The 57,534-nt window shown below is 55.1% G+C and overlaps 5 protein-coding genes and 1 long non-coding RNA gene across 16 annotated transcripts; 1 reads left to right on the top strand and 5 right to left on the bottom strand.

Annotated features, from left to right (window-relative positions):
• Nucleotides 1-2,688: 2,688 nt before the first annotated feature.
• LOC123587786 lies at nucleotides 2,689-4,370 on the bottom strand. The gene is made up of 2 exons (XR_006707522.1): nucleotides 4,089-4,370; nucleotides 2,689-3,806 (listed from the first exon to the last, which is right to left on the bottom strand). It is a non-coding gene; the product is annotated as an uncharacterized LOC123587786 (long non-coding RNA).
• Nucleotides 4,371-4,388: 18 nt separating this feature from the next.
• On the top strand, nucleotides 4,389-22,552 carry FHIP2B (FHF complex subunit HOOK interacting protein 2B). 9 transcript variants are annotated; one of them, XM_045457749.1, is made up of 17 exons: nucleotides 4,389-4,546; nucleotides 8,613-8,691; nucleotides 11,871-12,043; nucleotides 14,790-14,894; nucleotides 14,990-15,112; nucleotides 15,340-15,567; nucleotides 15,666-15,862; nucleotides 16,152-16,260; nucleotides 16,479-16,555; nucleotides 17,118-17,307; nucleotides 17,794-17,939; nucleotides 18,057-18,185; nucleotides 18,360-18,450; nucleotides 18,655-18,798; nucleotides 19,177-19,317; nucleotides 19,533-19,633; nucleotides 19,862-22,552. In XM_045457749.1, the coding sequence occupies exons 1-17, from the start codon at nucleotides 4,502-4,504 to the stop codon at nucleotides 19,998-20,000; spliced, it is 2,217 nt and encodes a 738-aa protein (XP_045313705.1). In that variant the 5' UTR covers nucleotides 4,389-4,501; the 3' UTR covers nucleotides 20,001-22,552. The 9 variants fall into 9 exon arrangements, with proteins under 9 accessions (XP_045313705.1, XP_045313694.1, XP_045313684.1 ...); XM_045457738.1 differs by lacking the exon at nucleotides 11,871-12,043 and adding an exon at nucleotides 14,299-14,420 and having other exon boundaries at nucleotides 4,395-4,546; nucleotides 18,345-18,450; nucleotides 18,655-18,837; XM_045457728.1 differs by having other exon boundaries at nucleotides 4,395-4,546; nucleotides 18,655-18,837.
• Nucleotides 22,553-23,033: 481 nt separating this feature from the next.
• NUDT18 (nudix hydrolase 18) lies at nucleotides 23,034-25,817 on the bottom strand. Its single transcript, XM_045457791.1, has 3 exons — nucleotides 25,434-25,817; nucleotides 24,357-24,570; nucleotides 23,034-24,087 (listed from the first exon to the last, which is right to left on the bottom strand). The coding sequence occupies exons 1-3, from the start codon at nucleotides 25,593-25,595 to the stop codon at nucleotides 23,492-23,494; spliced, it is 972 nt and encodes a 323-aa protein (XP_045313747.1). The 5' UTR covers nucleotides 25,596-25,817; the 3' UTR covers nucleotides 23,034-23,491.
• Nucleotides 25,818-29,969: 4,152 nt separating this feature from the next.
• On the bottom strand, nucleotides 29,970-45,764 carry HR (HR lysine demethylase and nuclear receptor corepressor). Of its 2 annotated transcripts, none has more exons than XM_045457683.1 (19): nucleotides 45,658-45,764; nucleotides 43,701-44,351; nucleotides 42,179-42,968; nucleotides 40,357-40,510; nucleotides 40,093-40,277; nucleotides 38,501-38,668; nucleotides 37,636-37,725; nucleotides 37,344-37,459; nucleotides 36,454-36,535; nucleotides 35,951-36,114; nucleotides 35,597-35,833; nucleotides 35,219-35,384; nucleotides 34,958-35,027; nucleotides 34,638-34,768; nucleotides 34,399-34,518; nucleotides 34,184-34,299; nucleotides 32,021-32,185; nucleotides 31,460-31,588; nucleotides 29,970-31,305 (listed from the first exon to the last, which is right to left on the bottom strand). In XM_045457683.1, exons 2-19 carry the CDS (start codon nucleotides 44,310-44,312, stop codon nucleotides 31,243-31,245), a joined length of 3,558 nt encoding a protein of 1,185 aa, XP_045313639.1. In that variant the 5' UTR covers nucleotides 44,313-44,351; nucleotides 45,658-45,764; the 3' UTR covers nucleotides 29,970-31,242. The 2 variants fall into 2 exon arrangements, with proteins under 2 accessions (XP_045313639.1, XP_045313646.1); XM_045457690.1 differs by having other exon boundaries at nucleotides 38,501-38,665.
• On the bottom strand, nucleotides 44,923-57,066 carry REEP4 (receptor accessory protein 4). 2 transcript variants are annotated; one of them, XM_045457702.1, is made up of 8 exons: nucleotides 56,551-57,056; nucleotides 55,699-55,771; nucleotides 55,239-55,315; nucleotides 55,024-55,144; nucleotides 54,483-54,596; nucleotides 54,021-54,156; nucleotides 53,812-53,860; nucleotides 44,923-45,025 (listed from the first exon to the last, which is right to left on the bottom strand). In XM_045457702.1, the coding sequence occupies exons 1-8, from the start codon at nucleotides 56,580-56,582 to the stop codon at nucleotides 44,938-44,940; spliced, it is 690 nt and encodes a 229-aa protein (XP_045313658.1). In that variant the 5' UTR covers nucleotides 56,583-57,056; the 3' UTR covers nucleotides 44,923-44,937. The 2 variants fall into 2 exon arrangements, with proteins under 2 accessions (XP_045313658.1, XP_045313653.1); XM_045457697.1 differs by lacking the exon at nucleotides 44,923-45,025 and adding an exon at nucleotides 53,081-53,619 and having other exon boundaries at nucleotides 53,706-53,860; nucleotides 56,551-57,066.
• Nucleotides 45,835-45,939, bottom strand: HRURF (HR upstream open reading frame). The gene has a single exon (XM_045457711.1). It carries the CDS (start codon nucleotides 45,937-45,939, stop codon nucleotides 45,835-45,837), a length of 105 nt encoding a protein of 34 aa, XP_045313667.1.
• Nucleotides 57,067-57,534: the final 468 nt, after the last annotated feature.

The raw sequence follows: 57,534 nt of genomic DNA, 5'->3' as shown, positions 1-57,534 counted from the left end.
CTTGGCAGTCAAGCTCATCAACACCTGACGTGAATGCACCCTCTGGGGCCTAAGATACTCACTGTTCAATGGGGAGGCCAAACACACAGAGAAGTTCAATGGTGTAGGAGTAGGCGGTGAGCTGACTTGTGAAGAGCAGGCGGGGAAAACCAATCAGTGGAGAAATGCTGGGTGAGATCTAGCGGAAGGCTGGTTAAGTGGAGGCTGAGGGAGGAGGTGGGTCACATGGTCTTGGTTGACTTAGCAAGGCCTCCGGTGGGGGGGTGGGTAGACAGGGAACCAAAGTGTGGAGGTGGGTGGAGGGGGTGAAGGTTGGAAGATCAGAAGAACTTCAGTTGTGGGTGCTTGAAGGGAGGGGCTGGGCTCACCTGGCCAGAACAGAACCCAGATGTGGGTGCATAAAGAGGCGCGCAGTCAGAAGGACTAGGTGAGCTAGAGTGTGAAGCTAAGAGCTGGAACCTGATTCCAGTCTGCTACCCCTGAGACGAGTTTCTATCCCCTTTGGCTGAAACAAAAGCAAAGGGGATAAGAATCCCTCCAATGCAGACAATTATTTTAAGCTGTAGAAGCTCTGATACGTCTACAACATGGTTTCATCCTTTCAACAACCTGCGAGGTAACAGCATAGATCATTTTAATCCTTTTAGGCAATGAGAAAATTGTAGAAGAGTTCAGCCGAAGCCTGAAGGTACGTGTAAGTGAATGAGTGGAGAATGGAGACAGACATCCAAGTTTCATCACTGTTAACCCAGGACTTTCCCCAACGTAGTTCCCTCTCAAGGGGTAGCAAGGAGGGCCGACTAGGAGGCGTAGAGAGAATAGTCTCCAACACCAGTACCCAGTTTTAGGTGTTCAACCAATGTTTGGAGGGCTTACCCTGTTCCAACATTAGAGATTCAGCGGTGACAAGGCCAGCATCCTCAGGGCCACGGAACTCCCAGGGTGTTGAGCACCAAGGGATGCTGAGGCAGTGTTTGATCACAGTTCACTGGGAAATGCTTTTGGTGGGGCAGACTGCATGCTAACACCTAAAGGATTTTAGGGGCACCTGGGTGGCTCAGTCGCTTAAGCGGCCGACTTCGGCTCAGGTCACGATCTCGCGGTCCGTGAGTTCGAGCCCCGCGTCGGGCTCTGTGCTGACAGCTTAGACCCTGGAGCCTGTTTCAGATTCTGTGTCTCCCTCTCTCTGACCCTCCCCCGTTCATGCTCTGTCTCTCCCTGTCTCAAAAATAAATAAAAACGTTAAAAAAAAAATTAAAAAAATAAATAAATAAAGGATTTTAAGTTCCTGAGATTTGGAGACCTGAAGTGGAGGTGGGTCCCTAAAACAAAACCTTAGAAGAATCTCTCAGTGCCTCTTCCTGCAACACACACACACACATGCACATGAACAGGCACATGCACATGAACAGATACAAAATCTTCATGATTACTTAGCGGTTTGCAAAACTTTTTTCAAAAAGTGTATCTTGGGGGCACCTGGGTGGCTTAGTCAGTTAAGCCTCTGGCTTTGGCTCAGGTCGTGGTATCACAGTTCGTGGGTTCGAGCTCTGCATCATGCTCTGCTGTCAGTGCAGAGCCTGCTTCGGATCCTCTTTTCCCCTCTCTCTCTGCCCCTCCCCTGCTCACACTCTCTCAAAATTAAATAAAAACATTAAAAAAGTAAAAATTACATCTTATTATTAGTAATTGGAATACATTTATAAATTGAATTTATAATTAATTTATAGTTAATTATAAAAATGAGTGAGAACAAAGAAGCTCTGATGAATAAAAATTTTTGAGATTTGTATATGACAGTTGCCCTTTTTTGTTGCATTTGGCTGCATAGTATCAGGAAAATCCTGATTCATACAGATAAATAGTTACAAAATTGTGGTGGTTTAAAAATGCACACAAATCCATTCTCATTCCTCCCATCGAGTGGCAGTGTCCATGCCCCCTCTTCTTGAATCAGGGCTTAAGTGACTTGCACATTTAAAACTATTCACCCTCCAATAGCCTTCCACCCTCATTTAAACTGACAGGAGGAAAGGCTTTATTCAAAGGTCTTCTCCCCAATGAGCTAATCTGTCAGACTTTAACTACAGTTGACCCTTGAACAGCATGCAGGTTAGGGGTGCTGACTCCTCCGTGCAGTCGAAGATCCACATACAACTTCTTACTGCCCCCAAATCTAACTGCTAATAGCCTGTTGACCAGAAGGCTTACTAACATAAAACAGTTAATGAACACATGTTTTGTATGTTACATGCACTATATACTGTATCCTCAGAGTAAAGTAAGCTAGAGAAAAGAAAATATTAAGAAAATCACAAGGGAGAGGAGTACTTGGCTGGCTTGGTCAAAAGAGCATGCAACTCTTGATCTTGGGATTGTGAGTTTTAGCCCCACATTGGGTGCAGAGATTACAAACACACACACACACACACACACACACACACACACACACCAAAAAAATAAGGGCACCTGGGTGGTTCAGTCAGTTAAGTGTCCGACTTCGGCTTAGGTCATGATCTCACGGTTCCTGAGTTGGAGCCCCACATTGGGTTCTGTGCTGACAGCTCAGAGCCTGGAGCCTGCTTTGGATACTGTGTCTCCCTCTCTCTCTCTTCCTTTCCCCCACGTGTGCTCTCTCTCTCTCAAAAATAATAAACATTAAAACAAAAAACAAAAACACACATAAAAAACCTTTTAAAATTTTTTTTAAAAAGAAAAAATCTTAAGGATGAGAAATTACAGATAGAGTGTTGCACTGTATCTAAAAAAAATGCATGTATAAGCAGACCTGTACGGTTCAAACCCATGTTATTCAAGGGTCAACTGTACATCAGTGGGCTCCAACACTTTTGGCATATAACACATGTTTCCGCTAACATTTATTAGAAGTTCTAAGACAAAATTTTTAAAGTGAAGCCAAATGAAAGGTTATGAATTCCTGATGCACTTTCACTCTATCCCAGAGTTTCTTGGGGAAAGCTGATTTAATCCATTCAGCTGCTTCCCTTACCTAGAGGAAGCTGGCCCAGAAAAACACAGTGCAGGACTGGACTCAGGTCTCCACCTCTCCAGGTGGCCTCTCTGTACACAACAGGCTTGTTTCTTCCCTTTGTTCTTACACATTCTGGCCTGAAAGCTTCCTCTTCTTTCCCATAGGGCTCCTCACAGGGGCCCATTTGCAGATGGACTATTTTAAAAGGTCTCTTTTTCCCAAGCAGTTGTCAGAGAACTGAGATCCAAATGCCAGCTCTGGATGGGCTGGGCAGAACCCTGCCCCCCCACCCCCCCTCGTGACTTAGCCTGGACTCCAGGCTCCACTCCAGGGTACACAGCCATCTCTGGACAGGTCGTTGTCTCCTGGGCCTCAGCCTGACTGGTAAATGGAGCCCAAAAGGCAGGGCTAGTGCGGTGAAGCCCCAAGACCCCCTCCCCCCAGCTCTAGGTCCTACAGCTTTGTGATAGAGGCTACCCCTCACCCTCTCATCAGATGTCAGTGGTCAGCAGAAATACATTTTGAACAGATATCAGCCCTCTTCTCAGAAAGATCTTTCCATTCCTGAGGGTTGGAGGTGGAGGTGGTAGGGAAAACGGGCTTTAAACTGTCAAGAGTTGCTGCTCCAGACGTTCCAGGAAACCCTGCTCTTGTTGAGGGTTCTGCCTGTGTAATTCTTGGGCTCACCTTGCCCTGGTAGGGGGCGCCTCAACATGGGAGACCCATCTTCTGTTTCCTTCCTTGGTGCTGCTAGAAGGGCAACCGGGCCAGTTGTGGCTTCCTCTGCAGAACCTCTGCACCAGTGGTGTATCCACTTAAAGGAACAAGCAACAAGGGAAATTAATTTTAATAATCTAGTCCGTTTAACCCAATATATCTAATATATTACGATTTCAACAGGTAATCAACATCAAACATCATCAGTGAGCTATTTTACATTTTCTTTGTGTACTAAGTCTTCAGAATCCGAGGTGTACTTGACCTTCGGCACATCTCAATCAGGCCTAGCGCGTTTGTTTCAGGGCTCCACAGCCTCATGCGGCCAGTGGCTACTGTGTTGGGCAGAGGGCGGGGGTAGGGGCATCTAGAGACTTACAGGATCCACAGACGTTCTCAAACCTGTCTTCCTCGGGAGGAAGAAACCTCCCGGTCCCACTCGCCCTTCTCGCTGCCATCTGGCTCCCCAGGGAGCCCTGGCAGCACTTGAAGGCGCCCCTCCGCTGCGACGCCGGGCTTCAGCGTCCCCCCTGGCTCTCCACGGGCGAAATACGTCGGCGCCCGGCCTCCTTCCCGACCACGCCGGGCCGGGCCGGGCCAGGCCGGGCCGGGGCTGGGGCGGTGGGCAGCGTTTGCCCCGGCGGGCCGAGGCGGGGCGGGCCAGGCAGGGCCCCGCCTCCTCGCCGCGCCTCCCGGGCCGCGCTCCGCCTGTGAGCTCCGCCGCCGCTGCCGCCGCCGCTGCCCGCCGCCGCCCGGGAGCCGAGCCGAGCCGGGCCGGGCCGGGCCGCCAACATGCTGAGCCGGCTCGGAGCGCTGCTGCAGGAGGCCGTGGGGGCGGTGAGGCGGGGGAGGCCGGGGCGCGCGGGGCCTAGGCCGGAAGGGCGGGCGCGGGACCGGGGGAGGATCCGGCGGGCGGGCGGGCGGAGGACGCGGGCCCGCCTCGGGGAAGGGACCCCCACCCAGGCCGCGGCGCCCTTTCCCCGGCCTCCTCTCTCCCCCGTCGCCCCCCCCCCCCCCCGCCCCGCACAGCACTCCTGCTTCGCGTGGCTTCTTTCCCGATCGCACCGACTTCCAGCCCCTCTCCGTATCGCCCCAGCCCCTAACCCTTCTCCCTAAATGGCTTCCTGTCTCTTTTTCCTGCTCCCCGTTCCCAGTTCGCTCCCAGTTCCCCAACTCTTCTGTGCCAGAGGGCTCCCTTGTCACCCAAGAGTTTCTTCCCCAAAGTCCCCTCCCCAGGCTGTTCGCCTTCCTCCTCGGCCCACGCTCCTCCCTTCCTGGTCACCTGGGCTTGAAAAATAGACGTCCCTTGCCCTCCTTCTGAGCCTCCAGACAACCCCAGGACCTTAGTCAGGCGCGTGTCTCTCAGCCTCCACTTGAGAAGTTCCGGCCCAGATGGCCCAAGCCCTGACCGTGTATACACAACCCAGAGGTGGGTGGGTGCCTGGCCCAGGAAACAGCAGGGCCCAGGGGCTGTATACAGAATGTTATCTCCCACCACACTAGCCGCACCACACCAGCCGACCCAGGTTGACCTTGAGTCAGGAGAGGCCAGCCTGGTGGGGCCTTGGGGCAGCCATGTGAGGAAGAGTTTGTGTTTTTGCCATTTTCTGTTGGGAGTTGAAGGCTGGTCACAGGCGGGTTCACTTCATTCAGTGAGATAAAAGTGCAGTGTGGATAGGGTAGGCCAGAGGCCTTCTGTTTAAAGCAACCCTGCCAAGAATCTGTCTGTAGAGTTAACAGTTCTTTTGTCTCAAAGTAGAAGTCCTCCTCTAATTGATCGGTTTAGTATATTGTATCAGAGTTGCTCTGGAGAAACAGACTTGTGTTTCACCTCCTTTCTCCTCAAAGCACCCCCCTAAAACAGAGCTTATTGTACATGGGAACAGGCTCAGCCTTAATGAGATTTGTGAAGAAAGTGAAAAGCTTCTCCTCCTGCCTCTCCTCCTGTCCCCAGCCCTGCCCTTCCCGATGTCCAGGTGCTTCCAGGGCAGCCCCCCTTGGGAGGGGTTCTAAAATGATCTCTTCTTCCGCTCCTCCTTGTCTCCTATCAAGACAGCTGTCATCTTAGAAAGTGATGTGACAAACTACTTCATACCTGTCAGGGAAAGCTCCATGGGCAGCGTGCGTAGGTGGGCCAGAGAGAGCCTTAGTTTTGAGAAGTGAATTTCTAATGCTTCCAATGAGGGAATTTCTGCGTCAGTGGCTGGAGGGGGTACTGGTGGTCAAGGGAGATATTTTTAGGCAAGTGATCTTCTGCTCCTGAGTATACAATATATAGACAATTCTGGAGAAGTTTGGCTGACCCAGTATAGCTGTCAGGAGAGATAGGAGCCCCTCTTTTGCTCTCTACCCCCCAGATCAGGGCATAGCCCTTCCCCTGGCTGGGTCACCAGGTTAGGACCCCAGCAAGTTGCTTGACTCCTTGTTATAAGGAGGGAGAGTGCTCCTTCCTGCCCTCTTCTGACAAAACAGAATAGCAATCCTTATGGTTCTTTTATAAAAACATCTTTGTTATCATTAACGAAGATAGTAAAGATCATCATGTGGTATAGTTCCTTTGGAGTTATGATAACTAATAGTAGATTCCCTTGCTTTCTTCCAACAGTCTGTTTTGTGACAGTCCGTTACAGTTTGCTAACAGTCTGTGTTCTCTGGGTTCTCCTCTTACCCAATTGTTCTTTTCTTTTTTTTTTTTTTTAATTTTTTTTTCAATGTTTATTTATTTTTGGGACAGAGAGAGACAGAGCATGAATGGGGTAGGGGCAGAGAGAGAGGGAGACACAGAATCGGAAACAGGCTCCAGGCTCTGAGCCATCAGCCCAGAGCCTGACGCGGGGCTCGAACTCCCGGACTGCGAGATCGTGACCTGGCTGAAGTCGGACGCTTAACCGACTACGCCACCCAGGCGCCCCCCAATTGTTCTTTTCTAATGTAAGTCCAGCTCAAGGTTTTAGGAGACTATCAATGAATTTTGAGACTAGATGAGAGCCCATCACAGAAAAGTGAGATAATTATAGTGCTGGTCAAGGAGCAGGGGGCTTTCCAAGAGACAAGAAACTATGGAAAGGAGGTGTTAAGGAGTTTGCTGAGCTATTTAGTACATATGAATGAGTAGTCACTATGTGCAGAGCCCTTTAGGAGCAGGCAGAGGTAGAAAACACAGAACCTGAGCCCTCAGGGAGCTCACAGTCTGGTAGAAGAGGTGAGCACTAATCCAGCAATAATAGTATCACACAGGACGTGGTAAGATGCAGTCAATTCATGTGGAAAGTGTGTTTGGAATGACTTACTGGAGGTGCCACTCCAGTAAGAGTCATGCCCCCCACAGCTAACTTTGAAAGAAGACAAGGTTGTCTGGGAGCGTTTCAGGGCCTCTGATTCAGTGTTACTGCTTCTTTCTCCTATCTTAATGGCCTTCCAACCATTCTTCCTGCCTTCATCTCCTACACAAAACTGCCAGATGACCCTGCCTGGAACACTGCTCAGAAGATGTCGTTGACTGCCCCCCACTGCCTGCAAAAAACAATCCTGACTTGGTGGCTTGATGTACAGGGACACATACACTCAACCCATCCTTGTCCCAGACACTGTGTGCAGAGTTCCTTCTGCAGGAAATGTCTTTCCTTCATCTCGAACTGTTGAACTCGGACCCTGTTCTTCAAGTTTTAGTTCAAGGGTAACCTCAGTAAAGCCTTCTCTGTTCCAGTGCTCTTTTCCCAGAGATCACGTTCCATCTCTCCTGTGTCCTCATGCAACTTCCTGTAGCTGAGTTATTCAGGGTGGTTTTATATTCTCTTCTCCCTGTCACTGGGTCTTCAACATCCTTATATTGCTTATAGCGTCTAGCATAGCGTCTTGTACACAGTGGGCGCTCAAAAGATACTGAATAAATAAGGAGTAGACTGTCAGTTCTATGATGTAGTAAAGTGTGAGGTTAGAGAAAGATGTGTCCAAGAACTCTGGCAAGGCCTTTCTGGAGCTGGTGGCCCTTAGCTGGACCTCACTGGTGACTGTTAGGATCTAGGCAAGCGTAGGGGGATGCAGGGCTTCTGGGGTAAGGGAGTGACCTGAGCAGAGATGGAGAGGTAGAAATGAGCATCTGTGGTAAGGGACTATTTGTGCATTTTTCTCCTGTAGTCATCTACTCCACAAGAAAAGGGAACAAATGCTCTTTTTTGGAGTTTTCAGAGAAAGTAGTTATCAATTCAAAGCTACTCTCAGTGTAGAGATGGAGAGATCACTTCTGGAAAAGGGAGAGGTTTGGGGCTTGCTCACAATGGGAATAGAATTCCCTGGGGCTTCAGGCTGTGCACCCCTAACTCCTCCAGCAGTTCTCAGCCTTGGATAAAAGATGCAAGTATGTTGTAAGTAAGGCACTTTATTAATATTATGCTAACATTACCCATCTGGTTGAACGAAGCCTTTCAGTGGCCTTGAACACAGATTTTTGCAGACTCTCAGATTGAGAGGGACCTAAAAGCTTTGTCTCTGCCATGTTTTCCACGTGTATCATTTTTATTTTGTTATTTTGGGGACGCTTCACTGTTTTCCTCTATGTCTTTCTATTGTAGTGTAACTGTCTTGAGAGGATCTGTTTCCGTGTCTGTTTCCCCCACCAACATTCTTAGCTCTTCCAGGACAGGGACTGTGGAATCATGACATGTAGCAGGAGTACAGCATTTCCAGGACAGAGGGGGTCCAGGAGAGGTGCCAAGAGATTGTCCTGGGGAAAATGTGTTATTGTTCCCTTTGAGAACCTGGATCACAGTGCTTCCTCCAGGGCCTAGCACTGACCCAACACTTGGTAAATGGTGGAACATCTGTTCTGATGGGTGATGGTGGCAGCGGAGCCCGTGATCACTGTGGTGGCTACTTAGGCTGTGTGTCTCTGCTCTCTCCACAGCGGGAGCCCAGCATTGACCTGCTGGAGGCCTTCGTGGAGCACTGGAAGGGCATCACGCACTACTACATTGAAAGCACAGGTGGGGCCTGCTTTCCCTTGGACGGGGGACTCCTGCAGGGAGTGGGGAGGAAGGTGTAGGCAGGGTCACCACGCAAGGCAGAGACGCAGGTGTCCTGGATAAGGTGACAACTGCTGCCGAGGAGTTCAGACTGGGGGCTGGCCCCACCCTGACCTTTTGGGAGAGGAGCCGAGTGAAGTAGGAGTGGGGACTAGGAAGTTGGGCATCTCACTGGCCTGACACTGCAAGGCAGAGGTTGAGCCCCACTTGCCCCTAGCTTCCAGCTCTGCAGACGTCCAGGCCTGTAGTCCCCAGGTACCTGTTCCTCTTTTCCCTGAGCTGACTTAGAGGACATTTCCCTTATAGAAATCTAGGGTAGGAGGAGAACTGAAGTTCAGGCATGTAATGTGCCTGTGTCCTTCTCCCCTAGCTGAGAGCCAGAGCCCCGGGTAATCTGGGCCCATGAGGATGGCTTTCTGAGGGGCGGAATCTGATTGGCTGCTCTGTAGTCAATATGTTGGTATTGGCAGATACACACTGGTGGCCAGGTAACCGTGTCCTGCATCCCTGGCTTTCTACCTCCTGGTTCAGACTAGGGTTTGATTCCAGTCTACATCTTTCCTAAAGACTTTATTTCCAGCCTGAGCCAGCCCAAGAAATTAAAAAGCAGTCTTTGGACACTCTGAGGGACCCCTAAAGGTCCTTTTAAATCACGTTTCTGAATCTTGGTACTGTTGACATTGGACTTAATCATTCTTTGTTGTGGGGGGGGGGAGCTTTTGGGGGTGCGTGTTTAGCAGCAGCTCTGGCCTCTACCCACTGGACACCAGTAGAACCTCCTACCCATTGTGATAACCATAAATGTCTCCAAAAATTGCCAAATGTTCCTGGGGGCAAAATCGCCCCCAGTTGAGAACAATTGCTTTAAACTGAAGATCTTTTGGGGCACCTGGGTGGCTTAGTCGGTTGAGTGTCTGACTCGTGATTTCGGATCATGTCATGATCTCATGGTTCCTGAGATTGAGCCCCACATTGGGCTCTGTGCTGACAACGCAGAGCCTGCTTGGGATTCTCTCTTCCTCCCTCCCCCCCCCCCCCAATCACTCTCGCTCTCTCTCTTGCTCTCTCTCCCTCTCTTTGTCTCTGCCCCTCCCCTGCTCTCTCTCTCTCAAAATAAATAAACATGAAAAAAAAAAGAATCAGAGGGGCATCTGTGTGGCTCAGTCATTTGCACATCTGACTTTGGCTCAGGTCGTGATCTTGCAGTTTGTGGGTTCAAGCCCCACATCGGGCTTGCTGCTATCAGCCTGTCAGCACAGAGCCAGCATCAGATCCTCTGTCCCCGTCTCTGCCCCTCCCCTGCTTACACTCTCCCCCAAAATAAATAAATATTTTTAAAAGGAATCAGAAATGTCATTAGCTATTAAAAAAATTAAACTGAAGACCCTTTTTTATTGAGATATAATTGATGTAACATATCATATAACTCAGATATACAACATACTGATTCAATGTATGGATATGTTGTGAAATTATCATCACAATAAGTCTAGTTAATATCCATCACCCTGTATAGTTACCAATTTTTTTTTCTTGTGATGAGAACTTTTAAGATCTACTCTTAGCAGTTTTCAAATATACAGTACATTAACTATAGTCACCATGCTGTACTTAACATTCCCAGGACTTACTTATTTTTTTTTTTTTTTTTTTTTTTTTTTTTTTTTAAATTTTTTTTTCAATGTTTATTTATTTTTGGGACACAGAGAGACAGAGCATGAACAGGGGAGGGTCAGAGAGAGAGGGAGACACAGAATCGGAAACAGGCTCCAGGCTCTGAGCCATCAACCCAGAGCCTGACGCGGGGCTCGAACTCACGGACCGCGAGATCGTGACCTGGCTGAAGTCGGACGCTTAACCGACTGCGCCACCCAGGCGCCCCTGGGACTTACTTATTTTTTAACTGGAAGTCTGTACCTTTTATTTATTTTTTTTTAATTTTTTTTTTTAACGTTTTATTTATTTTTGAGACAGAGAGAGACAGAGCATGAACGGGGGAGGGGCAGAGAGAGAGGGAGACACAGAATGGAAGCAGGCTCCAGGCTCTGAGCCATCAGCCCAGAGCCCGACGCGGGGCTCGAACTCACGGACCGCGAGATCGTGACCTGAGCTGAAGTCGGACGCTCAACTGACTGAGCCACCCAGGTGCCCCAAGTCTGTACCTTTTAGACTGAACATCTCTTGACAGAGAGCCCCAATCTATCAGGACAGTGGTAAAAGATCCAGAACTGACTCAGGTCCACCTGAGGTTTCATCTGACCCCATCCATTCATTTCCTGAACAGTACCTAGACCAGAGGTGCAGATGTGGGGGAGGTGAGCCAAGTTGCTCAAAAGCCAATGCTTTTGAGAAAAGCTAGGGGGTGCTCCAAGGCCAGTCCCAAAGCACCAAAACTAGTTTTACAAGAACACTCCGTCTGAGACTCTGACTACAAAAGCCCCAGCTTCTCCACCAAGACCTTCGCACAGTGAAACTGCTTTGCCTCCGAACCTGTGGTCGTGCATGGACTTTTTTCTGCCTTGTAAAAAATGGAGTACTGCCTCCTGTGAGTGTAAAGAGGACAGGAGGTTACCTCTCAGGAAGCTGCTAGAAGACAGCTTCTACATTATGTGACAGAGACCCCTAAGCCCATGGCTTGTCACTTTGGCCCAGAGCTGGCCTGCAGCCTGGGTAGTGTACCCTTCTGTATGTCCCAGAGTTTGGAGAAGAAATGATGCCACTTTTTTGTAATTTTTTTAATGTTTATTTTATTTATTTTAAGAGAGAGAGAGAGAATGAGCAAGTGAGCAGGGGAGGGGCAGAGAGAGGATCCCAAGCAGGCTCCACACTGTCAGCGCAGAGCCCGATGTGGGGCTTGAACCTATGAACTGTGAGATCATGACCTGAGCCAAAACCAAAGTCAGACCCTTAAGCAACTGAGCCACCCAGGTGTCCCTAAAAGATCTTTTGTCTTGTTAAATGTAGAGGCACCAAGTGCTAACTTCCATTTCCTTTGGTCTTTGAAGCAAACTGTTAACCTGGCCTTACTCCAGGTTTACCCTCCGTCCCCCCCAGTGTTTCCGGGGGGACTGTGGGCTTGACCCCCTCAACACAGAGTGCCCCTCTTCCCCCCCCACCTTTGTTTCCTGAATCTCTATTAGATGAAAACACCCCCGCCAAGAAAACAGATATTCCCTGGCGGCTGAGGCAGATGTTGGACATCCTGGTCTACGAGGAGAGGCAGCAGACAGCAGCTGGCGAGGCAGGGCCCTGTCTGGAATACCTGCTGCAGCACAAAATCCTGGAGACCCTGTGCACGCTGGGCAAGGCTGAGGTGGGCAGGACCCTGGGGTGCCCCTGGAACCTTCCACCCAAACTGGAGCCCCTGTGTTCCAGGCTCTTCCTCCCGTCACCTAGGTTGAGGAAATGCTCCCATTACTGTCAGCATTCATTCAGTGAAGACGTACTAAGAACCAGCCATGTGCCAGGCAGGGTCCTAGGTGCTGGGGACACAGCAGTGATTAAAACAGACAAAAATTCTAGTCAGAGAGTGGTGGATAATAAGAGGAGCCTGCATGCGGTATATTCAACAATGACAAGGTCATGGAGAAAAATAAAGCGGGACGGGGAATTGGCAGTGCAGGGGAGGCCAGTTTCATACAGGCAGACTTTGTTTTATTGCACTGCACTTGACTGTGCTTCACAAATACTGCATGTTTTACAAGTTGAAGGATTATGGCAGTGCTGCGTTGAGAAAGTCTATGGGCGCCATTTTTCCAACAGCATTTGTTCATTTCATGTCTCTGTGTCACATTTTGGTAATTCTTATAATATTTGAAACTTCGTTATTATATCTGTTATGGCGATCTGGGATCAGCGATCTTTGATGTTGGTATTATAATTGGGGGCACCACAGACAGTGCCCATGTAAGACTGCTCCACCTACCAGCCACTCCCCATCTCTCTCCCTTCCCTTGGGGCTCCCTATTCCCTGAAACACAACAATGTTGAAATTCGGCCAATTAATAACCCTATAATGGCCTCTACGTATTCAAGTGAAAGTAAGAGTTGCATGTTTCTAAATCAAAAGTTAGAAATGATTAAGCTTAGTGAAGAAGGCACGTTGAAAGCTGAGATAGACCAAAAGCTGGGCTTCTCGCACCGAGCAGTTAGCCAGGTTGTGAATGGGAAGGAAAAGTTCTTGAAGGAAATTAAAAGTGCTTTCCGGTGAACACACGAATGATAGGAAAGCAAAGCAGCCCTGTTGCTGTTACTGAGAAAATGTGGGTGGTCTGCATAGAAGATCAAACCAGCCACAACATTCTGTTAAACCAAAGCCTAATCCAGCACGCCCTGACTCTCTTCAATTCCGTGAAGGCTGCGAGAGGTGAGGAAGCTGCAGGAGAAAAGTCTGAGGCTGGCAGAGGTTGGTCGACGAGGTCTGAGGACAGAAGCTGTCTCCGTGACATCAAGGTGCAAGGCAAAGCAGCAGGAGCTGATGTGGAAGCTGCCGCAGGTTCTCCAGAAGATCCGGCTCAGATAATTCATGAGGACGGTGACACTGAACAACAGGTTTACGACGTAGTGAAGCAGCCTCTGTTGGAAGAAGATGCCACCTAGGACTTTCACAGCTACAGAGGCAAAGTCAATGCCTGGCTTCAAAACTTCAAAGGACAGGCAGCTGGTGACTTCAAGTGAAGCCAGTGCTCATTTACTATTCTGGAAGGCCGAGGGCCCATAAGGATGATGCTAAATCCATCCACTCTGCCTGTGCTCTGTACATGGAACAATAAAGCCTGAATGACCACACTTCTGCTCACTGAGTGTTTTAAGTCCACTGCTCGCTGACAGTGCACGGGTCACCCATGAGCGCTGATGGAGATGGACGACGAGGTGAACGTGGTTTTTGTGCTTGCTCACACAGCATCCATTCTGCAGCCCATGGGTCAAGGAGTCATTTCAACTTTCAAGTCTTATTATTTAAGAAATGCATGTTGTAAGGCTATGGCTGCCGCAGACAGGGATTCCTCTGATGGATCTGGGCAAAGTAAATTGAAACCTTCTGGAAAGGAGTCACCATTCTAGGTGCCATTAAGATCATTCGTGACTCACGGGAAGAGGTCAAAATAGCAACATGAACAGAAGTTTGGAAGAATTCGATCGCAGCCCCCATGGAGGACCGTGAGGGCTTCCGGACTGTGGTGGCGGAGGTGTCTGTGGGTGTGTGTCGGGGGGAACGGCGAGAGAGCCGGGACTGGAAGAGGAGCCTGGATATGGCACTGAATTGCCGCCGTCTCGTGAGCAGACTTGAACGGATGAGGAGTTACTCCTTCTGGATGAGCAAAGACTATGGTTTCTTGAGGTGGGAGCTACTCCTGGTGGAGATGCTGTGAAGATGCTTGAAATGACAACAGAGGGGTCAGAACATGACATAAACTCAGTCGATAGAGCAGCGGCAGGGTTTGAGAGGCTTGACTCCAATTTTGAAAGAAGTTTTGTTGTGAGTAAAGTGCTATGAAACAGCATCGCGGGCTGCAGGGAAATCGGAAGACTCGATCAACACGGCAAATTTCATTGTATTATTTTCAGGAATTGACGCAGCCACCCCGACCTTCAGCAACCACCGCCCTGATCAGTCGGCAGCCACCGACATAGGGACAAGACCCTCCACCGGCAAAAAAGATTATGACTCGCTGGAAGTGTGGATGATGGTTAGCATTTTTTAGCAATAAAGTATTTTTAAGTTAAGATCATGTACATTACTTTTTAGATATAAGGCAATTTCACACTTAATAGACTATAGTATAGTGTAGACACAGCTTTTATGTTCACCAGGAAACCAAAAAATTAATTTGACTTGCTTTATCGCGATATTCACCTATTGCAATACTCACTTGATTGTAGTGCTCTGGAAGCAAACCTGTAGTATCTCCAGGAAGTGAAGGAAGGAGGCTTGCAGAAAAGGCGCCCTCTGAGCAGTGACAGAAGGGAGGATTGTGCTGTGGCCCATGGGGGAGGAGTACTCCAGGTGATGGTCATGGCTTCATCTTCTGATGGGCACTCTGTTCCTTGACCCCCAGTACCCCCCAGGCATGCGACAGCAGGTGTTCCAGTTCTTCAGCAAGGTTCTGGCCCAGGTGCAGCACCCCCTCTTGCATTACCTCAACGTCCACAGGCCTGTGCAGGTGAGGGACCAAGAAACTAAGGGGTGTCTGAGGGTCAAGCCCTTCTCTTCCCTGCTACCCCATTCCCTTCTGTTTCTATCTTGCCTCCCTTCTAGAAGCTTCTCCAACTTGGTGGGACAGTTCCTGGATCCCAAACAGAAAAGGAGGAGGTGCAGTTCACCACCGTTCTCTGCTCCAAGATCCAACAGGATCCAGCCCTGCTCACCTACATCCTGGAAGTGAGCACCTCTGTGGGGAACAGAAGCGGGAGGGCCCAGACCCCAGGGCAGACCCCTGTGGCCCTTCTGAGGAAGTAGAGGATGGAGCAGGTACTCGGGCACCTAGGCGGCTTCCTCTCTAGCTCCACGCCGAGGCTCTGCCAGCCAGTGTGCAGCCTGTATTCCCAAGGGGGCATCATGGGGAATGGTCTGTACCATGAGCTGGCCTCATGCAACCTTCTTTGCAGGGTAAAAAGATTGTCAGTAGGAAGAAGTCATCCAAAGAACCCATCACCCTGCCTAGAGAGGCAGCCAGCATCCAAGACAAGGACCACCCCCACAGCAAGTCTCCTGACCTGAGTCCCTGTAACGCCCAGGCCTTGACCGCCCAGCTGCCTGCTGAGACGGAGGAGCCAGATGGAGGAGTTGGGGAAAGCAACCTGATCACCTCTCTGATCGGGTTGTGCAAGAGCAAGGTGCTAGCTGCACACAGAGTGGGCAGGGGAGGGTGAACTGCTGGGAGGGGATCTGGGGGCTCAGATGTATGTCCCTGAAGTTGTACCCCTACCCCTAGAAAGGTCGGGTGGCTCTGAAGGCCCAGGAGAACCTGCTGCTCCTGGTAAGTGTGGCTTCACAGGCAGCTGCCACCTACCTGGTGCACAGCAGCCCTTGCTGCCCTGCCATCGTCGAGCACCTCTGCCAGCTGTACCAGTCCATGCCCACCTTCCTGGACCCCACAGACATTGCTGCTTTAGAGGGCATCAGCTGGAGGTAGGCACTTGGCCAGGGAAAGCAGGGCTACATCTTCAGTGGCTAGCAGCCCTCCCTGTCCTCTGGTAGCCACTCCTCTGATTTCCCAGGAGGGATGGGGACCCCTGCTGGCCACCCTCTTCCTGAGGGTATAGCCCAACCCAGCCCATCCCAGCTTTCCCTTGAGGAAAACACCACTTTTGCTTCTGTACCTGATCTCCCAGCAACAGTGGTTGCAGGGAGAAGGGGCCCAGATTCCAGAAGGTACCTGAGGCAGGCCTCCTAGCTCCTTTCTTGCTTCCCCCTTCAGGTTGCCCAGTGCCCCGTCTGATGAGGCTTCCTTCCCTGGCAAGGAGGCCTTGGCTGCCTTTTTGGGCTGGTTTGATTACTGCGACCACCTCATCACAGAGGCACACGTGGTGAGCAGGGGCGGACATCAACAGGGCTCTCTGTGGGGGTGCCCCGCGGTTCACCCCACTCTCTTCACTGCATCCACCTTGAGGAACAAGTAGGTCTCTCAGGAACTAGGGCCCCAGGTCTGCCTGTTATGTAAGACACTGTGCAAGGACACAGTTGTTTCTCAGTGGAAAGCACTCGTGGGGTAAAATGTGTTTAATACATGCTCTTTGGCACCTAGGTGGTTGCAGACGCCTTGGCAAAGGCTGTAGCTGAGAAATTATTCATGGAGATTCTGCAGCCCCACCTCCTGCATGTGTAAGTTTATGTCCAGTCCCCTTGGGCATGGCCATGGTCTGGATCCAGCTGCCCCTCCCCACCAAACCTTTTCCTGTCCCTAAGGCCAGGGACCTCCTTGGCCAGAGTCACATGGGTCTGTGGGCTCCATGGTTAATGTTTGCCAGGTTTGGCCCCCTGACACACGTGGCTCAGAGCCACATGGGCTGACAAAGTCCTCCCGCTCCTGGACTCTAGGACCTCAGGAGGGCTAGGGAGCGAGAAATATAAGCCAAGATGTACCAGGAAGGGGTTCTGTCAGCACCACATTCATTCACTCCTAGCTAGCTGCCTCTTTGGTCTTACGTCCCCCGTCTGGCTTTCAGCCCCCAGGCCTGGCTCAGTGATCTTTCCGTGTAGTTTTTTTTTTTTTTTTTCAAGTTTATTTATTTATTTCTTTTGAAAGAGAGGGAGTACGAGCGAGCAGGAGAGGGACAGAGAGAGAGAGAGGGAGAGAGAATCCCAAGCAGGCTCTGCACTGACAGTTGTCCAGGGGTCCAGATGCTAACTGATTAAGCCACCAGGTGCCCCTGTCTCCCTGTAGTTCTGAGCAGAGTGTGCTGACCTCCACCGCCTTGCTCACGGCCATGCTGCGCCAGCTCCGCTCCCCTGCGCTGCTGCGAGAGGCTGTGGCTTTCCTCCTGGGTGCAGACCCGCAGCCCGCAGCCCCCGAAGATGGCCCCCGCACTCTGTGCGCTCACCTCATCGGGCACTGTGATCACCTCTCTGATGAGGTGAGGTGGGGCAGGAGGGGGCTTATCCTACTGCCTCCCATCAACCCCTGCCCAAGGGATTTCCTGCATGCTTCTTCCCACTGTCGTTAGCTTACCTTGAGGCATTGGAACTCCTACCTGTGCCCCCAACAGTGACATGGTCATGGTGGCCAGACTGCTTTTGTCACATAGTTTTCTGTGATCGCATACTTGCCATGTGACTTGATATTTTCCAGACCTATTTCATATTCATTTGGCTTGTTTGAGGCTTACATCCACTCTGAGCTAGGTGAGGCCGATATTCCGTTTTGCAAACATGGAAACTGAGACACAGAAAAGCCACTTGGCTTACCCGATAGCACACATCAAATTAGTAACAGAACCAGCACCAGGCAGACTCCTGGCTCCTAGACCAGCACCCACCCACTCCCCCCAAACCCTGCTGTCTGATCTTTCTTATCCGAGTGAGCAATTCCTAGGTACGCCTGCTGACCCTTTCTTACCCAGATCAGCATCACCACGCTGCGGCTGTTTGAGGAGCTGCTCCAGAAGCCACACGAGCAGGTCCTCCACAGCCTGGTCCTCTGCAACCTCGAGGGCCGCCATTATGTGGCCCGAGGCTCACCTGAGCCCGAGAGCTACGAGGACACCCTGTAAGTGAAACCTTGTTCCTCTGGGAAGCCTCAGGCTGCCCAGGACCCATTACGGCCCTCAGTATCCCCACACTTATTCATTTATTCCTTGGTACCACTCGTCTGCCCTGGCCACAGAGATCTGGAGGAAGACCCCTACTTCACGGATGGCTTCCTCAACTCCAGCTTTCAACCCTCTGCAAAGCCTCCCCCAGCCCCTGCCACTAACTCAGATGGCAAAACAGCAGTGACCGAGATCGTCAACAGGTAGGGAGCTGGTCAGGAAATCTAAGTCACTTGAGGTTTGTTTGTTCTATCTTTGGCCATAGCCCCGATGAGGGGCAGCCCAGGAGGGAGTGTTCCCTCAGGGCTGGAGAGGGGGAAGGGAAAGACAGAGCAGCCCAGCCGGAGCCCCTCCACACCTAGGGTCCTGTCTCTCAGTTTCCTCTGCCTGGTTCCCGAGGAAGCCAAGACCTCAGCTTTCCTAGAGGAGACTGGATATGACACGTACGTCCACGATGCTTATGGACTGGTAAGTGTTGAAGTTTCTGCCAACATCCACTTCTCATCCCTCAAAGCCGTGGTATTGATAAATTCCACCTTCTCCCTCTGTGATCTCTCTCTCTTCCCTTCTCCGGCCAAGAACCTCGAGTGCATCCTTCCCACATGGCTTCCTCTGCCTGTGGGTGCCTCCTGACCACTGGGCTCACCTCGTCAACTCTCACTTCTCTTTCAGTTCCAGGAGTGCAGCTCCCGAGTCTCCCCTTGGGGCTGGCCCCTCGGTCCCACACCCCTGGACCCCCATGAGCCTGAACGGCCTTTCTTTGAGGGTCACTTCCTCCGAATGCTGTTTGACCGCATGTCCCGGATTTTGGAACAGGTAGTCAACAGGACTGGGCCCTGGCTACAAGGTTACAAGGTGAGGGCCCACAGGAAAACTCGAGGCAGTTTGCCTCTGGAGTCCTTCAGGAGAGTGGCCTGGCCCTGGGGGTCGAGCCCTCTTTGGTTCTTCAGCTCCACGCTCTTCTTCCCCCAACCCTCCCCTCTCCGTTCTCCAGGCGGGAAGCCCCATCTTGCCTCTGCTCCACACGCCCTAACATGTTCTGGCCCTCAGCCCCAGGGAATCCATGACACACACACATCACGTGAGACTCCCACCCCCGCACACGTTCACACTGGCCAGGCGCCTGGCTGGGGGAGTGCAAAAATGCTCACCGCCCCCTGCCAACCCTCAGCTTGTCCACTGTGTTCCCTACAGCCATACAGCCTGAACCTGCAAGTGACCTCAGTCCTGTCCCGGCTTGCCCTCTTCCCCCACCCCCTTATCCATGAGTATCTCCTGGATCCCTACATCAACCTGGCCCCTGGGTGCAGGAGTCTGTTCTCTGTGCTTGTCAGGGTAAGGATGCCGGAGCCGAAGGGTGTGTGTCGCTGGTGGTGCAGGAAGGGAGGGCAATGGGATGGGGGTGGGGGGCTACAGGAGTGGGAACCCTGGCCAGCGCCAGAGGAAGGCACAGGCACATGGCCCCTCCCCTGCCACAGTACTGCAGAGCCAGGGGACCCTGCATGAGTGTCACCACTGCCCCCCTCAGTCCTGTCTCATTCCTGCTCTAGGTGATCGGGGACTTGATGCAGAGAATTCAGAGAGTACCTCAGTTCCCAGGCAAACTGCTCCTGGTACGCAAGCAGCTGATGGGTCAGGTCCCCGGGGAGCAGTAAGTAACCGAGGGAAGTGGTGCCCAAGGATGGACCCTGGGGTGGGAGGGCAGAGTGATCAAGGGATGTGGGAGGAGCACAGGCCAGGGGGCAAAGAGGGCCTGTTGCCGAACTCCATCTTCCCTCAGAGGTGTCTGCCATTGGGATGTACCTCATGGACACTGGGTTGTCATCCTGGGTACGCTCCTGCTGCCTCCCAGCTATGACCCCCATGCTGTCTCCCTCAGGCTGGACCACCAGACTCTCCTCCAGGGCGTAGTGGTTCTTGAGGAATTCTGCAAGGAGCTGGCTGCCATCGCTTTTGTCAAGTTCCCCCCGCACAGTCCTCACCTGCACCTGTCCCCACCCCAGGAAGGGCACGTCTGAGCCAAGAGCAGGACCAGATGGGGGACTCCTGTCCTCACCTCTGCCCAAGAGCTGCCTCCCACCTGGCATGGCTGCCACCTCCCGCCTCCCAGGGTGGGAGCTTGGTTCCACCTCTACATCCCAGGTGCCTCTGCCTCTGAGGAGGCCTGGGCTTCCACTCCCAGGTTAACTCAAGAAGACCATGGCCTGTCGGTCACACCAGACTGGGTTCAGGGAGTGTGTCTCCAAGGTACCAGAGGCCAAGGAGCAAAAGAGATCGCCTCCCAGACAGCATGGTGTCCTCGGGGCTTTCTCAGGAGAGCTGGGTAATTGTCAGCTGAGCACCCAGACCCAAACCCTCATGTGTTCCGTGCCTGTCACCTGTCTCTATGGACGATTTGTGGCCAGGGCCAAAACCTGTGGCTCAATTCCAGGGGCACAGGGGGAGTGAGTGATGGCTCTCAGGCTGGTCAGAACTGTAGGGCAGAGAGATGGGGGCGTGGGAGCCCTGTCTCTGTCTTGCTAGGTACCACAGATGCTGCTGAGACTTGACATTTTTTCTCCTGCCTTCTTGACTTAACCTGTAGTGAAGGGGCAGTGGATGGCAGAGAAGCCCATTCTCCCTTCCTGGCCCTTTTGGAGGCTGTTGCAAAATTCCCAACCACCTCATGGCAAATGCCCAAAGCATGCTCCGCGCCCAGGCGGGGGCAGCTGCTAATGAGAGCCTTGGTGCAACTGCAGCCAGGGCAGGAGAGGGCTTGGGAAGTGGGGGGCTGGGTGCCAGGCCCTGGCTCCAGCTGGTTTCTCTCTGGCGCCTCTGAACCCGTCTCGGCAGGTCCTCAACACCTGGGCAGAGGGGATCAGAGACCCGGGGAGGCCAGGCCTGGCCCTCTACATCTCACCCAGCCCACAGAGTTCTTGACGGAATACTCTTCCAGGGAGCAAGGGAGCCAAGGGGAGAGATGAGGCCAGGATGCCCACCTGACCCCAAGCCCCCAAGGCCTAGCGGGGAGGTGCTGGGGCACAGGCAGCCAGTTGTAGTGTTGTTCTCCCTGCATGCCCTTCACAGCTGGGGCTGCCACCCCACCCGGCCCGAATCTGTCTCAACCTGCAGGAACACACAGGCGGCGCCAGGCATTACCTCACAGCAGGACTGCAGTGGCTGGCTTCGCTCCTGGGCAAGGAGGAGCAGGCCAGAGCCCCTTTCGCTTCCTTTTCCTGCCTATGCCGCTTCTAGAAGCCGGCCGCAGGTTGCCAGGAGGTGACATGAAAGAGGAGGAACTCAGTGACCTCTCCCTCTCCTGCATTCCTCCAAGCTGGGGAGGACTTAACTGCCGCTCTGAAGGACACCGTGCATGTGCGTGCATGCGTGTGTGCGCACGTGGGTGTTGGCGTGGGACAGGGGAGCAGAGCTCATGGGGCAAATTGGGTCTGAAGTCTTCAAGTCAGAAAACATTTGAGCATCCGGGAGTCACAGATCCTCCCCTCCTCCATCCCCCTCAGCATTCGCACTGCGTCCCCCCAGACAACACAGCAATCAATGGTTTGGTTGCGTGGGCACAGCTGCCCCGATCTCCACTGTTCGTGTCCTCCTGCACAGGCCTCCGCTGCTCATTCAGGCCCATCTTCCTCCCTGAGAATGACAAATTCCTTTTCCAGCACTAGAGCGGAGGGGGGCAGTGTGCTGGGGGGCGGGTGGTAAATAGAGACAGGCTCTGGCAGCGCAAATCTGATGTTCCTCCACGCCTGCCAGGAACCAGGCTCTCTCTTGGCCAAGCCACACTATTTCTGCCCAGCTTACCTACAGCCGAGAGCCAGCTAGCCTTGGAGACTCCGGGAAAGAATGGGCCATCTGAAGTATCTGTATGCAAGTCTCATTTTGAGGTTTGTATGTTGGGAATTGTATGAATGCCTTAGAGGACTTCATATTTTAAAAACTTGGTCCCTAAATGTATGCGTGTGGGGGTGCGCTCAGGAGGGGTAGCTGAGAGAACTCCAGGAGAGAGTAAGTTGGAAACTTGGAGAGGGCTGCTGAGTGGCTCTCACCTCAGTGCATGTCAGAATCACTTGGTTTGCTTTTTACAATACCAGTGAAAGCTGTGTCTCTGGGGGGCGGCCCAGCATTGTTACTAAAGCTCTCCAGGTGATTCTAATGGGCACCCAGGGTTGAAAACTACTATAGGCTAAATAAAGTGGGAGCAAAGTTTGCCCTTCGACATGGATATAGACTGGTGGGTCCCTCAGACCCTGAGAGAAGTGAACCAGAGTGAAAGGGTTAGGTTCCATCATGTGGGAGATGTTTGTCCTCAGAGGGGACAAAAGGATTCCTACCACAGCCTAACGCTAGAAAGATAAGATGGCAGGGGGAGGGGATGGGAAGGAGGCCTTGGAGGTTATCCTGGGTCTTCAGTGTCAGAATGGAGTTACCTCAGAAGGGAAGCCTCATCAAGTGTTTCCTTGCTCAGAACCAGAAATCTGTATTACGTCCATTGAGTAGCACATGATATATTTTCTTTGTTCACTTCCTGTGGGTTTTTTCCTTAAATTTTAGTAAAGTTCTTTTAAAAAAAAAATTTTTTTTTTTTTTTTTTTAATCAAGATTCTTCTGAACTGAAGGGAAATGAATAAAAGGTTTTGGTGTGGCTTGGTCTGGAGTTGTAGAATGGCAGAGGCAGGAGCCTAGAGGTAGGCAGAGTGATGCAGGGAGGGGACAGGGAAGCCCAAAGAGATGAAACTCTGCTGAGAGGCAGGGCCAGCTTTCACAACTCCTTGCCCCCTTGGAGTTTCTGGTGTTCTCACAGCTCAAACCTTGGAGGGGATGTGGACACCTCGCACCATGGCAGACAAGAGAAAGAGAATCCCACTGGGCCACAGACGCTACAGTGGGTGGCAGGAAGTCGGCCTGCCCCAGTCCTGCAAGTGGGGGACACGGGCCTGCTGTCTGGGAAGACGTGGGGGGTGGTGGTGGGACAAGGGGAGGAGCTTCTTTTTTGATGTGCTCCCCTCTTCCTGTTCACTCCCTCTCCACAGAGACATTTAGGCAGGAAAGCAAAGTAAGTACCACGTATTTACTCAGCAAGGGGCCCACTCCCTTGGAATGACCTCCCTCAGCACCCAGTCCATGTTCTCAGCGCCTGAGAATCAGATGTAGGCCTTTCCTGAGGCAAGCATGGAAAATGACAAGTAGGTTCATGATGACGAGTAGCCATCTCACGTTCAGAAGGTTCTCACATCCATCCCCTTAGGGAGGAGGGCCCTCATCGTACCCAGGGGCAATTAGGTCCTTGAGCTCTGGAATCCTTGTTGGGTTAAAGGCACTGTCCTTTCGGTGCGATGTAGGGACCAGCTCCATGGAGAAGGAAATTCCCCTGACAACCAGGGGACCAGACAACCTGCCTGTTCCCAACACCACCAGATCCCTGACTGCCAACCTCCTGCTTCCCCCAGAGGAAAGCAAAGCCACGGTGGGGGGAGCACCGTCACCCAGCTCCTTGCACAGAGATGGCACCTTCCTATCTGTTGACTGGGACGACAGAGGATTCCCGAAGCCTCTGTAAGAGTTGGCTTTGTAGGTCTTCCTCCATCACCTTCCACCAAAAAAAGTTCTCACCCCGAACCTTTGGGGGCTCCCTCTGTATACCTGGGTTCCGAAAAGCCACAGTCACCAGCACGTTCAAGCAGATGCCATCTGCATGGTCTTTGCCCAGGTGCTGCAGTCCAAGCAACCCCTTGGTCTCTACTGCCAAGTGGTGAAGGGTCAGACACTCCTGTAGCAGCCGCAGGATGGCCATCTTGATGCCACCCCTCTGCTCCATGGGAGTGAAGCCACAGGCAGTGATGGGCAAGTGAGGCATCCCCACTGTGCCCACCAGCACCCACACTGTTTGGACGCTGGTAAAGGTGGCCACAAGCCGCTGGCAGACCAGACTGCAGGGAAGCTCCTGGGGCAGAATAAGAGGGTGCCTGGCTTGCTGGCGGTACTGGGCAGCTAACTCCACCAGGTGCAGAATGTCCTGGGCTCGCAGCGGAGTGGGCAGGGAGGTCCGAGGGTACCAGCCAGCCTGCAGGGACTCTGCATCTGCCTCCTTGGGAGTCTTGAGAATTCCACCTGCAGGGATGTCGAGGATGGGGTGGAGGAAAGGGTCTCTGTTGAGAGAAATGCTGGGCCTGGCGGAGTAAATGGCCACCCAGGCATTCTAGCCCTGACCCAGGGTCATGGGGCTGTGGGGGCTGGGGGTCAAATCTTCAGGCTGGAATCTGGAGATGCCAGGCTTGTACCAGACAGAATAAGGGGCTCATCTCACCCTTATTGGGTGACAAGTTGGGGGAAAGGTGTCAACTGCCCCCTGCCAAACACTGCCACCAGGTGGGCCATACCTGTGGCTTGAGCGAGGAACACAAAGCGGATCCAGGAGGGGCCCCGCTCCTCCACAGACAGCAACGTCAGAGGCTCACAGTGCAGCCCAGCCTCTTCCTTCACCTCCCGCTGCAGTGCCTGAACGATGGTCTCCCCAGGCTCCATTCTCCCCGCGGGTAGGTACCAGGACCCACGGCACTCTTTCTTGGCCTCTTGGATCAGTAGCACCTCATCCTGAGGGGAGAGAGAGGATCCTCACCCCCACCACAGCTGGGCTGGGAACCTTCCCTTGCCCTGGGGTTAGATCCTAGCTCAAACAGAGTCACCCAACACCCCCTTACTGGTGGATACCTCAAATTGTTGACTGGTCCTTGTGTGCTTGGGGGCTGCAGCTGTCTCGCTGTGCAATGTATCCCTCTTTGCTTTCAGACTTCCATTTCAGAAAGGGGCTAAGATTCCTGGGAGCTGTTTCAGGGGCTGGGGATTAGGCCCCACAGTGAGGCTTGCCATGTATCCTGCACTGACTCCTGTCTGTAGATGCATTGTAGACATCCCCCCTCCCCTCATGGAGGGGCCTCACACTGGGGCCTAGGCTTTGAAACACACTCCCAGGCCCCACCCCATAAACTCCTACCTACAGCCCTGGCCCCTTCTAGCTGCTGTTGCAGCAACTTGTACAGGGATCAGCACAAAAGAACATCACACGGTGGGGCAGAAAGTCTGAGTATAAGTGCAGGTTGTGCCATTACTGTCCATGGGACCCAGAGGTCTCTGAAGCACTGGACAGATCTGAGCCCACTCCGAGGCAGGCACTATGCTAGATTCTGGGGAAAGAAGGCAGCCCTCCTCTCAAGACAGTGAGGCCTAGCGGGAGGAAATAAGCAGGTTCCTGGGCCTCAGATCCCTCTTCTGTATACAGGTACAGTCTCGGGGCTGGGCCGCACAAAATTCAGATGTAAGTGTGTCAGTGCTTTGCAAAACTGGGAAGCACCACGCACTAAGAAGCGGTGGCTCTTGTCGGTAGGTCCTCTGTCCCCACCGGGGCTGGCTGCGTGCTCCAGAGGGCCGGGCGCTGGGCCCGGCGGGCGGACGCTCACCTGCTCGTTGAGGAACACGGCCAGCACCACGTAGCAGACGTTCTTCCGCAGCCTCACCGGCGCCGGCAGCTCCTCGGCCGGTTCCGAGTCACAGCTGTGCACACTCAGCCCCTGGCCCCTCAACACCGCCGCCAGCGCCCCGGCCAGACCCTCCGAGGCCATCGGGTCCCCTGGGAGGCAGCGGACTGGCCCCCGCAGGTGGGTCGCGCCGGGTGGGGTGGGACGCGGGTGAGATCCCAGTCAGTCGCCCTCGCCCCCTCCCCCTGCCGACTCGGACCAGGCGCGCTCGAGAACGCGGAAGCGCCCGGCGAGCCCTGTCCGCTGATAGGCTACGCGTCACCGCGGGCTGCCCGGATTGGCTGGCTCGCGTCAGTGACTGAGGGGGCGGGGCCAGTCCGTAAGGGGTCTGAGTGGTGTGCGCAGCGCACTGACCTCTGCCTCTCAGTTTACCTCCCGCACCGCCCCCCCCCGCCCCGCCCCGCCCCGGCCTTTCTCCGGCATTTCTAGCTGCCAGCTTCGCTAATTCCTCCAGCAAGCACTTGTCTGGGCGAGTTCGGACGGTGACGTCATCGTGCCTGCAGGCTGCAGAGGAGCGCCACAGTGGCCAGCGACGATGACGTCACAGCAAGCCGATGACATCACTGAGGCCCGGGGCTGTGGCTTGGACCTATACTGTGCAGCTGTGGTTATACACATACCATGGTATTGCCCAAATTGATCACTTCCCAAATAACCTACTTTCTTCACTAAAAATGTACCTCATGTCACTGTCGCAGGAGGAAGAGTAGCTCCTGCCTTGGAGGAGATTCTGACCTTGGGAAGGTGGACATAAACATATAATAAAAAGTCATCTGAGGGTTATAAGCCAAGTGCTAAATGATTGGCTTGGTCAAGAGGTGTGACAGGTGCTCAGAGGAAGGAGGAAGCAGGGCTGAGATGGTCAAGGTGTGGCTGGAGATGGGAGGAGGGGACTGGGGATAGAAAGAAGGTCTGGAATCAGCCAGTCCAGCCTTCATCGATGTCCTGGCGGCCTGCCCACTGCATTTCCCACACAGTTTTAGGGCCCTCTCCACTGCAGACTGAAAGCCCTGTGGAGGGTAGGGACAAGGTCCTGCTCCTTCATCTCCCCCCCCCACCCCACACACACACCCAGCTCACACGGCCTGGTGGCCTGGCGCAATGAGAGCAGGGTGTGGGTTGTTTTGGCGAGTTCTTACTTCTCTCCCAGACTGACCTTTCCTCCTCAGAGCTTCCCTTAACCTACTCTCAGGACAGTAGGACAGGGCCAACTGGAGTGAAACTGTGAAGCCAGCCAACTTTGGGCTTCTTGTCCTCAGTTGGGTCTCCCCTTTCCCTGCCTGCTGGCTTTGTGCACTTTCCTTTTGGGAGCTTGGTGGAGCAAAGCATTGGACTTGGAAGCAGATGTCTGGCCACTGCTCACTGGCTGGCTATGTGCCCCTGGATAAATTGTGGGCCTCAGTTTCCTCATCTGAACAGTAGATTCATAGTAGCTCTTCTTTCACAGGGTTGTTGGGAAGGTGAGATGTCATGGGAGGAGCTCTATAGACTGTCCAGCGTGGGTCACCATGACCAGGCAGCCTCAGGGTGGGTCCTCCTGGCCACAGCTCTTGTTGCTGCCACACAAAGGCCCACTGTCATGAAATATGCCTACAGAACTATACCCTCAGGAATTCCAGTCACACCAGATTGGCCTCGTTAGGCCTTTCTCTCCCAGGGAACTGACTGCAGGTTCCCTGGAGACAGGGCCCTGCATTTGAAGGTGGGATGTCCCTGCCAGGCCCACAGTCTTTTGAAGTACTTGGCAAACACTGCTGCCCCCAGCCCTATCCAAGACCTCTCCACTCCCAAACAACGGAACTCACGGGACTGAGTCAGGCCCCTAGGACTGAAAAGCAACTTGTCAACGTATTTGCTGTGTGTGTGTGTGTGTCTGCAGGTCAGTTTTCACATCTGTGAAGTGGGGACTGCATTGGTCCCAGACTCCTTTCTGCCTCCCAGGGATGATTTGAGAGAGAATGAGGTCATGTCTGGCAGGGCTATGAGAGCCTCAGAGGCAGCCTAAGATAAACACCAGGCCGCCTGGAAGAGCAGACTGCAAGAAACCACGGCTCCACTCCCCCATTATCACTGGGAAAAACACTCCTCCCCTGTTAAGTGGACCTAATCACCCCTGTGGTGAGGAACACACGAGGCAACAGGAAAGCCCCTTGTAAACTGAGAAGGGCTGCGCAGGCAGAGGGCTCTCCAGGCACTGTACCCAGCCCTTCTGGGAGTGCAGAGGGGGACAACAGAAAGTAGACTTTCTCAAGGCATTGGGTGGAAGACAGAACACACCAGACTAAGCAGAGGCCCTAAGACTGACAAGAAAAGCTGAAGGAGGAAGGGGGGCTGAGGGAGAAGCCTCCAGAACCAGGAATAAAGAAAGTTCTTTGTTAAAGTTTGCTCTGTATCCTCCATTTCCAGAGAGAGCAGAGCACTGGTGGGGGGTGGGGTGGGGGGGCGGGGGGGAGGGGTGCTGCCCAGCATGATGGACAAGTGTGGCCAAACTGGTAGATCACAGAGTACAGGACTCCCAGCATCCATGGGAGCAAAGCCTGAGGCAGTCATTTCAGAGCACGTGGACACACATGCGCGTGTGAGCACATGTACAGGAAGGCAGTGTAGGCAATCTTGGAAACAGGGCCAGGGATGGGCAGGCAGGGTGGGGCAAGGGTGTCTGTGATTCTGGAGGCCTTTACAGAGCAACAAATGCCGTCCCTCTGCAAAGTAGGAGTGTGAGGAGGGCAGCAGCCCAAGGTATACAGGGAGGGGGAAGTTTGGCTCAGCCTGTGCTCTGCCACTAGCTGGCTGAATGACCTTGGGAGAGCCACATCTCCCCTCTAGGCCTTCTGTCATGCAGGCATAGGTGGATCCTGAAACAGAAAAAGGACATTAGTGGAAAACTGGTGAAATCCCAAAATTCTGTTGCTTAGTTAATAGTGTTGTATCAATAGGGGCGCCTGGGTGGCTCAGTCGGTTGAGCGTTTTTCAGCTCAGGTCATGATCTCAGGGTTTGTGGGTTCAAACCCCGTGTTGGGCTCTGTGCTGACAGCTCAGAGCCTGGAGCCTGCTTTGGACTCTGTATCTTCTCTGCCCCATCCCTACTCACACTCTGTCTCCCTCTGTCTCTCAAAAGTAAATAAATATTTTTAAAAATGTTTAGTGTGTCAATAATGATTTCTTCGTTTTGATCACTGTGCCATGTTTGTGTAAGATGTTAACATGGGACAAAGCTGGATGCAGGGTAATCAGGAACTTCCTGTACTATCTTTGTGACTTGAGTGTAAATCTAAAATCATTTCAAAATAAAAACTCTGAAAAGGTACTTTATAAGAAAAAAGAATAAGGCGGCACTGCTTATCTACATGCTGATGTCACTTCCGGCGCTGAGGGTTGTGCTTCTGTGTTATCTGGGCGAGTGAGAGGGGCTGGAGTAGACAGTGGACAGCGGGGATGCTGGGAGAAGCAGAGACCCCAAGGGCAGCGCTGGACTGGGGTGAGCCAGCTGAGCCTCCATGAGGAACAGTGCCACCAAGTGCCCCCAGACGTCTCAGGGTCAGTACCCACCTGGACTGGCTTCATGCCCAGGGCCAGTCCTAGAACATTTGGTCCACCTGCTGTTTGCAAGAGTCAGATCCAATATGCCCTCGAGGGTGCTGTGACCTGCCATGAGATGGAGGCAGCAGAGAGGTGTGCAGAAAAGAGAGGCCTGGTGACTGGGCTATCTCTGTCTTCCCGCAGGAAGGACCCCATGTTTGGGGTTCTAGGGTGACATTAGGACACAGCTATATAAGGTGAAGTGTAAGTAGGGATGGTCGTGCAATGCCACTTGGAACATGATCAACTGTAAAGTGTGTGTGTTGGAAGGAGGACAGAACAGCAAGCTCATCTGCAAACTCCATTAAGGGCCGAGACTAATGTAAACGAGGCTCAAGTCCGGAAGCTTGGTTCAAATCCCAATCCTGCCACTAAAATTGCTGCGTGACCTTGGGTGACTCAACCCCAGCCTGCCTCTTTCCTCTCCGTAAAATATAAATAAATAATATCTACCTCAAAACCATGATAAGGGATTAAATGAGATCAATTAAATGAAAACAGTGGCAGAGTAAAGTGTAGGACTGCTTCCATTTTTTCTTTTCTCTCTATCCCATGATAAAATGAAAATAACCTTGCTTTGCAAACAATGAAGAAACCTAATTTTTTAGGTGCAGGATGGTTATGTAAACCACAGCAAAGCCACATAAGGGAATATAAGCAGCTATTTAAAATGAAGGTTGCATAGCAACACAGAAAATGACCACAACACAGTGTTAAAAGGAAAAATCAAGTACAAAACGCATCAATTCAATCATGTATGAAACCCTTAGAGAAAATACAAGGAAATACACCAATAATGCTAACAGTGGTTGGGTCGGGGTGAGTGGAGGTGAGCTTACAAGTGACTTTTGCCTATTTTCTAAATGTTCTGAAAGTATATTAAATTTATAATAAAAAATTTTATTTCATAAAAAACAAAAAAAACCCACTCCCCGAACCACCGCAGGAACAATTAGGTATAACAAGAGCTGGAGTATGCTGGCGCTAAGATGTACAAGGGCAGCGGAGCGGGCTGAGCCACCCCGGAGGGCCCTGGGGGCGGGGAGGGGCCCGTCAACTGTCTCTCGGGCAGCAAGCCAGTCCCCGGGTAGCGGGCCTGGGGCCAGCCGCGGGCACTGAGGGCAGACGGCTAGGCAAGGGCTCTCCTGGGCCGCACTCCCAGTGCTCCAGGTCAGGGCAGACAGGAGAGCTGGGGTAGCCTGAAGTTTGCCTGCGGGTTGGGGCTCTAGATCTCTGCAGCCAGTGCGCACAGGAAAGCTGCCATGCCGCTGCACCCCAGGGTGCCTTGCCCACCGTCTGCTGTCAGGAGCATCCTCAGGGGCAGACCCCTGGAATGTTCCATCTGCTCCTCAGTGGGAAAAGGATCCAGGCCCCAGGAAGAAGAGTAGGCAGGGGTGTTTGAGGTCCCTGTCATCACCCCCACCCCTGCCCCACTCCACTTCCTTATCTCCCCACCCCTCCCCAGTCCATGTGGCCTGCAGGAGCAGGGCCAACCACTCCAGCAGCATTCACAGAACGACAGACTTTAATGGAAATCATGAAGGAGGGAGGTGAGAAGAGGGAGCAGGAACAGGGCATCACCCATATCATTCCCTCCAGCCAAGCCTGGGCAATGTTCTGATGCCACCCTCTCCCCACACCTCACTGTTCTCTGGCGAGAGGGCAGGATTTCAGTGGCCCCTTGTCCAGCATGCCTGCAGTGTGAAGGGCCACCCGGGAGCCCAGTGAAGATGCAGGTGGTGTAAGCAGAGCACGGGCACGGGTGGGACAGCAGGGGATGAGGCAGCAGAAGAAGGTGTTGCTTAAGCCAGAATGATTCCCGAGGTGCCCCAGGGAAGGGCTGTTTGCCTCCTGGGTTCAGGGGGCAAGGGTTGAAGGGAGTCATTCACCCCCAGTGTGGGCCTGGTACCATGGCAAGAGATGCAGGGACAGCAGGTGCCAGCCTGCGAAGGGCAGGTGTGAGCTTCGACGGCACTGTGGTTGCTGGCTGTAGGGCCTAGGTTGGAGCGGGAACAGGGTGCCCTGTCTGTGCCCAGAGTGGTGCTTGAGGGATTGACCAAAAGTCCCCAAGTCTCCCAGCATCATTATCTGCTGAAGCTGTGCCTGGACTGAGTATTTTCCCCCCAACCTACCCCAGACACTGGGGATACCCCTATTTAGCCTCCTGTAATGTTCCCACAGCCACCTTCACTGCTTGGAACACAGCCCAGTCCATCTAGGAGAAAAAGAGAGGACAAGGTGTTTACAGTCACATTCCTGGGCTCTTCCCACTGAGGATGCCCTTCCTAGGCCCCGGCTGGCTGCTTGCTTGGCACAGAGTAGATCTGCTATGCCACCCCAACTGCCCTCCTGGCCAGTGTCACACTCACCTGGGCATAAAGCAGGCGGTGATCAGGGGGCAGGCTGGGTCCCTGGTGGCAGAGCTGAGCAGAGAGGGCAGAGGTCTCCGGGGACAGGAAGTGCTGAGTGACACTCACTGTGCTTACTAGGCCCTGTACCTGTGCCAGACAGGAGGTAGGCAGAGGGTCAGTGGAGACTCGGGCTCACACATCCTCCCCTTGCCCCTCTTGTCCCTGAGGTCTACTTCCCATAATGACCCCCACCCAGCTCTCAGAGAGCAGAAGCCCTGGATCCAGCACCAGGCACCTCAAAGGGCAAGGCCAAAACCATGCCCAGGGGATGCCAGAGGTGGCACAGGCAGGGTGGGGAACCGAGGACAAGAAGCTCAGTTGGGCTAGATGACTTCAAGACCACTCAGCTTCTCCTCTTCCTTACAATGGGGCATGACTTCCTGCCCTGCCTAGCTCTCAGGGCATCGGGAGGGGCAAAGACAGAGCAGGCCGGGGAACGCTGTATCACTGTGGTGTCTGCTCTTGGCGCTTCGCATAGTGTGAGCTCTCTGCAGAGCCCCTGGCTTGCTGGGGAAGCACCTGGTGGGGAGCCCCCGCAGGCACCAGCACAGCCTCTCCAGGGGCCTGCAGCAGGGTCCAGCAGCTCACGCCCCACTCCTCCCGTAGGCGCCGCCGCAGGCCTGCGTCCAGGTAGCAGCTGCCCGGGGTGCCAGGCTCCAGGTTGCCTGCTCCGGCCGGGCACACCTCAAAGAAGAGAAGGCAGAATGAGGAAGGTGGGGAAACAAGGACAGGGCTGACGGATGGGGCACAGACTTCCCAAAGGTCAGGGCGCAAAGGCCAAGAGCTGAAGGGGTCAAGTCTTGCGGGGCAAGGAGGGGAGGTCATAGGAGTGGGAGAAGGGGCTGGGTGGTGAGAAGCTAGGGCTGCTCAGGTTGGCAGAACAGAGATGTGGCTGGAAACAGCTTAGAGGAAAGGTTTAAGGCTCTGAGGCTGGGAGTCTAAACCCCCACCTTTCGTGGGGCTAGATGCCTTCAGTAGCCTCTGTGTCCCTGGTCCTGGGCCCCTTTCTCTAAAACCCAGAAAGATACCCTGCATAATCCCAACTCATAAACTGTCTACATGAGGAGATCTTGACTTGGAGTCCTGTGAACGTCCTGAATTGTGTGCTAAGTTGTAGGTGACTAGATAGCTGTATATCCTTGAGATGAGATGATCTAAAACATTTATCAGATTCTTCCAAGATCCTAGATGCAACAAAGGCCACACAGAAGTTCTGATGCCCAGTGGAAGTACAGCCTTGCCTGCTGGGCTGAGGCCTCTGGAGCAGGCATGGCTATGGGGAGGGGTGGCCTTCATTAGCCCAACCAGAGTGGGGAACTCCTTGGGCACACAGGGATTCACGGGGGACAGAGAAGTAGACGCCCAGGGAATAGCTGTAGGGGTAAATGCCAGCATCGTGCCCCAACTGGCTGCTGGACAAATCCACCCCTTCAGTAGGACCTCAGCAATTGTCCCTGGACTTAGGACTCAGGCTTCCAAGACTGGGCCATGGGGAAAGGGGAGGCTGGTGTGTTAGGTTGGACCCTAGGTAGCCCCAGGCAGGTGCCCAGGCTCTTTTGCCCTCTGAGTGCATCCTGGAGTTCGATCAGTGTTTCCCAGGCCACCCAGTGAGAATATGCCCCTCAAACCTTCTCCATGAATCATCAGGTTTGGCCATACGAGACTGCCTAGAGGAACCACACCCAGACTAGATGAGGCTGTCTATGTATGAAGGTGTGCTTCTGTCTGCTCCCTCTGTGTGTTCTAGCATCTGTGTGTACATCTACAGATCTGTGTGTGTTTGTCGATGTGTCTGCAGATACACATGCCTGTGGGCAGGAGGGTGGTGGTGGACAGCAAGTTTAACACCTGCATGTCTGTGTATATGTATGTGTGTGCCTTAGCAGGGGTGACACTTGGAGGACGTCTTTTTCCCAGGACAATCAGAGTTCAGCTGGCCTTTGGAACTGCTGTGCCTGTCCTAACCTTAACACTAGCCTTCCACCGCCTTCCACCCCCTGGAGCTTCCTGACCCCTGCTCATCTTCTCCTTCCCTGCTCCTCATCCTGTCCAGTCTGTCCCTCTACCTACCATGCTGTCTCCCTCAGCCTTCAAGTGCTAGCACCCCAAAGAGCACCTCCTCATAAGGTGTAGATAATGGACAGGGGAGAAGCAGGAGGACATCTCAGATGGGCTTCCCTTTGCCCTCTGCCAGGCCCCCCCCTCCACCCTCAGCCTATGCAGGGGATGCTGCCTGCCCCCAGGAGGAGCAGTGTAGTGACCTGAGGTGGGAATAGCCATAAGCTCAGGTCTCCACTCTACCACTCAGCCTCAGTTTCCTCATCTGCAAAATGGGAAAGCAGCAGTGCCTGCCACACAGGGTGGTTATGACAACTAACCGAGATAATGTACCCAAGGGTCTTACACAGTGCCTAGCCTGTGACGGCTCCTGCTTTCATTTCATCATGAGGTCCCTCCTCAGCCCCTGCTCTCTCTGCGTGCCCCAGCACACAATTCATAAGGTCCCAGTCTGCCTTCTCTGTACCTGTCTGTGGGAGTCAAGGCTGTCCAGCTCACCTAAGGGGCAGGGAGAGTGAGCACATGGGACACACACAACAGGGAGGGCTTCCTGGGCTGGGAACCCCGACTCCCAGGGAGCATGAGGGCAGCGCAGGGGAAGAGGGCTCCCAGCTCCTTCCTCACCATCTGGAGAAAGCGGCGGATGCGTTGGGCATCCTGTGCCCGGAACACGTGCCACACGGTGCTGACCTGGCTGCCTGGAGACCAGAGCCCCTCCCCGTCCAGGCCTGAGAGGAAGTCTGTGGAAGAAAAACAGCTCAGGAGGGCCCAGGGTAGGCAGAAACAGCACGCTGAAATCTGCAGATTGTCCCCACCCCTGCTTCTGGCCCAGGACCCACCTTTCTGTGCCCGGTGCCAGGTAGGCAGTGGGGCCTCAGCACGTACCAGGACACTGACCAGGTCAGCCACCTCCACACAGAGGTTCTTGGTTCCCAGGTGCCCACGGTGTGGGCTCACACCTGATGGAGGCAGAAAAGGGACAGCTGGGCACGGGCTCCAGGACTTTGGCACAGACACACATGGGCCCAGAGGTAACAGGAATGGGCTCAGGGGCTGGGCAGGGTGGAGTAGCACTCACCATACGCTGCCCACAGCTGGGGCTCCAGTGGACGCAGGGCAGGACCAGGTGGGAGGTAGGAAGCCAGGTTGAGTTTCCCATGGTGGGCACAGTACTCTGGGAGTGGCAGGCTGGCAGCCAGGTTCTCCATCCTGAAGGGGGCAGGGTCATACCCAGCAGGCTCAACCCAGGTACCCAGATCCCCTCAAAGCCCACCACTAGTGGGGTCACTCCCAGAGGCAAGCAGGGAACACTGAGGTGGGGGGTGAAGAAGGAGAAGTGACAGCAAGGGGCTGGGCGGAGCCTCGGCAGGTGGGGCCAGCCCTTGGTACTATACACACCTGCTGGTGTCCTCGTCCCCCAGAGCTCTGTGCAGCAGGAGGACGGAGCCCTCATCTGACTTTGGGCGAACTAGAGGAGGAGACATGCCATTTGCCGGGGGAGGAACCTCCTTGTCCAGAGGACCCCGGCCCCCTGGCAGCAAGACAGTCTAGTTTCTGCCCTGGGCTCTGCTTCCAGCTGCCCCCCAGGGTCACCATGGGACTTCGCTGCCCCCTGGCTCAGTCTCCCAGCTCCCCATACCCCACATCAGGGACACTTACTTTCAGGCCTGGAGAATCCCTCCCAGAACGTTGCACTGTGGAGGCTTGTGGGCTGGGGAGGTCCAAGGGGGGTCAGTGCCTGCACTTGGCCTCCAAGTGCTCCAAGAGCTTCTGTCTCCCACAGGTTGCCTTGCAGTGTCCTCTGAATCCCTGACACCAACACGGGCTGTAGTGAGGAAAGGAAGAGGGATGCAGGGAGAATGGACAGGCACCCAACTTGGCCAGGCCAGAGCATGTTGTGAGGGACACCAGATCAGTGTGGGGACCAGCCCTGCTGCCCCTTCTGTGTGATGGACCAGGTCTGCCTGATGGTGACCCTGAGGCCCTGAGGGTGACCAAGGCCATGAGAATGGGGAGCTGGGAGGTGAGGAGCCTCACCTGGCCCTGCCTCCAGTGCTCCTGGAAGAGGTGGAAGCCTCGCTGAGGTCTGGGCTCCTGCAGCCACAGCAAAGCTCCAGGAGGAGGCAGCCGTGGCCGCACTGGCGAGAAGGGTAGGCCCAGGCCTTTGCGCAGGCCTGGCCCAGCCCGCAGCCCCGGCCCCAGGGCTTTCTCCTGGATCTTCCGTTCTACCACCTGTGCGATGATGCTGTCCAGGATGTTGGTGATGCGGTCGTCCTGTGTGAAGGGAGGGATGGAGGAGCAGAACAGCTCAGGACCTGCCTTACCCCACAGGGAGGGCCAGCCCAGCCTCTGTCCCCGGGCCCCCAGGCCTCCCTCTGTGCCCTCGCTCACGCTGGGCAGGGCAGGAGTGACTGGGGCAAAGGCCATGTGTATCCTCTCGTGCCCCAGGCAGAGTTTGACAGCAGTGGAAGCCAGCAGTTCACAGAGAGAGGGACAAGGCAGGGGCCCTCGGCTGGCACGGTCCTCTGCTGGGGTCTCCGTGGAGTCGGGGGTCTCTGGCAGGGAGGAAAATGGTGAGAGGCTTCCCCTTCCCTTCGAGGCTCCACAGCCCATAGGGTCTGCCCTCATCTCTTGGCCAAGTCTGTCTCCCGTTGCCTCTCCAAAGGAGGGGCTCACAGTGGGGTTCTGACTGGACAGGGGTGGGGAGACTTGTCCTAGATTGTATTTAGAATTATTTCACCTGGAATGACTTGAGAAGAGTGAGGAAGATTATTGGGGGCAGGGCGGGGGGGAGGGGTGCGCTGGCTAAAGCAATTCCCATCTGTCCTGGGGATGCCAGCCCTGGCCCAGCCTCCCCATGCACAGTGTGAGCGAGGGCCAGGGGGGCTGCTCACCTTCCTTGATGTCCTTGGTCCTGTCAGTATCCCCGTTGCAAGAAGATTGTGGAATTGGGGGAGTTTTCTCTGTCGGCTCCTTCTGTTAAACCCATCCACCAACCCCCCCAATCCAACCAGAGATTTAAAAATGGCAAACACAGCTCAGTCCAACCCAACCCACAAGTATTAACAACAGACTCTTATAAATCCTAAAACTGTGTTTACAAGGAGCAAAATATTATGTGATATAACATTAGGTAGGAAACAGTTGCTTATGGAATGCCACACACAGTCTGATCTAAGATACACAAAAACAGACTGAATAAATATACAGGCAAGTGCCTGGAAAGAAATATGTCACAATGATAATGGTGGCATTATAGGGCTACTGTTGTTTTCTTCCTATTACTTGCTTGTAGTTTTCACCATGGGTATGTAACACTGTCAGGCACACGAAATGCATTCAATAAGCGATTTCTTGAATGAATGATTTTTATAATAAAAGCATGAACTTTATAAAAAGTTTGTAAAATGCATACTGAGTGCCTGCTATGTGTTAAGTGCAAGGCACACAGGGAAGGTGGGTCCAAACTCCACCTTCAGGAGTCCATGCCGGCTAAGTGGAGAGATAGGACCCGCCAGCAAACGCTAAGCTGTAACACACACAAGGTGGATAGGAGCTCTGAGCAGGAGCGAGGGAGGTGGGACAGGTGCTAGAGCTCAATCCATGGATCCCAATCCCCAGAGGAAGGTGAGAAGTAGCTTGATTTTACCCAGCTTCCATATCCTTCAGTCCCATCAAAAGATACGGGCCAAACCCTGCCAAGGTCAGTAACTTCCAAACACACTGCCCAATCCTGGGGCCAACCAGCTAGTGCCTGGCACCTGTCCCATGCCCTGCTTCTTACCTGCTGGCCCCCATCCCCAGCGGCCCACACCCGGGCATCAGCTTGGCAGGGGCAGTGCCCCCGGATGTCAAACTTGACCCAAACCTGGTGCATGGCGGTGCTCAATTCTGCCAGAGCTGTGAGTGGGGAAGGGAGATAGAGTTTGGTGGTGAGTGTGGACAGGAGGCTGTCCCTGTGCTGCTTGGCCTCACCAAGCAAGAGGGCATGGGATTAGGCTGAGGCACATCCACACAGAAAGCTGCTCTCCCCAGGACCCGCCCTCTGAACACCCCATTTCTCCAAGATGGCTTACCTTGGCTGGAGATGAACTGGGTGAGCATCAGGGAACTGGCACTGTGCCCAGCCTCTTGAGGACACTCCTCTGTGGACTGCTCCTGAGAGCCTGTGGGTAGGAAGAGAGAAGGTGCAGGTCAGGAAACCAAAGTAACCACAGCTTAAAGACAGGGAAGAAGGACAAGGGCATGATATCTAAATCAAGGGGCTTGACAATCCATAAAACATGGGCTTTCTAGGAAACTTGGGTTCAAGAGTGACATAGGATCCTTTGCTTGCAGAATGCAGAGCCTTTAAAATGATGATATGCATTGCCAGACTCCAAGATGATCACATAGAATACGGTGTTCTGAAATATTTCTGACCCTGCACCTCCTTTTGGCTATCTCTATTGGAACACTGGGAAATTTTAAGTCCTCAGGTGACTGAGTGGAGCCAAGGGAGAAAAAGCTGAGAACCATGAAAAGAGTAAGACTTGGGATTAGAAGACGTGAGTCTGCATCCTGGACCTAACACTTACTAGCTGTGTGACCTTGAACAAGTCACTTAACCTCTCTGAGTTTTTCTTATCTGGAAAATTGAGGCAATAATACCCACCTCACAATGTTGTAAGGTTTAAAAAGATGCAAGCTGAGCAAAGTGGGAGGCATAGAGTAGGCACTCGACTTCTCTTAAGGGTGGGCAAGGACACAGGCGTGGCCCTCTGATCTGGGGAGAGGGAAAAGTCTGCTCTAAGGGGCATTGAGCCATGGTGGCTGAGGCTGGGGCTGGAGAGGGAGGCTTTCTTGGGGAGAGGCAGCCAAGAAATGGCCACACACCTTAGAGCAGCCCTTGGAGGCCCCCGTCTCTGCCCTCCCACCCTCAGCCCCCAGCTCCTTTCCTACCTGCTTTGTCCCTGGCCCTCCTAGCACCTGCCATGCGACCACAGGCCACACACAGCCGGTGGCTGCAGTGGGGGCATTTCCAGTGGGTGTTGAAGAGTCCACGATGGCAGCTGCTGCAGCAGAGTGGAATGCCTGGGTTGTCCTCTGTCCTGGTTGGCCCCTGGCCTGCTTACCACGGGAGAGAACAGGGTCAGAGGAGGCTCAAGCCATAGGTCCCTTTTGAGGACCTCCAGGCAGGGATGGAGAAGAGCAGGAGCAGCTTCCACTGTGGGGCCACCCTGGAAGGGAGACAGGCCCCTTGCAGACACCCCCACCTACTCGACAGCCTCTGTAAAGAAACTCCCCACAGCACATCTCCAGAAAACCCTCCCAGGGAGAGTGCAGGCCTCACCTCCCCAATTCCTGCCCCAAGGATTTCCCCATCAGTCCTGAATTACCAATCCACACCATTTCCAACACATTCCTTCACCCACCTCCCTCCCTCCGGAGGTGGCGTTCCTGCAGGAGACTCTGTACACCAGAAGAGGAAACCTTAGGCGGCCACTCCTTCCCTCGCCTGGGGTTTCTGACTAAGCCCTCCGCAGTAGGTGGAAGGACGCCAGTGAGCACACGCTCATTTACTCATGCAACAGACACCTTGTCCTGTGTGGGGCTGAGCGCTGGGGACTCAGAGCTGGTCAGGGCTCAGAGATGCCCTCCTAGCGCTCACATTCCAAGAGGGGAGATGGGCCCATAGACGGGGCAATGACCACGGCACCACGGGGTGGGCGCTGGAGTAGGAGAAAGGGATAGAAAGACGAGGGTAGGGATGGTGGGGGCAGCTTCACAAAATGCACCCCTAGAGTGATGAGTAAGTGTTCATTCATCAGGGAGAAAGGGAGGAGAAGGCCATTCCAGACAGAAGGAACAGAAAGTGCCAAGGCCTGAGGGGCTGGGCAAGCTGGGGTGAGCCGAGGAGGACAGGCTGCTGGCTGATGTGGAGTGCTGGGAATCCAGGCTGAGGGAGTGGCAGGCTAGATGGGCTGAGGAAAGGGGGAGGGAGCTGAACTTTCTGGGACAGGAGGGAGCCGGCTTGTGACCTTGCTGCAGGTGTGTGCACACATTTTCAAATGCACATGCAGTGTTGTGAGAGGGAGCAGGAGGGAGAGCCTGAAGCCAGGGGGACCCACGGAATGTCTGGCTCCCCACCGGTCTCTTCACATCAGCCCAGACCCTATTAGCTTTCTTAGGGCCCATTAGCCTTGAAACGCAGGGAGGGCCCTCACCTTCCAGAGTTCGTACACATACCTGGTTCTCAGTCTTGTTCCCCCAACAAACCCAGAAGCTCTTAGGCAGCTGGACTGGACCGGGTTTCACACCCTCCCAACATCCCTCACCCAGGCCAGAAACTTCAGAACTCATGTTAACTAGAAGCCTAAGCCAAGAATAAGGGCAAAGCAGTGCAGGAGCTCTCCTTGAGCCGTTATCAGGACAGACAGCGTTAAGGGGAGGAAGGGGCCCACACTCTGCAGACCTCCTGCTCCTTGTAAAAGCACAGTGACCACAGGATCCAGCCCTCTCGGGCTCCTGGCTGCCCCACGGGTCCTGCTCACCTTCTCGCTGCGCCCAGGCCAGGGCTTCACGCTCCCTCCGCAGCAGACGGCATAGTCGATCCCCCAAACCACTTAGCAGATGCTTGGCAAGGCCCTTGCTGAGCTGGGCCTCAGGGCCAGACCCTCCTCCCTCAGAGCTGACTGCTAAGTCTTCCTCCTGATGCTGCTCCCCTTCCGGAGGCAATCTGAAGACAGGGCACAGGAAGGTAAGGAGGGAGCCCCCACTGGGAAGATGCTGGGGGCACACAGGGGCAACAGGCTCACCTCAGCACTTGCCGGGAGTGGCAGGCCGGCCCTCCCACCTCTCCAGCTGCATGGGTACAGCTTTGGCACTGAGCCACGCATGCCAGAGGAGCCGAACAAGGTGTATCCTGAAGCCCTGGGTCCTGGAGGCTGCTGGCCCTACCATCTTGGGGTCCTGAGGAGACAATGAAGCTGGTCAGGGACTTGCTGGGCTTATGTGAACCCTGGGCCGTGCCTTAGCACTCAGCCCACCCACATACAGAGCCAGCCCAGCCCCTAGGCCCTAGTCTACTAAGCCTGATTTGGAGCTAGTGAAAGTGAACCAGGCAGCCAGAAACTTCACAAAAAAAGGCTGGGCAGGGAGTCTGAGAATGACATGGGCAGATGGCTGAGAGGAGGGGTCTACTGTGCTGGGCCCAAGGTTGGAGCAGGTGGGATGATTATCCTGCCCCAAGTTCAAGATCCAGTCAGTGAGGACTTTGTTATATCTTTTTTTTTTTTTTTTTAAAGTAAGCTCTGCCTTTAAAGTAAGCCTCAGTGTGGGGCTTGAACTCACAACCCTGAGATCAAGAGCCACGTGCTTTACCGACTGAGCCAGCCAGGCGTCCCTCAGTCAGTGTAGACTTTTGGATTGCTGCGCCGTGGGCTTAGCAATACCTCTGGCGTCGTGTCAGCCTGAGGAGACAATCCCGGCATGGGACGGAGGGCGCCGGAAGGTGAGAAGGCCTGAGGGTTTCAACATAGGCCACAGGTGCAGTAACCCAAGAAGGGAGAGGGGGCCAACTGCTTCCCAACCCAGGCAGAGGCCTGCGAGAGTGTGGACAGACCCACGCCAGGTGCAGGGGTGCTTAGGCAAGGCCATTGAGAGTTGGGATCCAGGTCCGGCGGTCCTGGAGGCCAAGACTGAGGTGATGGGCCATCAGTGCCGGCTCCCTCCATGAAGAGCACAGCATGACAGAGGGGTTCAGGATGTGCCCAAAGTCCTAATACTGGCAGAGTCCAAATTGAGTTTCCATGATCCCATTGCCCAAGGGAGTAGTTGTTTATTCCTGGGGCAGGACAAGGGGTCCTTCAGGAGGGATAATCTGCCAGACAGGGTTAAGTGGCAGAAGTAATCACAAAGACAAATGTTTAGCAGGGCGCCTGGGTGGCTCAGTCGGTTAAGCCTCCAACTTAAGCTCAGGCCATGATCTTGCGGCTCGTGAGTTCGAGCCTTGCATTGGGCTCTGTGCTGACAGCTCAGGGCCTGAAGCCTGCTTTGGATTCTGTGTCTCTCTCTCTGCCCTTCCCTGGTTCACACTCTGTCTCTCTCTCTTTTCAAAATAAACATTAAAAAAAAATAATTAAAAAAAAAAAAACAACGAAGACGAATGTTTACTGAGTCCTTACTCAATAAACTGCCAGGAATTCTTCAAAGCCCTTTATGTGAATGATATCATTTCATCTTTGCAGCAGTCTTTATGAGGTAGATGCCGTCTGTATCCCCACTTTATAGATGAACAAACTGAGGCCCAGAGAGGTGCAGTAACTAGCCCAAGGTCACATAGCACCAGTCAGCAAAGTCAGGACCCAGGCACTCTGACTCCAGAGCCCATGCTCTGAACCATGTTGTTATATTGCCACCAACACATCATAGCTTGGGAGGAGGCAGATGGGAAGAAGAAGCCACTTTCTAGAAGGCTCTGGCCTGTAGATGCTAATGAAGTCCCAGGGAACTATCACATTTCGGTGGGAAACCAGACAACTTGTGCGATCCACTCATAAACACCTCTAATGACCCCACTTTCCCACAAAGCCCCAGTCCCAGCTGCCCCCTCCCAAGCAGGGCCCCGTGCACACTTACCTCTGTGGTCATCATGCTGTTCTGCCTCCACTTTGTTCCCAAAGGATGAGTTGAGCATCTCCTGCCAATCTCTGGCCCCCTGCCCCGCACTGCCTGGGAAAGGGTTGGGTGGGCGCTTGGCAGCTGGGCTGCCACCTGCCCCCTGGACCTCAGGGCTGCTTGCCCTCTTGAGGGCCTGCAGGTGGGCAGATGGGTTCTCCTCATCGCCAGGGCAGCCACCTGGACACCTGAACTGCTCTGAGTGTCGTGTGAGCCATGTCTTCTTCAGCTTGGTATGATGGCTGGGTGGGCAGGCCCTGGGACCAGAGGTCTTGTTTGCTTCCTCGTTGGATTCACTGGGCCCAATGGTGCCCCCCTCCAGGCCCTCCTGGCACTTCCCACAAGGGCCAAGATCTCTATCTCTAGCAGGTGGGTGAGACGAACAACAGCCCACCTGCGTGGTAGGAGGCCCAGGAGAGGGGCACCTCAGCGTGGCTGATGGCCCCAGCTGGCACCCAAGGCTCCCACCCCCTGGTACAGCCCAGACGTTGCCAAGAGTATGAACCAGGCCTGGGGGACAAGTGGGCCAGGGGTTCCGGGGAACAGCATCTGGATGTCCCAGGAGAAATGGGCAAAGATTCTGATGCCTGCTGACTCCTGCCTCTCCGTCTCTCTGATGGAATGAAGGACGTTCCACTTCCGCAGTTCTCTGGAGACGCCCACCAGGGGCTAAGCCCAGCAACCCAGGTTCCACAGTTGCCAATGGCTCCTTTGCCAGCCTGAGAACACTTGGATCCTTGTGGTAAAAGCCCTAAAGAGAGGAGAAGGGATGGAGCTAGTGCTGACTTTGATCCCCAGTGCTTCAAAGGACGAGCAGAACCGACAACCAGCAGGTGTGCGCCTGTGTGGCCTCAAGGGTTGTGAAAACACTGAAGAACTCAAGCCTGGTTTATAGGCACTGCTCCCTAAGTGCCTCCCCACTGCTCTGGCCACCCCAGATCCTTCCCCCAGGATTTCTCAGACCTCCGCACAAATCCAGCAACTAAAAGGTTAGTGCTTGCCACCCCCAAAGGGCCTCCAGAATCTATTGAGATTGTTTGATGACCAGTACCATACTGGTCTTAAAATATTTTAAATCTTATTCCTAGGCATGTGGGTGGGTTGCCTGGGGCAGGGGGAGGTGCCGTAGACACAGGCCATGGGGCACCCTCATGTCCCACTCCCAGACAGACAGCCTCGTCTGCCCCACAACCCCAGGATGAGACCACACATTCTGAGATCCCAGTTCCCAGGGATTTGTTCTGGGTGGACAATGGGTGAGTCAACCCTGAAATGGCCCAAAGGCAAGGAAGGCTTTGTGAGATGGAATTGCTCAGAAGAAGAATTGCTTGGGGTTGACTCTGAGCTGACTACTTGGGTGCTGTCTTATCTTGTCATCAGAATGGAAGAGCAGAGTTGTGTGGCCCTGGCAGGGCTGCTCAGGGATCACTGAGCTACCTCGTGTGGCCTGAGCCTCAGGTACCTTCTCTGCTCCATCACTCACCTTGCTGCCTAAGCCAAAGGCAGAGGGCACTTTGGGCTGTCCCCCTGAGTACACCCAGGGGTGTGGGGCCAGGGGCCAGTCACATGGACGCTCTGGGGGCAGGCTGGACACTAGGTAGGGTGGCAAGCAGGTGGGCATCCAGAAGGGAGCTTGCTCCAGGATCTTGGTCTCCAGCAGGAAGGGGCAGTGCAAGGGCCGGAAGGCCACAGGGTCACTCTTGGGATGGCCACCATTATGCTCAGGAATCAGGGGGCCATAGCGGGGCGGGCACGCGGAGCCACAGAGTGCCAGTGGGTGGTTAAGCATTGCCTCCTTCCAGCGCAGACCCTCTTTGCTGCCCAGCCAGCTGGCCTTCCTCTCCCCATTGCGGGGGTCTTCTCCCTCCACCAGTGGGAGCGTGTCCTTGGGGCTCTGGGGAAAGCCAGGGGGACGCCAAGAGTCTGGGGTGCTTAGGACACCCCTCCAGAAGGGGGCAGACTCTCCCAGGCACAGTGCCCCACGACGCAGGCCATCTCGAGGCAGGGTATCCGACTCCTGTCCCACAATGCCATTCTCAGGGGCTATCTTCTCCCAGGCTGGGGCGTCCTTCAGGAAGCTGGGCGTACTCTCCATTACTCTCCTGCCCTCATGGGGCTTTCCAAGAGGGGATCCCTGGAGCATAACCGACAAAGCATGAGTTTCTCAGGCACATGCCCCAAGCACCCTACCACCTGCTACAGAGCAGGCACCGCCCTGGCAGCACCAAGGCAGCTCAAACCAGTAAGGCAAGTGCCAACCCACAGCTAGACTCCACACTGCCTGCCCACATGCGACTCGAAGGACCTGCCTGGGTGGGATGCTCAAGTGTGGGGAGGTCACCCCTTTGCTCAAATACCTGGGACTTGACAACCCACCTGGGCCAGAGCCCCTCAGCAAAGACTGCCATTTCTAGGATAACATGTCCTTGCATTGCTGAGCCTGGACCCTGGTCACGAGCCATTGGGAAGGGCAAGGGGGAAGAACCCAAAAGATGAGCTCAGTGGGAGGTGCTGCACAAGGGGACAAGAAGGCTAGATCCTGGCCCTGACTCAGCACCTGCTGCATGACCTTGGGCAAGTCATATCACTCCTCTGGACGTCAGTGTGCCCTTGTGCAAAATAGGGCTTGGAAATTGGGAGTCTCAGAGGCTTCTTCCCACATTGCAGTCTGTGGATCTGGGGGTACTGCTTGCCTACCCACTCCTCAGCCCTACTCAAGCTTATAGGGGTGGGAAGTGAAGGCAGGGCAGGCCAGAGTCACTGGGGACAGCTGCCAGGCAGGGCTGCTGGCTGGTATCTTTCCCTACACTTGGGCAGCCCCTAGTGTGTCTCTTCCCAGCTCTGTACAGTTTCTTGGCTTCTGAAGCAGAGTCCCCGGGCAACTGCTGGGGGCGGGGATCTTCACCACTGCCCCCAAGGGAAGGAGTGAGCCAGCACTGAAGAGGGGGATTAAGAGGACTCAGCTGGGATGGGTCAAGCCGCTCCAGTCCAGCAGGCAGTGCCAGGGCCGCTGGCGGCCGCTGGTAACTGCAGCCTGGCAGGGGGAGGGAAGGAGGCGGGGAAAGCGGGCTGGGCCCCAGAGAGAGGCAAAGGAGGGAAAATTGAACGTGCATGCAAAGGACCAGGATGACAGGTGGCACCAGAACCGCAGCACTCTCCCAGCACGGCCCCCTCTGCCGGCTGGATGAAGCCCCAGGAGAAAGGTGAGGGAGCCCAGAGAGCCTTGGCATGAGGTCGCTCGGGTTTTCTGGGGCCACCGCTCCGTCGCAGTCCAGCCCTGTCTGGCATCCTAACTTTTAGATCTGCGGCCCAGCCCGGAGAAGCACACTGGAAAAGCACAGGGAACTCACTCGCTGCGTGCAGCCCAAGCTTGCCTCAGAAATGCCCCGCTACGAGTATCCCCTGAAGGCCCGCCCCTGGCGCCCCCTCTCGGCCCTTACCTGGGCTTCGCAGGCCGGGCGCGGCGCGGGCGGCGGCGGCGGTCGTCGTGGCCGGCGCCGGGCGCCCGCTCCCCATGGGCCGGCTCCGGGGCCTCCCGGCCGGCGAGCGAGGACGCGTTCTCCCGCTCTCTGCTCAGCGCGCTCGCGTTCTCTTTCCCCCGGGGCGGCGGGGGCGCTCTAGGGCCGCAGGTTAGAGGGGTCGGATTCCGGGATTTGCAGGATGCGGCACACGGCGCGGATTGGCCGCACCAGCTTCTGGGCCGAGGCCGTGGGTTGCGCCATGGGACGCCGAGACTCCGTGCTGCGCCGCGGGGAGGGCCGGGCCGGGGCTAGGGAGCGGGTGCCCCCGGAGGGAGAGTGGGAGCCGGGCCGGGGGGAACGTGCGCCCCGGGTCGGAAACGGCCGAGTCGGGGGAAAGGCCGAAGGGCCGGGGGAGGGGGTCGTGCCTGGAAGGGGGGCCCGATCCCGGGTCCCAGGAGAGAGGCACCAGAGAGGGCGCAGCACGGCGCAGCGCGGCTAATGGAGGGAGAGCGCGGCGGACAGCGCAGCAAGACCTCTCATCGCCATCGCCAGACGCGCAACTGAGAGTGGGGAAGCTGCTCCGCCGGTTTCCTCCTCCAGCACCCTGCGGGAAACAGGAGCCCGTGATTCGGCGGCCCCGCCTGGGCCTGCCCCCTCCCGGGCCCTGGGGGCTTCCGCCAACGCCCCGGCGATGCCACCGGCTGCGCACGGGGAGAATGAGCCCTTTGTTCCCCCCTCCCCCCCGCGGCACCCGGGCGCCTGCCGAGAGAGGCTCCCCCGGGGCAGCGTGCCAGCTTCCCAGCCGCCCCACCCTCCCGTGGGCCCGGCCCCGGAGCCTGGCAGGCGGGCAGCACCCCCACTATAGGTGCCAAGCCCGGGAACTGGAGCAAAGGGCGGGAGGGGCCGGACCAGGCCATGGTGGGGCGGGGTGCCCCCCGGGGTGCTAGGGCGGGGCGGCTGGGAGGGGGCAGTGCCAGAGCTGGCAGGGGCAGTCGGGTTCTCACGGGTCAGTGATGGGCTCCTGACCCACTCCAGCCGACCCTGTGCCTGCTGGACCACTTGCTTGTGGTCCTTCAGCTCTGGCACATGGGTACACCCCCCGTGGCCCAGGTCTGCCCTACCTCGTCCTCACCTGGCCAAGCTGCTCTTCACCATTCTTGACTAAAGCCCCCTTCCAAGTCCCAGTAGCAGGCCCCGTGTCCTGCCTTAGCAGTTCCGGGAGACCTAGGCTCTGGTCTGTCCCTGCTCTATGGGCCTAGGTTTCACCAAGTGTCCAGAGAGGAGGTGGGACCACATGAGCCCCAACACCTGCTCCAGCCTGGTGTTCTGGGGGTCTGCCCTATCCCAGTTCCTAGTGCTTCCAGGCCCAGCACTGGAGAGCAGCCCATGGGAGTGGCTCCTGGGAGGGAGCAGAGAGGAGGAGAGGAAATGGGAAAGCAGGGCACCCTCCACCCGAGGAAGCATCCCGGCTCCTCTGCGGGGGTGGTTCCAGAGCACAGACACAAACAGACAGATTCAAACACACACAGACAGATTCAGACACACATAGAAACCCACACGCCCAACGGGCGCTTCCCTTCCCCTCAGGCCCCCCCACCTCTCACCCCACAGCTCCCCTGCCACCCTATGGAAGCCGTCCTTGGCCTGCCTTCACCCGGCCTAGGACAGAGGCAGCACCACCCCACCCACCCCCATCCCAACCAAGGGATGAGCTCTCAGATGCCTCTAGTCTGGTTCGAAGTCACACTAACATCCCTGGAGAGGGGAGCCATGAAGAGCTGGGAGCAAGCCTTCCTCCCAAGAGACAAAGGCAGGAATCCTTTTCCCAGATGGGGAGAAGAGGAGGGGGCCTAAGAAGAGGAGTCCTGAAGGGGCACTGGGCAGGACTTGGGTCATGTTGGCATAGATTCACTCAGCCCCTCCACCTCCCCCCAGAGGCCGCTTCTGTGGCAGGGCAGGCTGGTAGGGGTTGTTTACATGACTAAGTTATTAACACTCCCTTCCTCCCCCAGCTCCCCTGAGGGGTGGCCTGGACCTGAGTGTGCCCAGGAATATGATCATGGAGGGTCTAATGCAGACTGCAATGCCAAGATCCCAAGCCCCAGACCCTCCCCCAGGCTGGCTCCACAATGCAGATGGGGAGCTGGGGTGTGCCTGTGGTCCCCCATCTGTGTCCTCTGGCAGCCAAAGCTGGTCGGAGAGTCTAGGGGGGAGAAGTCTGGGCCCTTCAGCTTAGGGCCTAGAAGAGGCTGGGAAGGGCAGGGTGGGACTCTGGGTTGTCCTGGGTGCTGAGGGCCTGTCACTGTCATCCCAAAGGAGATGGGGACTGTCCCAGGGGAGTATGACAGACAACTCCCCCCACCTCACCCCCAGTTGCCTTGTCTGCCTTGTTAGGTCACAGTCTCTGGACTAGAACAGGACTCTCAGAATAGGTTCCTGAAATGCCGAGGGGGTTATAGGGAGGTGCGGGGAGAAGGCCCTTTCCACCCTCACCCAGCTCCCCATCTTGCTTCACAGCCCATGCCACCGGCCCACAGAGCCCTTATAGCCGGCTATTCTGTGCCTGAGGACGGAGCAGATCTAAGGAGACACACAAAAGACACAAACACAGAAGGAAAGCCACACACGCGGGGACACAATGCTGAATTCGTGGACAAAGGCAAGCTGACCAGCACTCCCAGATGCGTACTGGCCCACCCCAGGCTCACATAGAGCCCTCAAGAGCACACACACACATACACACACACACACTCTGATACACACATTCATGCTGACAAGCACAGCAGCACTCACGAGCCAGCTGCCCTCACGCTGTCCCCAGAGCCCCTTACCTGGGCAAGCACAGTGCCCCTCGGGTGGAACAGCCCCCTGCCCAGGGGAGGGCAGCAGGCGGGGGCGGGGGAAGGAGCCCCGGAGAGTCAGGCCAAGCTGCCACTAATCCGGGCGGGGAGAGGGGGGGGCACCCACGTCAGAGCGGGGACTGCCGGGTGGAGGGCATCTGAGGACATCCCCTCCCACACACGCGGCCGTCTGGGCACCTAGCCCTACTTCCCCAGCCCCTCCATCCTTCAGACAGCTGAGGCTGGCCTCCCCCCACTCTGCCCCCCACCCTTGTGGCAAAGCCTGGACCGGGGGGGGGGGGTATGGGGGAGGGGGAATACCGGGGAGAATTCTCCCAGGACCTGGGGTGAGGGGGAGAGAGGAAGGGAAGTGTGGAAATGCTTTTGGAGCCAGGAGGAAGCTCTACAGTAGATGCCCCCTCCCCTCATGCCCACCCACCCACATCCCTGACCTAATTCCTCTTCTCAGCCCACACCTCCCCAGTGCCCCATCCTCCCTCCCCCACCCACCCCTCCCGGCATCTAACCACCCTAGTAGAGAAAGCTACCTCATTCTGCCCCAGGCTGAAGACCTTCTGCCTAGCAACCAGGCTCTGGCCCCCAGGGTTTCCTGAGCAGCAGGCATCATCCTCCTGCCGGCATTTCTACCCCCTACCCAGCCATTATTCCTGATGTTTATCAGGGACAAGGGGTGAGAGCCTGGGTGCTCTTGTCAACCCCCTTATGGGTGGGGCAGTGCCAGCCCAGACTCCCCAACTCAGCTTGGGCCAGGGCCGTGTTGAAACAAGAGGTTAACTATCTGCAGCCCAAGAGTGGCGGTAAGACTACAGCAGGGGGCCAAGTGCACCTGGAGGCCAGAGGCAGGAAGGGGGACCAGGACATGAAAAGGCCACAGGCTGAGAGGGGCTGAAGAGGCAGGGAGAGGGGGGAGCCGTCTAAGGTCCAAAAGAAGGTGGGGCAGTGCAGAGGCAGGAAAGAGGAGGCCAGGAATTCAGGACCACACGCACCTGGCAACTGGGAGGCAATGGAGGAGACCCTCGAGCAGGCAAGGTGGACTGAGAAGCCAGAGAGTAAGCCCTGGGCACAAACCAAGTGGGACTAGTACCGGGGCCAAGCAGAGGTATGTTCTTGCAAGGGGGCTGGCCTAGGTTGTCTCATCTCCCTACTGGGTGCCCAGCATGGAGCCCAGCACATCTGTGCCCTAAGTCAATTGCAGCAGAAGTCCAGCCTTGATCCTACCTGGGCATACTAGTGGATAATAGGAGGTTGAGGGCTATGGGCAGGCCAGAGCTTAGGGGGCCCTAGGGCCAGGCCCCCCATGCAGAGGGAGGCAGTATCGAAGAAGGCAGACGTCTCAGTGATTGTCAGAGGGACAGGGCAGGCTCTGAGGGAAGTCCAGCCCACACCCAAGGCTCTAGTCTCAGGATCACGTGTATGCTTGGCCAGAAATGCCCCAGAACTTGGAATTCTCCTTACTACCCCTTCCCCTCTGGCCTCAGGATGTCTTGGAACCCATATAACTGCAGCAGCAGCGATTTGGCAAATGTGTGTGTTGTAGAGACCCTGGCATTTTCAAGGTTCTGTGATGGGCACAAAGAGGTACAGTGCACAAAGATGAAAGCACAGGCCATCCCTGCCCTCAAGGAGCTTATACTCACTTAGTGCCTTTGTTCTTTTACCAGCAAACATTCACTGGGGCCTCTTACATGTCAGGCCATGTGCTGGGCACTGTGGGGTGACTGTTGGAGTCGGCATATTAACAAATGAGTATGAGGTGCTCTTAGTCCCACCCTGGGGAAGTGGGGGGAAGCTTACAGAGGAAGTGATGCTGGAGCTCACAAGTCAGAGAATAAGTGGGCCTTCACTGAGCCACACACATACGACGACATTTCACTTTGGCTAAACCACCACTTATTCCAGGCTGGATACAAAAGTGAATAAGTTGCAAGTCTGTTCTTTATGAAGCCACAATGAATTGGGGGAGAAAATAGGATGGCTCAAGGCAAAAACAGAGAGGTTCATGTAAGAATAGCTATGGTGTGGTCTGGATGACCAATCAACTCTAAGGAGGCAGGGGGGCGCGCTCACAGAGGGCTTCCTGGGATAGGTGGTGTCTGAGTGAGGTTCACAGGGCACATAGGAGGAGGACAAAGAGTTGAGTAGAGGAGGAAGATCATGTCAGGGGGAACAGCATGGAGGTATGAGGCAGTCCGGTTGGATGAGGTGGGGATTACAAAGCAAATCAGGTTTAAGGGAGGCCAGCTGGGGACTGGCACACCCATGCAGCCCACTGTGAGCCCAAGACTGGTGAGCCAGCCAGAGATCAGGAGCTTTAGTAGCTTGAAGAGGAGTTGGCAAGTCAGGGAAGGCTTCTGGGAGAAAGCAGGTCTCTAAGGAAGGCTATGGGGGGCCAGGAAAGAAAGACTGTTCAGAGGGCAGGAGAGTCATACAGCTGGAGCAAAGGCCTGGAGGCTGATGTGGATGCACAGATGAACTTGAGCGCTCTGGAGTCAGAAAAGGCAGGAGCTGCAGAGCAGCCAGGCTAGCAAAGAGGTTGGCGGGGAGGGGGGTGGAGGTGGAGATCTTGGGCCTGAGAAAGTGTCACCATTTCAGCCTAGGGGCCCAAAAGACCCTGCTCCCCACTCAAAGCGCATTCTAGGAATGAGGGCAGGTGAAGCTCCAGCTCCCATGAAAGCTCCCTCAACACCCTTTAACTTCAGGCCTTCCCCTTCCTCGGAGTTTTTGTGTCATTTGCCCGTTCATCACACATTCCTGTTTGCTTCCCCCAGTTCGGGAGTGTGGATCCTGCCATTCCACGTCTACCGCAGCAACTTCTGGGCAAGCTTGCCTCAGGAAACAGGGACACCACCCACAGGCAGCCACGACTGGGGACAAGTTGCTTCACTTCTCCAAGTCTCTGTTTTTTCATCTGTGAAATGGGTCTAACCCCTCCCTTCAGGCTCGTCAGGAGGATTCAAGGAGATCATCCCTATAAAATGCCCAGCACAAGGACAGGCACACAACTACACACACAACTACACACACAACTGCATGTTTGCTACACACTTACCTCCTTCTTCTTGCCTCATTTACTTTAGTCCTGCACAGTGGTTAAGTGCACTGACTCTGGAGCCAGACTGCCTGGTTCAAAGCCTAATTCTGCCACTTATTAGCTGTGTAACCTCAGGCAAATCACTTGCCCTCTCAGTGCCTTGTTTTCCTATTTGTAAAATGGATGTCATAATAATAGTACCTACCTCAGGAGATTGTCATGAAGATCAAGTGAATGTGTTAGGGGCTTAGAGCAGCACCTGCTGGGGAGTCACATTCTAGGTGCTAGCCATTCCTAGACTGCATTCTGAGTATTTGGAAACATGCCTGGTACCCGATAGATGCTCAACAGACTTTCTGAATGAAGAAATGAAGAAATGAGGCAACACCATGATGCAAGGGAATGCCTACATAGGAAGTCATTGAACACCAATACGTGAGGAGCTAAACCACCCCGACCGATTAAGTGCCTTCCCCAAATAAAACCCGGATAATCCCCACACCAAGAGTTAATCCACACTCCTCAGGTCACTCCGGGTTACCACACCATTTCCCTTCTTCGCACCCGCCTCTTTGCTTAATCAAAAGTGGGAAGGAAGAACAGGCATGGGGTGGGCAAGGGGAGCAGCCCTGGGACACCGCAGTGAGACCAGCACCCAGGAGCAGGAGAGGGCAAAGCCAGCACTGACTGCCCCAGGGATTAGAGGAGGGGATGGAGTAGAGAGAGCTCTGGCAAAAAGCCTGGGTCTCAGGACAGGGGAGACTCCGTGAAGGGGGCAGACAGGACCAATGACCACAAACAACAGGAAGGAACAGCAGAAAGAGCCATTGGAGGCCAGGCCAGCATTCTGCATCGTCTCTCCAGCCAGCTAGCCAGCCAGCCAGCCAGCCAGCCAGCCAGCGGCCAGGCCCCTGTAGGGCAGGGCTCTGGCCAGCCTCCCAACCCCGCCCTCCTTGACCTGGAAGCTAGGGGCAGCCCAGACCTTGGCAACTGCTGCCCTCTCACGGCCACTCCAAAGAGGTGCAATGCTTTCTGCATTATCCTGGGTGTTTACAGGAACTCAATGTCCTCAGAGCTGCCTAGAGACCACCTCAGGCCCATGGAGGAAGTTGGCCTCCCCAGGCCTTGTCTGTTTACAGCTCCAGCTAGTCCCCATGGGATTATTGTGCTGCCCAAGCTCCCTCCACACCTCTGTTCCCACTGGCTTCTACTTCCCATCAAGATCTAACCCCATCTCCTGATTGCAGTCTTCTTAGACTCTGACACCTCTCAGGGCTGTTCACCTACTCCCTCTGTCCCCCATCTATGTTCTCAGAGATCTCCAAGAATTTCCTCTGACAGTACTTGACCCATTACAACTATATGTCAATGGCTACCTCCCCCATTAGACTTGGCCCCTCTGGCAGTCTGTCTGTCCCTTGAGCCCCCATCCTAGGCCTGGACTGGCCTGTAGAAGGCTGTTTAATAATATGTGCTATGAGGACCAGGAGTACAAACCAGGACAAACAGACCACTTTTATGTATTTATTTACCAAAACTTGCATAAACCTGACCTCATTCACCAACATAAAACGTACAACCAGGACACACACACACACACACACGGACACACACACACACACACACAGGCCTTGGAGGAGACTGTCAAGTACTTTGAAGGACAGGAAGGAATGAACACAGCTGGGTGGACTTTTGGTTTCATTTGCAGAGGTTTGAGAAGGGCACTGGTCCCACACACCGGGAAGGTAGAAGGATGAGAAAGACAATAAATAGAATCCTGGGCCCAGCCTGCTTTGGTACATTACAGGTATAGTCCTGTGCATGGCCTGGGCAGCACCCAGCCCTTAGCCAGCAGCAGGAGCCGAGGGGGCAGAGCCTGAGCAGCTGGTGCAGGTAGGTCAGACATGCAGCCAGAGGTCCCCTCCAAACAGCACCCGGTGCTCCACAAGGCAAGAGGTAAGACTGAGCCAGGCTCTGAAGACCCTAGCTGTTCATGTCTGAGGAAATGGTCTTTTTCCTTGTCCGAACCTTCAGTGAGCGCGAGGTGCCCTGCGGGGAGAGGGCAGGCACAACCTGAGAGGTGTAGGCTAAGTACCTGGACAGCCCACCTCCCTTGCGCCTTCCTTGCCACTGACCTCCCGCATGGGTGGCTTCCTCTTGACCACACGCAGGCTCTGGCTGCGGCTCAGAGGCTTCTCTCGGGGCCGGGCAGGTGGCTGGGAGACTGCCTCTGTATCTGACCAACACTCATCCTCAGTGTCGCTGTCCTGCAGGCCCCCTGCCCTATACCCTGTATAGAGGAGAGGGAGGCCAGGGAGGCAAAGCTGGGCATTTCCATAGTCTGAAGGCCCAGGGCCAAGATAGACCTTCTTCTAACCCTTAGGGAAGCCACAGTTTGCATGGAAGAGGCATTCCTTCCGGAACAGCTCTGGATCTCTCTGTCCACTTACCGATGGGCGGCCTGCGGCGAGGTACCTGGTCCTCCAGGTAGAGGGGATCCTGGTAGGCAGGGGCAGGGGCATCAGGGATGGAGCGCAGGTCCTGCATGGAGAAGCTCCGCAGCCTTCCGGCCAGTGCACCCTGACTCTGCAAGTGATGGGGAACCACTGTATCACCTGGAGGAATGGGGCAGGGGATCCTAGTAGGAAGGGGTCTGAGTCGGGGCAGCTACTCAGGTGCCTTTGTGGCACCAACAGGAAACAGGCCCAGAGAGCAGGAGCAACCACTCAGTCACTGTCCCAGCCAAGGAAGTCAACTTCCCGCTCCACGCTCCTCCCAACACCCCACCTGTCACCTCTCATCCTGTTCCCTGGCATGGTCAGCTGCTCTCTCTCAGCTCCCTGATAGAGACCTGGACTCGCCCAAAAGGCACGAGGTTGGGAGGACTGCTGAAGGGCTGGGGCCCAAGGTACCTTGGTGGCAGCCTGTACAGCAGCCGAAGCAGCAATGTTGAGGCCCCGTTTCCCAAAGCTGAGCATCGTCTCATAGCTGCGCTCCTTGGCCTGCACGATGCAGGTGTCAATCTCCTGTAGGGGCCGGGAAGGGGAGAGAGCTCAGGTGGACACCCGAAGACTGAAGTCACTCCTCCTCTGCAGCCCCAGAGAAGCCAGTGCGTGCCATGCCTCCCTGCCCACCCCTGCCTACAGTGCACTAGCAACCACACCAAGAGCAGACATTCCCATGCTTCAGTGAATGACCACGCTCAGCCTCCTCCCACCATCCCCAACACAACTTCCAGCTGGTGTTTCACACCTTCAAATGCTCATTCACCTGTGCCCCCATTTGATTATCACAGAAGAGGAAGAAGGCTAGGTTCTATCAAGGTCCCACAGCTGAAGGGCAGCAGGAGTCAGATTAGAACCCAGGTTTCACCCAGCGTCCTGAACCCCGAGTCCAAGGCTCTTTCCTTCACACCCACCCCTATGTTTCCCTCCCTGGCTCCCCCCGAGGTACCTTCTCATGACGGGATAAGGATGGGTGGACAAACTTTCGGTAAAGCAGGCTGGCCCCTTTGGTGTAAGGCGAGAGCAGCCATAGCACAAAGGCCATCTTGATTTCATAGTAGAAAGGGAACCTGTCAGAGCACAGCGGGAGTAAGGTCAGCCAGGGAGCTGGGCCAAGAGTGGGCCATCATCTCCCCACAGCCCACAGACCCCCTGCATGCATACCAGGAAATAAAGATGTCTGTGAAGGTTTCCACTGCCATGAACAGTGCAAAGACTATCCAGTACATCATCCACCGCACCTGGGGGTGGGGGTGGGGGTGTCAGAGGCCAACAGCTGAGCCTGCAGAGCCAACTCCCCTGTCCCAGGCTGACCCAGAGATTCCAGAGAGCCTGTCCTACTGCATTCTCCTGGCACCTGGCTGGCCCTAGAGAGGTGCCTCTGAGAAACTGCCACTCATTCCTGTACCCACCCCCAAGAAGCTTCACCCACAAGATTCTGCACAGGCACCCCCATAGCCTGCCCTCCAACCACACCCACTCTAAACGCACCTGCTTATGCTCCTGGAGGAAGGGGAGGCCAGGTCAGACCGTCCCCACCTTGCCAAGGCCTACCATACCCCCCAAGGTTGAGTGTCATCCCATCCAACCTGAACCAAGCTCTCCTGCCCACAGCCACACTCACATATTCACGTATGTTCTTGGTCTTCACAGCCTTGTAGGAAGCATAAGCTGGGTACAGCATCCCAAACACCAGCCTAGAAAACAGAGGGGGAGTATGAGGGGCATCATGCCCTCCCCCCCCCCCCCCACACACACACCAGGTGGCCACTTCCCTGAAAGGTGTGAAGTAGCAAGGGCCTACCCTGTTCTTCTTGCTTGGCTTGCACAACCTGTGCCTGAGTCAGTGCCCTGGAGGCCACCTCCCCACCCTGCTGTTTACAAACAGTCCAAGCCTGCCCAAGCCTGCACCAGTGGCCTATGGGTGCATTATTGAGCGGGAGCACACACAGCAGGTAGGTGGGAAGCAGGCTTCTGAGCTGGTGAGAGGGCCAGGCTGTCCCCTCCCATGGACACGCAATCAGGGCCACCAGACCTGGCACTGCCAGGCTGCAGACAGGGATCTTGCAGCCAGGTGCTGGAGTACTGAAAGGCAGGACAGAGTGGGGAGGCTGAGGCCAGGGTGGTGAGTCATGTGACTGTCAGACAGGAAGCAGGCACCTGAAATCTCCGCCCACAACGTGCCACAACACCTTGTTTGCCAAGGGGCTGCTGGCTGGTGTGAGGTCCTCTGTCCCACACTCCTGTCTGCAGTGTATGTGACTGCGGGGGGCGGGGGAGAGGGCGGTCGCCATGAGCCAAGAAGGCTTTGGGGGTAGAGTACAAGCACGGGTGCCCGATGCCACGCGGTAGGCCCGAAGGTCCGTTAACCCTTGCGGGCACTAAAAGCCCCTTTCCCACCAGATGTTCCCATCTTCCACCTCAAGGGCGGCCTGGCACCTGGAGGTAGAGGGGGTATGAAAGCGGCCATACTCACACCACCAGGCGACAGATCATCCAGGACACCATCCCGCAGCCTCAGGACGAAGGGAGAACCCCTACAAGATGCCTAGAGGGACGCTCACGCAGGGCTGGGATGGGGTAATCAGCGGAAGGGCGAGAACCAGAGGGGCGCTCCGGCCGCCCCCTAAATCTGCAGTGCGGGGAGCCTGAAGAATGGGGAGACCCGTGGGCTGAGGCGAGGAGGCCGGGGCTCGGAGAAACCGACTAGGGAGCCGGTAAGGGCGGGCGCGCTCTGCCGCCTCGCCGCGCTGCCGGGGCAGTTACGGCTCCCACCCGCACTTCCTGCTGCGGAGAACCAGCTGTTCGACTCTCCCCGCGGCGCTGCTGCGTCCCAGGCAGCGGGTTGCGGTCAAGGCCTTCGTTCGTTTGGGTCCCCGAGGTCTCAGATCGCTGGGCCACCGGCTCCGGCCTCGGGGCGGAGTTTGCAACTCACTTGAAAGTTGCACGGAACTGGGTTCTGCCCAACCCCAGGTCTCCGGCGCTCGGCGCAGGCGCAGTGCGGCCCCGGAGGGGGCGGGACGAGGTCAGGGAGGCCAGGGGCCTGCCCCTTTAAAGGGGCGATGCACCTCCTACTTGTGGACGGGGTCCATAGGTTGAGTAGCAGCCCTGATTGCAAAGATTAGAGGGTGGGAAACAGCGACAAAAAGGTGGGGAGGAGGAAAAGAAGGAAATTTGGATTCCAGAGTTTTCTCAGAGAACTGGCTTCCTCCTTTTGCCTAGTCTTTCCTTTCTGTAAAATGAGAAAGGGCATGGGATGGATGCAGGACCCCGCTTCCAGGCTCGCGCACACTTGGAAGGAGGCTAGGCCTGGACAAATCCAGGTCTTGCACCACTGGGCCAGGAGATGCGTGAGGGCCTCAAAGACGCTGAGTTGACCTAGAGCGAAAGCGGGAGGAAGTAGGGAGAGGGGATCTGAGGGGCTCAACATCCCCATGAGATTCACCCTGAAGAGTGGGCT

This window comes from Leopardus geoffroyi, chromosome B1 (assembly GCF_018350155.1).
Source record: "Leopardus geoffroyi isolate Oge1 chromosome B1, O.geoffroyi_Oge1_pat1.0, whole genome shotgun sequence".
NCBI lineage: Eukaryota > Metazoa > Chordata > Mammalia > Carnivora > Felidae > Leopardus > Leopardus geoffroyi.
The sequence above is the reverse complement of the archived record's forward strand: the minus strand, read 5'-3'. Positions and strand labels throughout refer to the sequence as shown.

What these genes read in the sequence shown, in the direction of transcription:
- HRURF (XM_045457711.1), bottom strand. Translation starts at nt 45,939, where the DNA reads ATGGCGCAACCCACGGCCTCGGCCCAGAAGCTGGTGCGGCCAATCCGC.
- NUDT18 (XM_045457791.1), bottom strand. Translation starts at nt 25,595, where the DNA reads ATGGCCTCGGAGGGTCTGGCCGGGGCGCTGGCGGCGGTGTTGAGGGGC. An exon ending in CCGTGTTCCTCAACGAGCAG is followed by an intron (nt 24,571 to 25,433) that starts GTGAGCGTCCGC and finishes CTCTCCCCTCAG; the next exon opens with GATGAGGTGCTACTGATCCA. An exon ending in GTTCCTCGCTCAAGCCACAG is followed by an intron (nt 24,088 to 24,356) that starts GTATGGCCCACC and finishes ACATCCCTGCAG; the next exon opens with GTGGAATTCTCAAGACTCCC.
- REEP4 (XM_045457697.1), bottom strand. Translation starts at nt 56,582, where the DNA reads ATGGTGTCCTGGATGATCTGTCGCCTGGTGGT. An exon ending in ATGATCTGTCGCCTGGTGGT is followed by an intron (nt 55,772 to 56,550) that starts GTGAGTATGGCC and finishes TCTGTTTTCTAG; the next exon opens with GCTGGTGTTTGGGATGCTGT. An exon ending in ACAGACATCTTTATTTCCTG is followed by an intron (nt 55,145 to 55,238) that starts GTATGCATGCAG and finishes GTGCTCTGACAG; the next exon opens with GTTCCCTTTCTACTATGAAA.
- FHIP2B (XM_045457720.1), top strand. Translation starts at nt 4,502, where the DNA reads ATGCTGAGCCGGCTCGGAGCGCTGCTGCAGGAGGCCGTGGGGGCG. An exon ending in TTAGAGGGCATCAGCTGGAG is followed by an intron (nt 15,863 to 16,151) that starts GTAGGCACTTGG and finishes TTCCCCCTTCAG; the next exon opens with GTTGCCCAGTGCCCCGTCTG. An exon ending in TCATCACAGAGGCACACGTG is followed by an intron (nt 16,261 to 16,478) that starts GTGAGCAGGGGC and finishes TTTGGCACCTAG; the next exon opens with GTGGTTGCAGACGCCTTGGC.
- HR (XM_045457683.1), bottom strand. Translation starts at nt 44,312, where the DNA reads ATGGAGAGTACGCCCAGCTTCCTGAAGGACGCCCCAGCCTGGGAGAAG. An exon ending in TCCGCCGCTTTCTCCAGATG is followed by an intron (nt 32,186 to 34,183) that starts GTGAGGAAGGAG and finishes CTCTTCTTTGAG; the next exon opens with GTGTGCCCGGCCGGAGCAGG. An exon ending in ACCGCCTGCTTTATGCCCAG is followed by an intron (nt 31,306 to 31,459) that starts GTGAGTGTGACA and finishes TTTTTCTCCTAG; the next exon opens with ATGGACTGGGCTGTGTTCCA.